The 72089-nt window shown below is 45.3% G+C and overlaps 1 protein-coding gene and 1 long non-coding RNA gene across 2 annotated transcripts; both read left to right on the top strand.

Moving 5' to 3' along the window:
* The first annotated feature begins 43896 nt into the window (after positions 1 to 43896).
* On the top strand, positions 43897 to 44417 carry LOC144806155 (uncharacterized). Its single transcript, XR_013605704.1, has 2 exons — positions 43897 to 44059; positions 44155 to 44417. It is a non-coding gene; the product is annotated as an uncharacterized LOC144806155 (long non-coding RNA).
* Positions 44418 to 45249: 832 nt separating this feature from the next.
* On the top strand, positions 45250 to 47976 carry LOC144806138 (uncharacterized). The gene has a single exon (XM_078672570.1). It carries the CDS (start codon positions 45250 to 45252, stop codon positions 47035 to 47037), a length of 1788 nt encoding a protein of 595 aa, XP_078528696.1. The 3' UTR covers positions 47038 to 47976.
* Positions 47977 to 72089: the final 24113 nt, after the last annotated feature.

Here is a 72089-nt window from a genome sequence, read left to right as displayed (position 1 = left end):
TGTGAAGCCCATGCCTTTGACGTGGACTGACCACTCATTACTCTTCACCACCTCTACTGCACTAACTTGTGAAGCCCATGCCTTTGACGTGGACTGACCACTCATTAATCTTCACCACCTCTACTGCACGGACTTGTGAAGCCCATGCCTTGACGTGGACTGACCACTCATTAATCTTCACCACCTCTACTGCACTAACTTGTGAAGCCCATGCCTTTGACGTGGACTGACCAATCATTAATCTTCACCACCTCTACTGCACTGCCTTGTGAAGCCCATGCCTTGACGTGGACTGACCACTCATTAATCTTCACCACCTCTGCAGCACTGACTTGTGAAGCCCATGCCTTTGACGTGGACTGACCACTCATTAACCTTCACCACCTCTACTGCAATGACTTGTGAAGCCCATGCCTTTGACGTGGACTGACCACTCATTACTCTTCACCACCTCTACTGCACTGCCTTGTGAAGCCCATGCCTTTGACGTGGACTGACCACTCATTACTCTTCACCACCTCTACTGCACTGACTTGTGAAGCCCATGCCTTGACGTGGACTGACCACTCATTAATCTTCACCACCTCTACTGCACGGACTTGTGAAGCCCATGCCTTGACGTGGACTGACCACTCATTAATCTTCACCACCTCTACTGCACTAACTTGTGAAGCCCATGCCTTTGACGTGGACTGACCAATCATTAATCTTCACCACCTCTACTGCACTGCCTTGTGAAGCCCATGCCTTGACGTGGACTGACCACTCATTAATCTTCACCACCTCTGCAGCACTGACTTGTGAAGCCCATGCCTTTGACGTGGACTGACCACTCATTAACCTTCACCACCTCTACTGCAATGACTTGTGAAGCCCATGCCTTTGACGTGGACTGACCACTCATTACTCTTCACCACCTCTACTGCACTGCCTTGTGAAGCCCATGCCTTTGACGTGGACTGACCACTCATTACTCTTCACCACCTCTACTGCACTGACTTGTGAAGCCCATGCCTTGACGTGGACTGACCACTCATTAATCTTCACCACCTCTACTGCACTGACTTGTGAAGCCCATGCCTTGACGTGGACTGACCACTCATTAATCTTCACCACCTCTACTGCACTGACTTGTGAAGCCCATGCCTTTGACGTGGACTGATCACTCATTAATCTTCACCACCTCTACTGCACTGACTTGTGAAGCCCATGCCTTTGACGTGGACTGACCACTTATTAATCTTCACCACCTCTACTGCACTGACTTGTGAAGCCCATGCCTTTGACGGGGACTGACCACTCATCAATCTTCACCACCTCTACTGCACTGACTTGTGAAGCCCATGCCTTTGACGTGGACTGACCACTCATTAATCTTCACCACCTCTACTGCACTGACTTGTGAAGCCCATGCCTTGGACGTGGACTGACCACTCATTAATATTCACCACCTCTACTGCACTAACTTGTGAAGCCCATGCCTTTGACGTGGACTGACCAATCATTAATCTTCACCACCTCTACTGCACTGACTTGTGAAGCCCATGCCTTGACGTGGACTGACCACTCATTAATCTTCACCACCTCTACTGCACGGACTTGTGAAGCCCATGCCTTGACGTGGACTGACCACTCATTAATCTTCACCACCTCTACTGCACTAACTTGTGAAGCCCATGCCTTTGACGTGGACTGACCAATCATTAATCTTCACCACCTCTACTGCATTGACTTGTGAAGCCCATGCCTTTGACGTGGACTGACCACTCATTAACCTTCACCTCCTCTACTGCACTGACTTGTGAAGCCCATGCCTTGACGTGGACTGACCAATCATTAATCTTCACCACCTCTACTGCACTGACTTGTGAAGCCCATGCCTTGACGTGGACTGATGACTCATTAATCTTCACCACCTCTACTGCACGGACTTGTGAAGCCCATGCCTTGACGTGGACTGACCACTCATTAATCTTCACCACCTCTACTGCACTAACTTGTGAAGCCCATGCCTTTGACGTGGACTGACCAATCATTAATCTTCACCACCTCTACTGCACTGACTTGTGAAGCCCATGCCTTTGACGTGGACTGACCACTCATTAACCTTCACCTCCTCTACTGCACTGACTTGTGAAGCCCATGCCTTGACGTGGACTGACCACTCATTACTCTTCACCACCTCTACTGCACTGACTTGTGAAGCCCATGCCTTGACGTGGACTGACCACTCATTAATCTTCACTACCTCTACTGCACTGACTTGTGAAGCCCATGCCTTTGACGTGGACTGACCACTCATTACTCTTCACCACCTCTACTGCACTGACTTGTGAAGCCCATGCCTTGACGTGGACTGACCACTCATTAATCTTCACTACCTCTACTGCACTGACTTGTGAAGCCCATGCCTTTGACGTGGACTGACCACTCATTACTCTTCACCACCTCTACTGCACTGACTTGTGAAGCCCATGCCTTTGACATGGACTGACCACTCATTAATCTTCACCTCCTCTACTGCACTGACTTGTGAAGCCCATGCCTTTGACGTGGACTGACCACTCATTACTCTTCACCACCTCTACTGCACTGACTTGTGAAGCCCATGCCTTGACGTGGACTGACCACTCATTAATCTTCAAAACCTCTACTGCACTGACTTGTGAAGCCCATGCCTTTGACGTGGACTGACCACTCATTACTCTTCACCACCTCTACTGGACTGACTTGTGAAGCCCATGCCTTTGACGTGGACTGACCACTCATTACCCTTCACCACCTCTACTGTACTGACTTGTGAAGCCCATGCCTTTGACGTGGACTGACCACTCATTAATCTTCACCACCTCTACTGCACTGACTTGTGAAGCCCATGCCTTTGACGTGGGCTGACCACTCATTACTCTTCACCACCTCTACTGCACTGACTTGTGAAGCCCATGCCTTTGACGTGAACTGACCACTCATTAATCTTCACCACCTCTACTGCACTGACTTGTGAAGCCCATGCCTTTGACGTGGACTGACCACTCATTACTCGTCACCACCTCTACTGCACTGACTTGTGAAGCCCATGCCTTTGACGTGGACTGACCACTCATTACTCTTCACCACCTCTACTGCACTGACTTGTGAAGCCCACGCCTTTGACGTGGACTGACCACTCATTAATCTTCACCACCTCTACTGCACTGACTTGTGAAGCCCATGACTTTGACGTGGACTGACCACTCATTAATCTTCACCACCTCTACTGCACTGACTTGTGAAGTCCATGCCTTTGACGTTGTCTGACCACTCATTACTCTTCACCACCTCTACTGCACTGACTTGTGAAGCCCATGCCTTTGACATGGACTGACCACTCATTAATCTTCACCACCTCTACTGCACTGACTTGTGAGGCCCATGCCTTTGACGTGGACTGACCACTCATTACTCTTCACCACCTCTACTGCACTGACTTGTGAAGCCCATGCCTTTGACGTGGACTGACCACTCATTAATCTTCACCACCTCTACTGCACTGACTTGTAAAGCCCATGCCTTTGACGTGGACTGACCACTCATTAATCTTCACCACCTCTACTGCACTGACTTGTGAAGCCCATGCCTTGACGTGGACTGACCACTCATTAATCTTCACCACCTCTACTGCACTGCCTTGTGAAGCCCATGCCTTGACGTGGACTGACCACTCATTACTCTTCACCACCTCTACTGCACTGACTTGTGAAGCCCATGCCTTTGACGAGGGCTGACCACTCATTAATCTTCACCACCTCTACTGCACTGACTTGTGAAGCCCATGCCTTTGACTTGGACTGATCACTCATTAATCTTCACCACCTCTACTGCACTGACTTATGAAGCCCATGCCTTTGACGAGGGCTGACCACTCATTACTCTTCACCACCTCTACTGCACTGACTTGTGAAGCCCATGCCTTGACGTGGACTGACCACTCATTAATCTTCACCACCTCTACTGCACTGACTTGTGAAGCCCATGCCTTTGACGTGGACTGACCACTCATTAATCTTCACCACCTCTACTGCACTGACTTGTGAAGCCCATGCCTTGACGTGGACTGACCACTCATTAATCTTCACCACCTCTACTGCACTGACTTGTGAAGCCCATGCCTTTGACGTGGACTGATCACTCATTAATCTTCACCACCTCTACTGCACTGACTTGTGAAGCCCATGCCTTTGACGTGGACTGATCACTCATTAATCTTCACCACCTCTACTGCACTGACTTGTGAAGCCCATGCCTTTGACGTGGACTGACCACTCATTAATCTTCACCACCTCTACTGCACTGACTTGTGAAGCCCATGCCTTTGACGTGGACTGACCACTCATTACTCTTCACCACCTCTACTGCCCTGACTTGTGAAGCCCATGCCTTTGACGGGGACTGACCACTCATTAATATTCACCACCTCTACTGCACTAACTTGTGAAGCACATGCCTTTGACGTGGACTGACCACTCATTACTCTTCACCACCTCTACTGCACTAACTTGTGAAGCCCGTGCCTTGACGTGGACTGACCACTCATTAATCTTCACCTCCTCTACTGCACTGACTTGTGAAGCCCATGCCTTTGACATGGACTGACCACTCATTAATCTTCACCACCTCTACTGCACTGACTTGTGAAGCCCATGCCTTTGACGTGGACTGACCTCTCATTACCCTTCGCCACCTCTACTGCACTGACTTGTGAAGCCCATGCCTTTGACATGGACTGACCACTCATTAATCTTCACCACCTCTACTGCACTGACTTGTGAGGCCCATGCCTTTGACGTGGACTGACCACTCATTACTCTTCACCACCTCTACTGCACTAACTTGTGAAGCCCATGCCTTTGACGTGGACTGACCACTCATTACTCTTCACCACCTCTACTGCACTAACTTGTGAAGCCCATGCCTTGACGTGGACTGACCACTCATTAATCTTCACCTCCTCTACTGCACTGACTTGTGAAGCCCATGCCTTTGACGTGGACTGACCACTCATTAATCTTCACCACCTCTACTGCACTGACTTGTGAAGCCCATGCCTTTGACGTGGACTGACCTCTCATTACCCTTCGCCACCTCTACTGTACTGACTTGTGAAGCCCATGCCTTTGACATGGACTGACCACTCATTAATCTTCACCACCTCTACTGCACTGACTTGTGAGGGCCATGCCTTTGACGTGGACTGACCACTCATTACTCTTCACCACCTCTACTGCACTGACTTGTGAAGCCCATGCCTTTGACGTGGACTGACCACTCATTAATCTTCACCACCTCTACTGCACTGACTTGTAAAGCCCATGCCTTTGACGTGGACTGACCACTCATTAATCTTCACCACCTCTACTGCACTGACTTGTGAAGCCCATGCCTTGACGTGGACTGACTACTCATTACTCTTCACCACCTCTACTGCACTGACTTGTGAAGCCCATGCCTTTGACGTGGACTGATCACTCATTAATCTTCACCACCTCTACTGCACTGACTTGTGAGGCCCATGCCTTTGACGTGGACTGACCACTCATCAATCTTCACCACCTCTACTGCACTGCCTTGTGAAGCCCATGCCTTTGACGTGGACTGACCACTCATTAATCTTCACCACCTCTACTGCACTGACTTGTGAAGCCCATGCCTTGACGTGGACTGACCACTCATTACTCTTCACCACCTCTACTGCACTGCCTTGTGAAGCCCATGCCTTGACGTGGACTGACCACTCATTAATCTTCACCACCTCTACTGCACTGACTTGTGAAGCCCATGCCTTGATGTGGACTGACCACTCATTAATCTTCACCACCTCTACTGCACTGACTTGTGAAGCCCATGCCTTTGACGTGGACTGACCACTCATTACTCTTCACCACCTCTACTGCACTGACGTGTGAAGCCCATGCCTTTGACATGGACTGACCACTCATTAATCTTCACCACCTCTACTGCACTGACTTGTGAGGCCCATGCCTTTGACGTGGACTGACCACTCATTAATCTTCACCACCTCTACTGCACTGACTTGTGAAGCCCATGCCTTTGACGTGGACTGACCACTCATTAATCTTCACCACCTCTACTGCACTGACTTGTGAAGCCCATGCCTTTGACGTGGACTGACCACTCATTACTCTTCACCACCTCTACTGCACTGACTTGTGAAGCCCATGCCTTTGACGTGGACTGATCACTCATTAATCTTCACCACCTCTACTGCACTGACTTGTGAGGCCCATGCCTTTGACGTGGACTGACCACTCATCAATCTTCACCACCTCTACTGCACTGCCTTGTGAAGCCCATGCCTTTGACGTGGACTGACCACTCATTAATCTTCACCACCTCTACTGCACTGACTTGTGAAGCCCATGCCTTGACGTGGACTGACCACTCATTACTCTTCACCACCTCTACTGCACTGACTTGTGAAGCCCATGCCTTGACGTGGACTGACCACTCATTAATCTTCACCACCTCTACTGCACTGACTTGTGAAGCCCATGCCTTTGACGTGGACTGACCACTCATTACTCTTCACCACCTCTACTGCACTGACTTGTGAAGCCCATGCCTTGGACGTGGACTGACCACTCATTACTCTTCACCACCTCTACTGCACTGACTTGTGAAGCCCATGCCTTTGACGTGGACTTACCACTCATTAATCTTCACCACCTCTACTGCACTGACTTGTGAAGCCCATGCCTTTGACGTGGACTGACCACTCATCAATCTTCACCACCTCTACTGCACTGACTTTTGAAGCCCATGCCTTGACGTGGACTGACCACTCAGTACTCTTCTTTCAATAATAAACAAAGGACTCGCGCCCTTTGGTATCCTACAGAGCTGAGCCCGGAAAAGTCACTATGTAAAAATCTAGAGTGGCATTTAACGACCAACCCTTGCGACAGAGACCAGACACCTTTATTGCGCTCTTTTTTTAGGTGCTAGATTGTTGGCTACTGTGAGGCATTTCTGTTCCTTAGCGCTGAGTCCTCTAACTAATGTCAATCGACTGGGAGATGCGTCTGGTTAACTGAATAAAGTCCAGAAGGTCTTGGGTCCTTTTTGTTAAAAGGTAAGGATGTTTTATGGGATACAGCCATGGATTGTTGTATGCAGGCTGTATTTTACGTACTGCCTTGGTATGCAGAGTATAAAAGCTGACAATGCTAAAACTAGTGCCCATCCTGGAATAAAAGAAGACACCTAAAAATAGCTTATCCTAAAAACCCACCATCCAAAAACAAGATACCAACAAAAGGAGAATCTTAGGAGCTTCAGGTGATGTCCCTAGTGTCTGATTTACTGGTGTTTGTTTAGGTTTACAGGAGTCCAGAGGTTACATAGCAAACCTTGTCTATGCATGCCGTGTGTTTTTCATTCATTATTCTAGTATTTATGTAATCCACTCATCGCGTGCCAGAAGGTAGATGTATTTGGCTACAGTTGTTTATATAGCCCAGACTAGATCAGGTCTGTGTCTCCTGCTCCACAGCTTATACCCGCAAAAGTGCATCAATGTCTCCTTCCCTTGGAAGCAAATCCACCTGTATTCCAGTTTAAGCATATTTATTCTCAGAGAATCAGTTTCAAAATTTACTGTTCCTCAAGTAAATTCAAATTCAGTCTGCCCAATTCATTTTGGGGGTTCTCCCTTCATCAGGGGGCGCTCGTGAGGAATCTATGTTGTATGTTGTGTGCGGAAAATAGTGACATAAGAATTAACCTGCAATGCAATCTAATCCTACATAAACATAAATGAATAGTTTGCTACATGTCCTGGTAGAGCCGAACCGCAAGTCTGCGTTTGTGTTATACCAGGGTCTCCACCTTTTCGATAGTGAGAGCTACTTCTGATCGAGGAGAATCATCCTGATCATCTGCCTATGTCACGTGGCTTTGCTAAGGGTAGATGAATGCCAAGCAACTTAATTGCTGCCCTAGAGCGCCCAGTCCTGCGGCAGTGAGCACATGGCATTTGTAGCACTGGGCTAGGAAAGGTTTACCTGTAGGGCCCCTAAGCCTTTGTAGCACTGTTGGGTTTACCTGCGGGACCCCAAGCATGTACTGGTAGGAACGGTGTATCTGTGGGGTTCCCAGAAACCCGTTTTGTTCATTTTATTCTTATTAACAAATCACATCTGAGAGGTGAGTGTTTCACTGAGGGTTGTGGTCTCTTTGTCATGCAATACATGGGATGGCATTGTTCTCTCTAGGTGAGTGTGAAGACAGAAGACTTCTATTATCTGGTGAGTTGCCCTCCTGTTCATTGGCTGATGTCCAGATCCTGTCCCTGCTTTAACAATTCAAGATTAATGTTCAGTAGTGGCAGTCATAGTATAAGGGCTGTGAGCAAGACCTGCTGTAGAGTTTTCGCTGTCCTAGGAAAAATGTCTGATGTATTTTTCTCTTATTCAGGACCACCAGGGAATGTTGAGAATTTGTTTTTAAATGAATCCCACTTCCTGGGAGTAAATTAATTCCCAAACTCCAGCTTTGGAAGCTTGTTTTTGAAAAACACAAAAGTTGGTGAATGGTCGCCTGAAACATCCCCAAGGGATCCAGAGAATTGTAGATCAACTTCCTATAGAGATTGCTTTTTCGGTCAGTGGATTAGTTAGCAGCTGGTCCTCCAGTAGGGATGCATTAGGCAACTTCCCCCCTTCCCAGATGTGACCTTGCAGAGCGTGGCCACTTGCAAATGTCAGAACTGTTTTCTGTCACCTAATTTATACTTTTGTTGTAGGATCGTGAAGGACACAAGCGCCTGTCCCCCCCACACATCGCCCGGCCGCTCTAAGCTAATCAATCCCCATTTTGTGAAGCCCTGCAATACTCCCGCTGCACTTAAGAGATCCCCATCGTACAGTGGAGTAATTTCAGTCAGCTTACCTTCTCAGCCTAAACACTTGGTAGCCTCTTTCCACACCTTTACCAATGTTTGGGTATGAGTAGATATGGTGCACTCATACTTTGTTTGATACAGCACCGGGGTGGGGTAACCTCTCTTGCTCATGGCCAATCTATCTACCCGGTAAGCAGGATCCTCACAGTCCGCAAAAACCCATCTGCCACCAGCTGCGTGGCCCAGTAATACTTGTGAATGCTCCGGACCGCCAGTCCACCTTAATAAACTCCCCTCTGCAACTTACTCAGCGTGAAGTACCACCATCCCACAACAGGAGCCGAAGTTCTCAGTCTACCTTTTGAAAAAAAATGTCTGGTGGGATCTTAAAGGACGTTTTTTGCACAATGTACAGGAGACCCTGGAGGGTCATCACTTTAAATAGGGCCACCCAGCCCAGTAAGGAGAGCGGGAGCGCCCGCAAGTGTGGGGGATCCCAGCGAAGACGGTCTAATTTCGGGAGTATGTTCCTGCCTGTGCTCTCTTGTAATGAACACAACCAAATATTTAAAGCCATGTAGTGCCACCCTAACTGTGCACCTAGAGTGCAGCCGCAGGGTCCCTGCCACCAGCAGGAATGTTAAGGACTTCTTCCAGTTGATATTATCTCCTGAATAATCTCCAAGTATGTGAAAAATGTGTAGGATTCGTTCACTCGCGAAGGCTGGCTATGTATCATATAACAAAACGTCTGAGTAGACGGAGATTCTCACATCCCACTCCTAATCAACTGGAATACCCCATATGAGAGGTCCTGGCGAACCCAAACATGTGTGAAGAGCATAGAAGACAAGGAACAACCCTGTCGGACGGCAAAGACTCGGTAGACTGTATTATTGAGGCACATGCTCGCTAGAGGGGCCACATACAAGAGCTTAACAGCAGCGCCACTGGTTCAGCAAAGAAATCCCCTATTGCATATGGTACTCCTTTAAGGTGTTGGAGATTTAAGCGCGTTCCCTGGTGTGGCATAAAGCCCGATTGATCAGGATGAACCACTGTTGCAATTACTGTCCGCAGGCAGATCGCCAGAGCGTTCGCAAGGACCTTAGTCTCAATATTAAGCGGGGAGATAGGTCTATAAGACCCACACTCAGTTGCTGGTTCGTCCTTTTTGGGATGACCACCACCTCAGACGTTCTTTGGTCCTCTGGGAGACACCCTTATTTTCAGGCAGTCTGAAACCTACTCTGGAGGTACTCCCTGATTTTATCCATCATGCTTTTATATAATTCTAACGGGAGCTCATCAGGCCCCATCGCTTGCCCTGTTTGCAAGGTTCCAACCCCCAGATTCATCAAGAACACATTTTGCTGTTCCTTAATAGCGAAAAATACCGATTCGCTATTAAGGAATAGCAAAATGCTATTCATCAAGAAATCACTTAAAAAATAGCGATTTCTAATAATTCCTTAATAGCGACTCGCAAATTGCGAGTCGCAATTAAGGAATATCTCCCCATTCATTCCTATGGGCCTAGAGGGCCATAGGAATGAATAGGAATGAATGGGAAGACAATCTCAATTTGCTTATCGCAATTAGCGATTTGCAAATTGAGATTGCGATTTCAAGGGTGCAGGGGTGTCTAAAGAACACCCTGTTGCACCCCTGAAATTGATGTGTGCACATATGTTGCGCACACACATGCCCTTAGGGCATGTGTGTGCGCAACATGAAACTTTGAAAAATGCACTTTAGTGCATTTTTCAAAGGTTATGCTATTTACCACGTAGTTAAACTTCGCGGTAAATAGCGGCCCCAGATTGCGAATTCGCAATTTTAAAATGGTTCATGAATTGCATTTAAGGAATCTCAAATTGAGATTCCTTAAATGCAATTAATCGTAATTTTGCGATTTCTAGAATTGCGATTTTTGCTAACCCTGGGTGTAGTATGTGTAGTCGCGCTACGCGAAGCTACGCGAAGACGTTCTCGCACTACGCGAGCTTCGCGAGCGTGCGTAGTCGATTGCTGGACCCGTTCGCGAGCCGTTTTTCTTGCTCGGGAGAGCGTTGTGCGTGTTCGGGGCGCTGTCAGCGTGCTCGGGGGATTGTAGCGTGCGACCGTACCCATGTGGTGGGCTATGGGCGCGGCCATCTTGTTTTTTTCAATTGTCCCGCCCGCTCGCGTCCCCTATTTCCTCTTCCGGGTCACACATAACGTGTTCGCGATGTGCACGTCATGTTCGGTAACACAACTACTTGTTCATGCTGAAAAAGTGCGTGTTCGCGTGAAATCGCGCGCGAACTTACCCACGTGGTCGCGAGGGGCACAGCCATCTTGTTTTTCACACTATCTGCTATGGTTCTGGGCCTAGTTTTCTATCCACCTTTTATCTTTGCAATCCTTACTTATTTTCACAGTTTTTCCTACTTTTTTTACTTATCATCTATCTCTCTCTGTCCCTAAGTTCATATTTTGCATTTTATTTCTACTTTTCCACCTTTTTTTTTACTGTTTTACTGTTTTATTTTACTTCTTTATTTAAGCTCCTACTTCTTCCCCCTACTTTTTTTCCTTTTGTTCTAACTCCTTTTCCAACTCCACCTCCACCCCAGAACCATGGCAAAGGGGAGCAGCAGAACCGGCTCGAAGGGCAAAGCGCCAGCGCCCAAGAGCCGGTTGCCTTGCGGCAGAATGCGACCTGCAGGGGTGCAGGCCTGGAAACTTTTCGGGGAGGCGGAGGTGGCCGCCCTGATTTTTTTCATCCAGCGCCACCTCCCCTTGACCTTGGCAGCAGGCGGCAGGCCAGGCTCCGGTTACCTGCCAGAGGAGAGTCACCGCCGGTGGGCGAAGGTGCGCCGAGCAGTCTTCCGCCACACGGATATCCGGCGCACCCACCAGCAGCTGGCCCACCGGTGGGCAGACATTCTGGACAGGGAGCAGGACCTGTTGGACCTGCTAGGTGTCGAGGCCGTGGGGCTTGGTGAGTAGCTAGTAATATTATATATGTATATATAGTAGTATAACTATTGTGTATAATTCTTGGACGAATAAGTAACATGATTACTTGTGCGCTTAGTTACATTGCAGATCAATTCCGTCTCAAAATCTTCTGTTACCGTATGACACAGGTGCTGCTCGCTCGCCACTTCTCTTACTGGTTTGTAACTGTGCGCTAGCTTGGGCTGGTGATTATTGATGTTAGAGTTTACTTTAGAGAACTGAAGTTAGTTAATGCTATTGCTAGAGTCTAGTCCTTACATTGTCCTTTAGTGAAATAGTGGTGGATGGATAGTATTAGTTCATATTTTCTTAACGGTCTGCATGACACGGCGCCTCCTCTGTCACTGAATGCTTAGTTAGTTCTCATTTATCCCACCCCTCCATAGAACCGGTTTGCAGTTTGTTTACTGAGTGGTAGGCTTAGCAGCAATAGCATTGTCACGTCAGTCAGTAGCAGCTCATATGACGCAAGCAACCAACAATTTCGTATATGCACACATTTATGCATGTGTCCTACTCCTCCATCTCATCTATGCATGTTTGCGCCGCGGGAAAAAATAAAATGGAAATGCCGACTTACTGAACAATTGGCCCGGCTGGATTCTGGAATAGGTGGTGTAGGTCAGGTGGTACTGGCTTCGTTAGTATATTCTGCAATCAGAATGTTTATGGAACATTTGATTAGTGTTCTATAAGTAGACGGTCTGTGAATCCTGCAAGCCAGTAGTCATTTAGACTTCAAAGTAAATTTTATTGCAATTGTTGTTTCCTAAAATGTTTGAGAGGATTTTTGAATGATGTATTTGTTTCACAGCACTCAATGTTTCTCTTTCTTTATTATTTCTTACATGATCAGCACCACCCAGGGGCACGAAGACGGGGTCCGAGTCGGCGGGACAACCACCAGAGGAGCGCTCCTCTACCGAGGATCCTGCTGCTGGCCCCAGTAAGTCCTCCAGTGCTTACATGTTTATGAATTATATTTCCCTAACTTTTTATCGCACCTTATTGTTTCAAACCTATTAAGCCTCCTTCCTAATTAAATGTTAGCTAAACCTTCTTTGGTCTTCAATTTGATTTCCAAATTTTGGGTATCTAATGCCATCCCTGACTTTAAATTCCTTCAAACTGCCTCTGCCCGATGACTTTCTGTGCTAGACTGTCTTTAGCTAAGCTTGCCCTGTTGGCCATTGTTTAGTTAAGGTATTCTTTGGAATAAAGCTGTGATAGAATAGCTGTAGCCACTGGGTCCACTCCTGTCTTTTGCGTTGTCCTCTGTAATCTCTAGTCTTTGTCAATTCCCACCCCAAAAATGCGCAACCAGATGTTTACCTACTATTTTTTGTTAGGTTATTATACTACTACTACTGTTGCGGTTATTCTCTGCACAGGCACATACAGAACTATGCACAAGAAAATAGGGTATTGGTGATAGGGAGGTTGTACCTTACTTACACCCTAGTCACAGAACTCAGTCAGAAGAACCCACAATTCAACGACAGTCTACCTACCTAAGTGTCTCAGTCATAGTCATTTGTCCCACTCCCGACCCCCACAAGAAGATAGTTAGATATACCCAATGATTTTCTTACACAACCCAGAACAGAAGAACACCCTTTCGCTCACTCACTCATTTAAGTCCACAACAGCCCAGGCACTCAAAATATACCATAGAGTCTATGTGCAAGTTCAAAATTTTTATTTTTTTAATAACCGGCTTTGTATTGTTGTAACTTGTAAGTTGTTCCATGAAAAACATCCAGCTCCACCATGCAAAATAAAGAAGATTAAATACTCTACACTTTTGTACAACTAGTGATGATAGAGAACTGTGGGAATTGTGGGAGACCCCTCACCGTTGAACGTATACTGGTTACACATGCATCTTTCGAAAGCTCTGCTAATCTCTGGTTCGTAGAAGGCAATCTTCTCATCTGCCTAGGAGAAAAATGTTGCACGTTAGACAGTGAATACAACTATGCCAGTTTATAGCAGTCATGCCAAAAAGTGTAACATTATGGATAAGCAAAAGGGATTAACAATACTGTAAGTAAGTAAGTAAGTCAACCTCTTTAGTTGTATGCAACACTCATGTGGCCTCAAAGGTGTCTTTCTTACTTTGCAACAAGCTGCAAGGTAACAACATGGGCAAAACAGTAGACCCGGATCATTCTAAAATGGTTACATGGCTCAGGCTAACGTTCCAAAGACTAGAGTAGGAGTAGAGATTAGATGACCCTAGGGACCATCTAATAAAGTAAAACTAAACTCTGTCTAATGACTGCTGTACAGTAGTACGCAATTTGGACTAGTTACACTTACAATGCTTTATGTTGTACGTAACTGTATTTTCAATCTTCCTTCCTGGTGAAGTACAACTAGTAAAATAGGGGAAGTTGTGCAGGCATCTCAAAAGGTGTACTTGCTTTTATAGGTGCACAATCACTACCAACGACCAGTGCCACTGCCGACGGGGCCAGCGGCGATACTAATGCCATCCAGGAGGGGACAGTGGCTGCGGCACCTGCAGTAGCAACAGTGGGCGAGGAAACTTCAGCGGTGGGCGGTGGTAAGTTATATTCATTACTTATTTGCACTACTACGTGGAAGGGGAACATTTCCCTCACTGTGCTATGAGACTTATTAAGAAAGTATGAATTTGAAATTGTACTGGACAATATACAATGGTTGAAGAAGACACCCTTTGCAGCATTACCAGTGTGAGTTGAGTAAACAAGGCCTCTTCTATCAGACTCCAACTCAGCTGTGAAAGTTATGGAAAAGACTAAAAGTCAGATCAGATGACCTTGAGGGATGTGTTCAACAAAAAGGGAAAGAAGTGAACTAGGGAGGAAGGAGGAAGGACGAAAGATGTAATAAGACTACCATAGAAGGATACTTTGGAAGGTTCATGCACGTTGCTGATATGAATCCGATGCATGGGTTGTTAAAGGATGGGTAGAACTGGAAGGTGAAAGAGAAGATGCATGCCTGGTTGGGCAAAACAGTATGGGTGCATGGATATAGTGGATAGCAAGAATCATGAGCGGAGTTTGTGACAATGAAACCCAAGGCAAGGAAGGAGTGAACGCATGGGTGGTTGTTGGTGAAAGTGAAACCAGCTAAGGCGATAATAAAGAATGATAGACATTTATTTTTATTGGTTGTTTTCTTCCTAAATGTATTGTATTCATCATAGGTAGAGACTGTCACTGGAAGCAGAGTCTTACTTTGAAAATATAAAAGGAGATACAAAAAATACTGGTGTTCTTCTGGGTACTCAAGTCCACCCATAGTACTAGGGCCAGTATACTGCCAGAAAAAACTTCAACAAAAGTTACAGGCAGGGGAAGCAGGAGGATAGATTAGATAGATACTAAACGTTGCCACCATTTGTATGTACTGCGCTTGGTAGTGCTACTATGCCACTATGTGTTGAATTAATTTGGAAGAGTTTCAGTTACAATTCTTTTTCTTTTTTTATAGATACTCATTCTCCTTCCCAAAAACCATCAAGGAAGGAGTTGGCAGCCAGGGCCCGGCAAAGGAAACTGCAGGCCATTGTGGAGGAGTACCGCCGGCTGGTGGCTGAGGCCGAGGAGGAAGAGGAAGAGGCAACCAATGCCCCAGGCCCCAGCCAGGCCCCACCTGCAGGAGTACGGCGCCGTGGTCAGGCATCCGCTCACCGCCAGCATTTAACAACATCTGCCGCCCCCCCCACATCATGGATGCAAATGTAGGTGCCGTGCATTTCAGCAAAAGATTCTCCTCCGGGTGTTAAAGTTGGAGGATCAATTAGAGGAGCGTGTGAAGATATTGGTAGACAAACACCTTAAAGCCCGCCGATTGTGATGGACCCTGTTCAAATGCCCCTTTTTCAATACTTTTGTTGGTGGGTGGGAATTGGGTGTTGGGGTTATTTTTGTGGGACATTCTTTGGACTTGGACGTTGGTTGGGGTTAGGGTGGGGATAGGGGTGGGATAGGAGAGGACTAGGAAGATATTTTGTTATGTACATCAATAAATGTTATTTATTTTCAACGTACACATATGATGTTGTTTTGTGGTGGAGTTATGTTATGTTATGTTATGTTATTTTATTTTGTATAGCGCACGGATGCCGCAGCCAAGAGGCGTCCCGGCGCTTGGAGAATTGGATAACACAACACATATGAGAAGGCGAAGGCAAGAAGACAAGACTAAACTGTGGAAAAGAGGAAGGTCTTCAAAGCCTTCCTAAAAAGAAACAAATCAGGGATTGAACGGAGTGGAGCTGGCAAAGAGTTCCAGAGGGCAGCCGCCAGCACTGAGAATGAGCGTCCACCCATTCTAGCTCGTTTAAAACGCGGCACCATGGCGAGGTTCAATCCAGCAGAGCGAAGAGCTCTAGCAGGGACATAGTGCAGGATAGTCTGTGAGAGAATAGGAGGAGAAGCTAGTTTAAGAATTTTAAAAGTTAAGCAGAGGGCTTTGAACTTAACTCTTTGCTCAATCGGTAGCCAGTGGAGATTCTGAATAGTTCGGCGAGCTGAGACAAATTTCGGGAGGCCGACGAGCATCCTAGCCGCCGCATTTTGGACCCTCTGAAGGCGGGATAGTTCGGCCTGATTTAAACCCAAAAACAGAGAGTTGGCGTAGTGCAATCTGGTAAGAACCAGAGCTTGGACTATAATCTGTCTTGTCTCAGCATCAAAAAATTTAAAAATAGGTCTCAGACATTGCAGAGTACCTAGACATACGCCAGCCACGCGTTTAGTATGGGAGATAAAAGAAAGCTTATCATCAAACCACACCCCGAGGTTTCTGACTTCACTCACGGGGGTGGGAGCAGGGCCAAGATCAGTAGGCCACCATTGATCTCCCCATAGTCCACTTTCCTTACCAAAAATAATGACCTCGGTCTTAGAGGCATTAAGTTGAAGTCGGTTGTTCGCCATCCAGCCAGAAACAGCTTTTAACGCTGACTGGAAGGTGGGGGCGTCCATGTTGGAGTCACCATTAAGTGCCACCGCCAGCTGCGTGTCATCGGCGTACGACACTAAGGAAAGACCAAAACTATGGGCTACCTCCGCCAAAGGCTGAACATATAAATTAAATAAAGTGGGGCTAAGAGCCGAACCTTGGGGAACGCCCTGAAGAATAGGGCGTGAAGCAGAGACAAAAGGAGGTGTGGACACTTTGAAACCTCTTACCTGTTACTGTTGTACGTCACAAGGTTTACTCTACATGCAGGGCAGCGGCCAGTGTTTGATTGAAATAATTTATTAATTGACCACATGTAACAACATCATGCCAACAGATAGATGTGGTACCCCTCACTGAGTTATATTTGTCCTATTTGTACTACCAGTCTCTCCTCCATTATACCTCCTAGCAAACTTCTCTTCTTACCTGTGATTGATGATGATTAAGTTTGGCACTGCAAGCAAAGCCTAGTTGTCAGGGAAGATGAGCTCGTCCTCAAACCCTGGTGGTTCTTCCAACAGAAGCAGGTCCTGTAACCCACTAATTATTTCTACCGGCTCGCTCTCCTCTTCCAGCTCTGATTCAGGTACTTTGTAGTCTGGTGGTATCAAGTGCTGATTCATTTTGATCATGGTTAACCTTTCCACGCTTTTGGGTGAGAGACTGGTCCTTTTCACAGTCACAATGGCACCAGCAGCACTGAAAACACGCTCAGAAGAGACACTTGCAACAGGGCAAGCTAGATACTTTATCGCCAGCCTGCTTAGCAGTGGCCATTGGCTTCTTGTCCTATACCAATACACCAATGGGCTGTGCTCCATGAACACCTCTGTTGTGTCATCCAGATAGGCCTGGACCAACCGTTCAATGTTCATTGGTGCTCGGGTTTGCTCGTCCTCTTTTTGCTTCGCGACAGCAACGGACTTACCCATCCCTTTCTGTAGAAACCAAGCAGCTATTTTTTTGCTTGTGTCTGATGAATCAGATCCTGTTGGTGCAGTTGTTGTTATTGTTTGTGTTGGTGACTGCTGGGAAGCAAACGCACTGCTCGCATGCTGTGAAGAAGAACTTGACTCTGTAGGATGCTCAGTAGTACTTGCACTGTCCTGGGCTGGCACTGGCAGGCCTCTAATTGAGAGCCGTTCGTTTTCTAAATCAGTGGCTTCCTCGGCTATTACAGTTTTGTACTTGGAAACATCCAAAGGAATTACTGCATTACTGTTCACAAATAATTTGTACCGTGGATCCAAAATTGTGGCAGTAATGTAATGTTGATGCGACACAATCTTATTTTGAATCCTTGTATTCTGAGATAAGCGGCCGGCTAAGGACTTCGCCAAATTACATGCTTCAAGTTTTCCTTCAACACCTTCGTATGTTTCAGACACCTCCTTCAGCTCTTGCTCCAGCGTGTACAACAATGGGATAGCTTGGCTCATAGTACAGTCCTCCCTGCTGACTGCACGTGTGAAGACCTCAAAAGGAAGTAGCATCTCTGTTAGGCATTTAATGAGGTCCCATTGCGACAACTCAACTGTCATGGCTTTAATAACACCAGTTGGATCCCCTGATCTTCTTGTCATGACATAAGCATTAAGTGGTATGTACTGCTCAAACAGCCGATCAAGCATGTAAAAAGTAGAGTTCCAACGTGTTGGTACCTCCTGGATGAGTGCTTTGACTGGCATTTTATATTCACGTTGAATGACCCTCAGCTGCTTCCGGGCTTTAAAAGAATGATTGAAATGCGTGCAGATTCTTCTGCAAATGGTCAGTAAGCTGCTGACTTTGCTTTCATTTTTCAGAAAGTCTTGAACCACAATGTTAATGCAGTGTGCCAAACATGGGACCCTAAAATAGCCACCATCTTCCATGGCCTTAATTACATTACTGCCATTGTCGGTGGCAACAAAACCAATATTGAGGCCTTTTGGTCGCAGCCATTCAAAGACCTTGCTGTTGAACTCATCCAAAATATTTGCAGCAGTATGCGATGTCTCCATAGCAAACATGGCTAAAGTAGCATGTTTGCGAGTATCATTAAAAATCTCAGTAGTGTCAATGCCTGTAGATAGAAGATAGAAGATAGAAGAAGGTAAAAGAATATACATGTCTAAAATCAAGATCTATCATAAAGCGGTCAAAGCTGCCCGTGCAGCCTATTACGCTAAAGAAATACAGCTGAGCTCTAATCCGACCAAATGTATATTCAAAATTTTTAAGGAGCTCAGGAGTAGCGAAGATACTTCATCTAGTGTTGTATCCTCACAATACTGTGAAGAGCTCGCTACCTATTTTGTGGCAAAGGTCCACAAAACCTACCAATCCTTTCCTCATGTGGTCCCCAATATCATCCCCTTAGCGGTGAGAGATGAGGTGTGCCCTATACTATCTGATATCCCGGCTATTTCGGAGAAGGACCTGATTCGGCTGAGTGGCAAAATAAAATCTGGGTCTCCGGCTGACCCTATGAGGCCACCTCAATTTATGGACTCTTTGTCACTGCTCCAGCGGTCGATCTGTCAAATTTTGAACCTTTCCTTCACAAGGGCTATTGTGCCAGCTGCTTGGAAGGAGGCCTGGGTGTCTCCTATTATTAAAAAGTCTACGCTAGACCCCTCAAAACCTGAGAATTTAAGACCAATTTCCCTCCTCCCTTGGGTGGCAGAGATAGCCGGAGCCCATGTTAATAACATCCTATCTCAATTCCTGAACTCTAACAACATTCTGGACCCATCCCAGAATGGTTTTCGACCAGGCCATAGTACGGAAACCGCCCTGCTTGCCACCACTGAACATCTGCGGGCGGCTTTGGATGCCGGTCAAAGTGCAGCGCTGATCCTGTTGGACCTCAGCGCTGCCTTTGATACGGTATCACACGCCATCCTTCTCTATCGTCTGGAGGCAGCAGGAGTGACTGAGAGAGCGCTGGAGTGGTTTAGGTCTTTCTTAACTGATAGATCTTTTCGGGTGTCGGCCCCTCCGTTTCTGTCACAATCCCACTCCATCGGACAGGGGGTTCCACAGGGCTCAGCATTAAGCCCCTCTCTGTTCAATCTGTATGTACAGCCTTTGGCTGCTGTTGCTAAAAGATGGGATCTAACGATGGTGTCCTATGCGGACGAGACCCAGCTGGTTATCACCTTAGCTGAGAGATCATCGGGAGCAGCCACCAGATTCATAGAGGAGATGACAGCTGTGGCACAATGGATGACAGAGAATTGTCTACAGCTCAACGCGAGTAAGACCGAGGTTTTGGTGGTCGGAAAGAATGCCACTCTTTGGAACGAGGACTGGTGGCCAGCTTCCCTTGGCCCTATGCCATCGCCTAAATCGGCGGTAAAAAATCTTGGGGTCTGGATGGATTCCACTCTCAGCTTCCAGACCCATACTAAGAGAGTTGCGGCCACCTGTGTTGGCCTACTAAGGGGCCTTAAACTGCTTCTGAAATTCTTTGATCCAGCAGTGCGGCAACTTATTGTGCAGTCCACAATACTATCTCGCCTGGACTACGCTAGCTCCTTGCTTCTAGGAGTAAACAAAGCAAGAATTCAGCACCTGCAACGAGTTCAGAACTCTGCTGCCAGAGCGCTAGTGGGTCTCCCTCGCCACTGCTCAGTTGCAGCTACGATTCAAGGACTTAACTGGCTTCGGGTCGACAGGCGAATTCAGTTTAAAACCCTTTGCCTGTCGTTCAAAATCCTGAAGTCCAATAGCCCTAAGCTACTCTGTGGTCTGCTGAGTCCATATGTGCCACATCGAACACTGCGCTCCTGCGGACAGCACTTGGCGAATGTGCCACGCTTTACTCGTGTTAGGGCTGGCGGATCCTCTTTTTGGTACTTAGCTGCTAAATTGTGGAATTCCTTGGCATTACACCTCCGGGTCATGGATGACCTGCTGGCCTTTCGGAAGGCTATTAAAACGTTTCTGTTCTCATCTGTATAGGACTTGACTGTCACACCCGTGCAGCTCTCTCTGGAAAATGTTTGGGATTTAGGTCTGACAGCGCCGGGACGCCCCTTTGCTGGGGAAGCTGTGCGCTTTAGAAATCATTTAACATAACATAACATAACATATCTTGTCTCTAACACCTGTAAAAGAGATCCAGTGTGCAGTGATGCACATGTAATCAGTGGCTTGGCTACTGGTCCACATGTCTGTTGTCAGGTGGATACTATGCACAGCACTCTGCTGCAAGGCTTTTGCAAGCAATTCCAGCACGTCGTGGTGTAGTGCTGGAACAGCAACTCTGGCAAAATAGTAGCGGCTGGGAACATTCCATTTTGGGCAGAGGGTTGTCACAAATACCAGGAAACACACACCTTCAACAAAAGAAAAAGAGAGAAGGTCCAGAGCTAACATTTTAGCAAGCTTAGCATTGTACAAACGTGCTATTGGGTGGTTGCGCTCATACTTTCCCTCCTGCCTAAACATGCTAACAATGGTACGCTGCTTGGTATTTCTTTCTGTTGTGCCCGATGCTGTCATTCGCGTCGCAGACTTCGCACCCGTACTCCTTGGTGTCTCCGGGTTACTCTTACTCTGGTGCCACAGAGATGTTGCTGATGCGGAAGATGTGGGATCTACCACTGCAGTGCTGGGGAGGCGGACAGGGGTACTTAGTGTACCACTACCAGATAGAATATCTCCCTCTTCTTCCTGTTTGACCTGTGGACCTTCTACTGCTTCCCCACCAACATTAATGGTTCCTGCTTTTATGATACATAGGTGGTCCTCCCACTTGATTGGGTGGTGTTTTTTCATATGGGTCATTTGGCCTCCGGTATCATAGTTTGTACCAAGCTTACCACGACTAACAGAGGAATGACAAATGGAGCATATAGCAATGTTCTCCTCATTTGCGCTAACTGTAAAGAAGTCCCACACTGGGGAGCTTAACTTTTGTCTCCTGCTAGAGGTGCCACTTCCAATGCCGGATGAACTGGAGGTTGTGTGGTGAATTTCACTATGTGGCTGCGCAGTAGTACCACTACCTACTTCTGCTGAGGTGGAACTTGTGCTGGATGTAGGACGCTGCCGGCTGTGTGCAAATGTAAACATGGAAGCTGGAGGTAGTTTTGGTGTGGCCTGTGTTGGTGGTATGCGTGCTACATCCCTAGTCGCAGCCATTCTTGATAGGGTTAAAATGTTGGTCTCCATGTCCTCAGGGCCAGGAGTAATGCTTGTGATGACTGGGTCTGACTCATCATCACCATCATTATCCGGCTGCTCAACATCGCACTCCATAAGTGGTAGGCTTCCTGGAACCTTCCTTTTCCCTAGCCTGGTCTTCTTGTGATGTCTCTCCCTCTCATGCTGAGATTGTTATGGCTTCCAATTGGTATCAAGATCATCAGAAGGGATGCTTGGCAAAGAACTCAATGGACTAACCCTCCTTTTCCTTGGTGGGGATTTGGAAAACAATAGATCTCCTGCATGAGGTGCTGCCTCTTCTTGCTCTGCATCAGGCTCAATTTCCTGAACTGCCCCGACTTCGGGAGGAACAACAACTACTATTGCCGGTGGTGGTTCTTGAACAACAACTATTGCAGGCGGTGGTTGTGGTGGTTGTTTTCGTTGAACATCTACTATTGCGGGCGGTGGTTGTGGAACACCTACTATTGCAGGCGGTGGTTGTGGTTGCTCTTTTCGTTGAGCATCTACTATTGCGGGTGGTGGTTGTTGAACAACTACTATTGCGGGCGGTGGCTCAGGTTGAACATCTACTATTGCGGGCGCTGGTTGTTGTTCACCACTTTTCTGCTGTGTTCCCTCTTGCGTGGAATGTGTACTACTTTGAGATAGCGATAAGTTCAGTTCAGGCTCAGTATCACTGCTTTCCACCATTAGGCTGGCTACCTCTTCCCCACTCATCTGCTTGGGCCTGGGTTGGTGGCTTGCGCCCACTGATGCGGAGGTGCTGGCCCCAGCTTGGACCCCCGTCACTGCTGCTGCAGGCGTACTTTTATTTTGCCCAAAAAAGTTTTTCGGGTCAACACCAGACTTAAGTGTCACTTCCTTCTTCTGTTCTTCCTTCTTCTCAGCAACTTTCTTGGTCTTGGAGGACCTGGTACCTGCTTTCTTTGGGCCCATCTTCTTCAGATGTCAGCAGCAGCACTCAGTTGCACAAGTTGCTGAGAATGATGTCTGGTCAGGTTAGTCACACCACACGTGACGTAGTACAGAAGGACGTCCGTCTGGCAGTAGAACAGGCGATGAATGATGACAGACACCTCCTCTTCAGTCTTTTGTGCACCTGCAAGCAAAGAAGGCAGAACAACATCAGTCGAATGTGGATTTTTTTTAGCTTTAATTTTAATTACTACTAGAAGTATTAGTACAACCAGTAAGAGTAAGAATAGCAAAGAACTAAAATGCAAATGTAGTGGAAATGCAACTTGTTTATCCTCAATTTGTGAACCATTTCGGATGGATGCAGCATCAGTGACCTGCAGCAGATAGCAATGGGGATGTGAACAGTAGTAAGCCAACAGGAACAATGGCAAGACACAGGCCAATTTGTCAAAAACAAAACAGCGCACTACTACTACCACCACAGCTCCACATGGGCACTCTCATCACACGTTCATGGGTAAAGGCCAGAAAACAATAAACTCAAGCAGGCCTATATCCCTCCCTATATGGCCAGAAAAAGGAGGATACTGCATCACAGGTTAATGAAAAAAAGAAAATCCCCATGGCTACAAGGTTTGAAAGTAACACAACAACACAAACAACAAAGGCATTTAGAGTTTTCACCCAAACAGTTAACTACACCCCAAACACCACATTTGAAAATTCAATGCATTGCCACCCATGCCCTAAATCAAATGATGTTAAATTCAACAGACAAAATGGACAACGCTACATCAAGCATCCCGCTGACTATCTCTGGGACTCTAGGCCTACTGGCAGAAAAAAATCACACAAGTTTGTAGGCCTGCGGCAAAAAAACTAAACCACGATGGAAGGTCACACAAAATGGCCGCCCCCACATGGCCTGGTGGCCACCCCCAAAAACATGAAAAGAAAGAGAAGACAGACAATACATTCCTATGGCAAAAGGACAATGCTTGGCTTGACAAAATGGCCGCCAAGCCGCCCACATGGTCAGGCCACCCTCAAACAACAAAGTACAAAGAGGACAGCAACACTAAGTGTTCCATGCTCTAAAAACTACAAGCAAATGACAACCTGAGGAGTTTCTTTTAGCAAAATGAACAGCATCTACATTTTCGGGAACGTTTTAGGCAACTCGAGAGATATTGCTCGCGAGAATGCAAATTCGGCGTGTTCGGCAGCGCGAACAGTATAAAACGTCGTTATCGCGTGCCCGAACACGCACATTGAGCGCGCGAAGAAGACAAAAACTGTAAGGTCGCGTTGTAGCACTGTGCAAAGTTACCAAAACTACGCGAGCTGAATTCTAGGGTTACCTAGTGCGCAGAAAAAGCCATATTATTCAACACACACCCAAAACCTGCAATTCAACACCAAACACACATTTTGCTAATCAATCCAAAGCCATCCATGACCTACATGATGTTACACTTACAACGTAAACACCCCTATAACAGTTGAACAACTTTCATGCACCCACTGGCAGAGTAGGCCACAAGCTTGGAGGCCTATGGCAAAAACACAGAGGCTACTACTAGTACCAGGAAATGACCGCCACGACATGGACAGGCGGTCACAATAAAAAAAAGAAAAGGAATGCAAAAATAAGAAAGGAATAAAAATAGAAAACAGACAAAGCAGGCCTATGGGAAAAGCAAAATGCATGGCTTCACCAAATGGGAATAGGCACAAGCCCCATGGCCAGCCCACCAACAAGAAAGTACATACAATTTAAATAAACTCAAGCAGGTCTATCAATAACCCTATATAGCCAGAAAAAGGAGGATGCCTGTTACACATCACAGGTTAATGCAAAAAAGAAAATCGGTTTGAAAGTAACAAAACAACACAAACAACAAAGGCATTTAGAGTTTTCACCCAAACAGTTAACTACACCCCAAACACCACATTTGAAAATTCAATGCATTGCCACCCATGCCCTAAATCAAATGATGTTAAATTCAACAGACAAGATGGACAACGCTACATCAAGCATCCCGCTGACTATCTCTGGGACTCTAGGCCTACTGGCAGAAAAAAATCACACAAGTTTGTAGGCCTGCGGCAAAAAAACTAAACCACGATGGAAGGTCACACAAAAAGGCCGCCCCCACATGGCCTGGTGGCCACCCCCAAAAACATGAAAAGAAAGAGAAGACAGACAATACATTCCTATGGCAAAAGGACAATGCTTGGCTTGACAAAATGGCCGCCAAGCCGCCCACATGGTCAGGCCACCCTCATGGTCAGGCCACCCTCAAACAACAAAGTACAAAGAGGACAGCAACAGTAAGTGGTCCATGCTCTAAAAACTACAAGCAAATGACAACCTGAGGAGTTTCTTTTAGCAAAATGAACAGCATCTACATTTTGGGGAACGTTTTAGGCAACTCGAGAGATATTGCTCGCGAGAATGCAAATTCGGCGTGTTCGGCAGCGCGAACAGTATAAAACGTCGTTATCGCGTGCCCGAACACGCACATTGAGCGCGCGAAGAAGACAAAAACTGTAAGGTCGCGTTGTAGCACTGTGCAAAGTTACCAAAACTACGCGAGCTGAATTCTAGGGTTACCTAGTGCGCAGAAAAAGCCATATTATTCAACACACACCCAAAACCTGCAATTCAACACCAAACACACATTTTGCTAATCAATCCAAAGCCATCCATGACCTACATGATGTTACACTTACAACGTAAACACCCCTATAACAGTTGAACAACTTTCATGCACCCACTGGCAGAGTAGGCCACAAGCTTGGAGGCCTATGGCAAAAACACAGAGGCTACTACTAGTACCAGGAAATGACCGCCACGACATGGACAGGCGGTCACAATAAAAAAAAGAAAAGGAATGCAAAAATAAGAAAGGAATAAAAATAGAAAACAGACAAAGCAGGCCTATGGGAAAAGCAAAATGCATGGCTTCACCAAATGGGAATAGGCACAAGCCCCATGGCCAGCCCACCAACAAGAAAGTACATACAATTTAAATAAACTCAAGCAGGTCTATCAATAACCCTATATAGCCAGAAAAAGGAGGATGCCTGTTACACATCACAGGTTAGTGCAAAAAAGAAAATCGGTTTGAAAGTAACAAAACAACACAAACAACAAAGGCATTTAGAGTTTTCACCCAAACAGTTAACTACACCCCAAACACCACATTTGAAAATTCAATGCATTGCCACCCATGCCCTAAATCAAATGATGTTAAATTCAACAGACAAGATGGACAACGCTACATCAAGCATCCCGCTGACTATCTCTGGGACTCTAGGCCTACTGGCAGAAAAAAATCACACAAGTTTGTAGGCCTGCGGCAAAAAAACTAAACCACGATGGAAGGTCACACAAAAAGGCCGCCCCCACATGGCCTGGTGGCCACCCCCAAAAACATGAAAAGAAAGAGAAGACAGACAATACATTCCTATGGCAAAAGGACAATGCTTGGCTTGACAAAATGGCCGCCAAGCCGCCCACATGGTCAGGCCACCTTCAAACAAAAAAGTACATAGAGGACAGAAACAGTAAGTGGTCCATGCTCCAAAAACTACAAGCAAATGACAACCTGAGGAGTTTCTTTTAGCAAATGAACAGCATCTACATTTTCAGGAACGTTTTAGGCAACTCGAGAGATGTTGCTCGCGAGAATGCAAATTCGGCGTGTTCGGCAGCGCGAACAGTACAAAACGTCGTATTCGCGTGCCCGAACACGCACAGTGAGCGTGTGAAGAAGACAAAAACTGTAAGGTCGCGTTGTAGCACTGTGCAAAGTTACCAAAACTACGTGTGCTGAATGCTAGGGTTACCTAGTGTGCAGAAAAAGCCATATTATTCAACACACACCCAAAACCTGCAATTCAACACCAAACACACATTTTGCTAATCAATCCAAAGCCATCCATGCCCTATGATGTTACACTTACAACAACTTAAACACCCCAAAATCAGTTGAACAACTTTCATGCACCCACATGATGAGGACTCTAGTAGTACCCTTGGGCCTACTGGCAGAGTAGGCCACAAGCTTGGAGCCTATGGCAAAAACACAGTGGCTACAAACACAAAATGGCCACCACCACCTGGCCAAGCCACCCACAGAAAGTAAATGAACTCAAGCAGGCCTACACAAACTACATGAAGTACTAGGGTTACCTAATTTTACTAAAAAAAAATTACATTCCACTACAACAGAGTATGCAATTATATCCAATGCCATCCATGATGTTTTACAGACACAACTGAAACATGGGTGGACCCTTGGGTACCTCTAGGCCTACTGGATGAAATTTCAAACACATACAACTTGGCCCCTCATGAAAGTACAGGCCTCCCTCAATAATAATTTTTAGAAAGATTGAGAAGCACAGAAAACTGTAGTTAAACAAAAAACCAAACCAAACAAACATTTACAGTACACCAATTCACAATTCTCAAACTTACTTGTAAAAGAAAAGTTCAAATCCAAAATTCCTCAATAAATCCAATTAAATGCTATGATGCAGCAGAGTGATCCTTCCAGCTCCAATTCCAAATGAAAGTGAACACCACATGGACAAAACACTGGGAGGAGCCTGGTGGACAGGAACAGGAAGTTGGAAACTCAGGGGCACTTCCTTTCTCTTGAAAAAAAGAGTAGAAACAAAAAGAGGACTCCTAGCCCAAAAAAATACAGCCAAATCACAATCTGAGGGGTTAAACGAACATTTTTGAGAAGATTTTAACATGCTCGGGAGATATTCTGTGCCAGATTGCAGTTTCTGCGTGTTCAGAAATGCGATCTTACCAATATGGCGCTGCAAGGAGGATCGCACGTCCCAATGACATGTTCGCGCGTCCGAATGACGTAATCGCATTCTCAAAGTCGCATGGGATTGTGCGGCCGGATTCCAAACATCGTAGCGAACGCGACCGGGAGAGAAAAGCGAGAAAGCGAACGCATAACCACGGTAAGTCATTACCGCACACGTGAGAATGCTATTGAGCGCGCGAGGAAGAAAAACTACTACGCTATGCTGTAAATTGCGAAGTAGTCGACAGCTTCGTGCTCGCCACGAAGTGCGAAGTTGCCGAAAATTCGCAAACTCCGCGAATGGAGCGTAGTTCTCCGCCCAGGGTTAATTTTTGCATTTGGGATGATGAATCCCAAATGCAAAAATAGCGCTCGCAAAGGGCCAGATTCTCAGAATTGGTCTAGTGCGTCTCGGTCCTCATTCGTTAGCATTGACAGGGTCAGGTCTTTCAGGAAGTCTCTCCCGGTATTTCCGTCCCCTTTTTGTCAGTGTCCTCAAGGATCCAGTTCCGTCGTTTGTCTTGTCTCTCTAACCATGTAAGCAACTCATTGGCTTTATCACCAACATCATAGAGACAATGCTGGGTAGCTATTTTCCATTAGTGCTCTTAATGTGTGCTGCTTCAGTTGATGGTGTAATGGGAGAGAAACTGATTCCCCACTTGCCAACCGAACCTCCAGGAAAGCACATTCCTTGTCCTGAGCCTCGCACTTCAATTTACGTTCCTTCGACATTCTCCCAATCAAGGCTTGTGTCTGGCCTCAAATCACTGCCTTGAATTCACCCTATAGCATACAAGCTGATTCAACAGGCCGCCTGTTCTCCTTAAAATAGAATTCTGCTCTATCTCTCATACGAGCTTTGAACGTCTTGTCTTTTAAATATCACGGATCAACCCTTGGAGGTAGGATGAAGTCCACAACCGGACCATCGAGTTTTACCTCCACCCGCGAATGGTCTGAGATTCCCCCTGCTATGTGCGTAGCATCTCTAAAATCAACTTTATGGACAGTCTGGGTAAAAGGACGGTGCAGGCATGCCAGACTACCATGTGCTGTAGACAGGTGCGTCCGGTTCTGATACCCTCTTCCCCTCTAGGGGCATTTAGGAGTATCATGAATATAGTATAGGTGCAGTTCTGTCACTCCAGTCACCCCAATATGTATATGCTCTGTCGTAAGCGTCTAATCCTTCCACCGGATGAGTCAGTCTTGTCTGGGTCTCTTTCCTGTTTCCCGGCACTTGAATGGCACGCCCGAACACTCGAGAGAGCAGTGACCCACCAGCAGGCTTTTGTTGAGCGCTTTTGTCCTGGATGTAGGGCTGCATTCAGTAGGGCACCCATCCTGTCTTTTCTTTGCTTTTGCCTGAAGATCAGCAGTCCCAAGGTAGCAGTCACACCTGGCCTGTCGGTAAGTGCAGCCCCTCTGGAGGCCCGACCGTCAGCAATTAAGCCCACACTGTGGCCGGCTGGACCACAGGCGTAAGCTCCGACAGGGCGTTCGACACTGGAGTAGTTGTAGTCCCTCATGGGCCTCTGACACAGAGTAGTCAGAAATTCAGCAGCTAAAAGCCCAACACAGGCTCTCCAGGAAGCCAGTAGATTCAGACCCTGTTGTGTTAGGAATTTGGCAAATGCAACCTTGAACACGCCGTTGGCAGCACACAATCGTCCAACTGGGCTTCAACAATCACTTTGTCGTAGAGTTTTATTTTCTGCCTTGAACTGTTGGGAGAGTCTTGGTGGGGCAGGAAGTCCCTCATACTAGCTGGTCCTGCTGGATGGCTTTCCGGCCCGCCCTACAGATAACGAGGATGTGTCGGACCTTGCTTCTTCCAGGACAGACTTGTCTTCCCTTCCCTTTCTTACCAGACAGGCAGGCTTCTAGGTAGACTTCTAGGCTCTTCAGGACAGCTACACAGCTTTTCCATTAACGAATTCAGCCTGCAGGTGATGTCCCCTCGACTTAGATAGGCTGACACCATCCCTGGTGTCACAGCAGGCACCTGAGTACTTTGTAGAGCACTTTATTCCTTGGTATCAGAGGACTTTGAACTAGGGTATAAAAAAGGGATAGATGGTCCCACTTGCATACACAACTGGCAGGCAGGAGATGCTGTTTACTCTGTCGCACTCTCACATTGCATTTATTCTACGCGCACCAACACCCTAAACACACACTTGATGTTAGCGCAAAGTCTGGGCACAGGCATAGAAATGGAGCATTACATGGGTGTGTCAGTAGAAAGCCACTCCACTGACCATGATGCAAAGATATCATAAGGTTTTTGATCCTTACAACAGGGTGCATTGCCACCACCGCTCTAGCTGTTAAACCCATGACAGTCCTCTGCCATAAATAGGGGCACACTTGATGTGACCCTCCAGGTCACAGGACCGGTCCAAGACTTCTCATAGTCCCTTGTTAGTAAGTGCACAATACTGGGGTGGCAGCAAAATCTCATGTAATTGTTTTGTGGTAGATTTATCCCAGTAATGTGCAATTACCAGTTTGACGCCATTGACTGTGGAGTTGCCACAAGGAACAGATTCTTCTGCCTGTTAAACCGCATGCCATTCACTATTTCATAATGTTTTTGGGTCTTTTATTTACCACTTGATTTAAGCAGGTGGAAGATATATGCATGTGGTCGGTTGGGGGGCGATGGGTGAAGCAGGGGAGGGAAGGGTAAAGAAATGTCTAACAAAGGGAAGAATTGTGAGTTTCCCCCAGTTAGTAAAAAAACAGCATAAGTCTTGGCTGCTTCTGCTGCACCCAGAGTCTTGTGCGTCTAAGAGGAATCGCTGCTTTTCGCTACGAGGAACTCCCTATTTGAACTTGCCTGTTATTGCTGCTACTACTCGCCGGACCCGCTGCGCGGGTCCCGCTTCGTTGTTTGGAGGAGAGTCTCTTGTGCACCGGGCTTGAGGCAGTGACTAGGAGGCTGTGTAAGCTGCAGGGCTGCGAGCGGTGAGTCAGGGACTCGGAATCCCAGGAGTCCCTGCAGGTCAAAACCATCAACACCTGGCCCGCTCTCCCTGCTGCCACGCCCCCCCCGCCCGAGGTGTACTTAGTTCCCTCTATCTCAGCACTTCATGGGACGCTAAGAGGAATCGCTGCTTTTCGCTACGAGGAACTCCCTATTTGAACTTGCCTGTTATTGCTGCTACTACTCGCCGGACCCGCTGCGCGGGTCCCGCTTCGTTGTTTGGAGGAGAGTCTCTTGTGCACCGGGCTTGAGGCAGTGACTAGGAGGCTGTGTAAGCTGCAGGGCTGCGAGCGGTGAGTCAGGGACTCGGAATCCCAGGAGTCCCTGCAGGTCAAAACCATCAACACCTGGCCCGCTCTACCTGCTGCCACGGCCCCTGCCCTCCCTCCTCTCTTTATAACGGTCATTGTAGCCCGCTGCGCGGGAGCGTCCCGGGAGAAGCCCGGGACATGGGCGTGCCATCTGAGGCCGTCAGAAGCTGAAGTAGGCTGGTTTGGGCCCCGTCCCTTTGGTTTGTCCTATTAATTTGTCTTACTAACTGACTTGCTTGCTCCTTTTCTCCGCCTAGCACTGGTTAAGAGTGTTATACTATTATTTTCTTTTCTGTTGTGCTCCCTTGTTATTCAATATGACGGCAAAAAAAAAAACTCCGCTCTGGCCGAATTTTAGTTGGGAGGTCATGTTCTAAAACGAAATCGAACCCCCTGCGGAATAAAATTAATTCTACTCTGCAAATGAAAGGTCAATGCCAACTATACAGTTTATGAGAAAGGGGAAAGGATAAAGTGGTGTCCGATACCCAAAATTCTGATGAATTAAAGGGCAATGAGCCAGAGACAGTTTCCTTCCCTGTTAATGATATTATCACTCTGGCTGAGGCCTTCTCAACGTCTCCCCCTGGGATACCTTCCTCTGAATTAGTGGGTGGTCCTGGCTCTCCTCATGCCCCTGTAGTTACGGAGGGTGATTTTACATTACCTGATATTGATCTAGAGTCCCATAAGCGGTATTCAGAACTTGCCCTTGCTAAAGCTAAAGCTCTGGTTAGCACTAATGCTCATGAAGCCCCTATAACCTCTAGACTTCATCTCTATAGTAGCACTCCTTCTAAATTAGATTTTTCATTATCACAGTTAAATCTCATTTCTAGCCCCAGTATTAATATGAATAATATTCTCCCTAGTTCCCCTAATGGTAACGATAACTTAATTTCCAAATCCCTGTCTTCTTTAGAACACTTGTTATCCTCCATTCTACTTTTACTGGAAAAATTTGTTGGAGGCTCAGATTGCGTCCTTGATACGGTAACCCAAATCCTTGTGGTGTTATTACACAGTAAAGGTGGGTCCGATCCTGGGTCGCATCGTGATCCCCCCAACTTATCTGTGAACACGGGTAAAAATAAGAGGTTAACAAAGGAGATGGGAACTCTAGACCCGGTTCAATAGGATTTGAATCATGTTCCCAAAGGTCTGATTGGAAATAAGATAGCGGCTATTCCGGCGAGTCTCTCAGTCGATAATGCAGTTTCAGCTGGCGGTAACTGTATTGCTATTATTGATGAAAAGATAGAATCTTTGTTTGACTCGGTTGACAAGCAAAACACGGAAATGCCTCCTCTATTTCCCATATTTACCCCTCTTACAAAAAAAGAAATAGAGGTATGCACCGATCTCCCAATTAAGGATGATAAGGCAATACCCCCATTGCAAAAAAAGAATAGAGGTAAAAAAAGGAAACCTATTCGAAGATTCTATAAAAAAAGACAGAGAAAAATTAATTTTGAAAGTAATTTAGAGGCCTCGCCTGAAAAATACTGCCGTGAAGAGTTGTCACCCAACTTATCTGATACAACTAGTGCATCTAAAGGGAATCATGTGAATATTATTTCTGAATCTGCAGGACCCCCAAGCTATTCAAGAACTATTGATTCGATTCCCAATAAAAATGTTCTATTCCCAACTCTCAATCCTCTGGCTGAGCCATTTCAAGATTTACCTATAAGTGAGCATGACCCCACTCTCCCTATTCAGGAGAGACTCATTGTAGATACCATCTTTTTGGATTTTACTCCTCTCTTTGATACCGATCTTATCTTAAATAGATCGGTACTCCTTAAATGTTTCCGAGAGATCGAAAGTTTAAAATTAATACAAACTTCGGATCTAGATCTGGTATTGCTTCTGAATTCCTCGACAGGGAAAATAGCCAGGGTCAAATTTCACTCTAAATTGGTACTAAACCATATCCTTCACTGGGCAGAGGAATTACAAATAAAAGGGATAGATGTTGGTCCTTTCTTTGAGGAACAGGGTAACAAATTATCCACCAACTTGTCTACAATTCATGGAGTAAAACCGGTCTCTACAAATTGGTCCTCAGCTAAAGCTGAGGATCTTAAAATTTGTTTATTAAAAAACGAACGACAAGTAATTTATAAAAACCCTATTCCTACAAACCCAGTTTTAATGGATGATATTTCTAAATGGAGTTGGTTGCCTGGCGTCCTCTCAAGCAAATCTACATCTTCCCTTAAATCTCATTTACAATTTTAACATTGATTTAAAAATCATCTCTTGGAATATTGCGGGTTTTAAGAGTAATCCGGAAAAATTGTCAAGTGAAATATGCTTTATTCGAGAATTCACTCATAAAGGCAGAGACAATTTAAAAATACAAATTTAGTTAACAATCAATTACAGTAAAAAACAGTTAAAAAAAAGCATATTATTTACAATTCATGACTCAATTTTAATTCAAGACATATCATATTAAAATTTGAACTGTTAGAATTTTTTTTAAAAGAATTAGGTTTTACAATTTCCTAAAAAGAAAATATCATGGATGGGTGTAAACAGGTGGTCAACTAGACAGAGAATAGTCAAATGACTAGCAGTCTCTATCCAGTTTAACCACAGAGTATATCAGACAGAGAATAGTCAAGAGACTAGCAGTCTCTGTCTAATCGACCATGCCCACCCAAGGTATTTGGCAATTGCTATCAATACCCACATCTCACTAGTAGTGCATAGGATACGCAAAGCAGTTAAACTACTGGTAGTCCCTAGATTCTTACACATCGGTTTTAACCATACGCGTCTGGGATCCTGATAAGCAGCGCAAACAAACAGAAAGTGACCCTTAGTTTCATTAGCGGAGCCACAGGCAGGACAACTAGCATTTACACCACCTTCCCATTTAGCAGTCAAACATCGAAGAGGCAATGAACCTGCTCTCAATTGAAATAGGAGTTTACGGGCACAAGGCCTTGTTATACAGTCCCAATAAGGTTCCAAGGAAGGATACAATTTAGCCTCTAAAAATCCTTCAGTCATAGAACCTAAACTAGTGCTTGACCAGCCCCAAGAAGCTACCTTTTCCCAGTAGATTTCTTTTAAGAGACTTTTAGTGGGAAAGACTGATCCAGCTGGATCTGACCAAAGCAGACCCATTCCGAGGTCATTCAGAGTTACTTTCAGGGAGTTAAGCCACCTATTTTTATGGAATATATCTGCTCTAATGATGTCTAAGAGCCCCTCAGCATAATGTAAAAGCTCGGGCGTGGTCCAGAGCCTCATCCAATACAAGATTGGTTGAAGTCTGACCAAGTCAGTTACCGATTTTCTACCCAAGTCATACCTGAGGGGCAATAAAGGAGTACTTTTCGGTACACCAGTTATCGAACGGAAGAACTTGTTTTCCGAAATTTGTAAGGCAGCCACCTTCTCAAAGCCCCATAACTCGGCACCATATAGTGCAGAGCCAAGAGCTTTAGCCCCGTATACCTGCAAAGCAGGCTTGACAGGTTTCGTCAAAGACTTCCTGTGCTCGGAACTAATGGCACCTGATAATTGCTTGTGTCTCAGAGAAGCTATATCTATATGATTACTCCAAGAATTCTTATTTGAAATGTGAATTCCTAAATAAGTGAAAGTATTCACCACTTCTAAGCGGCGTCCATTCATAATAATTTTGGATTTAAAACTCGGATGGGAGTTAAAAATCATTAGTTTCGTTTTTGACACATTAACCTCCAGACCATGTTCGCTGCAAAATGAATCAAAAATAACTAATGCTCGCTGGAGACTGCTTGGAGTTTTCGATAGGATAAGCGTATCGTCAGCGAACATTAGTATTGGGATTTTAATGTTAGCTAATGAAGGGGCATCCAATTCTGCCGATACCATGGGTGATACAACACCGTTTATAAACAGTGTAAAAAGAGTAGGGGCCATTGAGCAACCTTGCCGGACTCCCCGCTCTACCGGAAAGTCCGCTGTCTCCATGCCCTGACCCCCCCATTGTATTCTAGCAAATGTAGATTCATGAAGCCTCATTATTAGAGTCAGTAAATCATCAGGGACACCCAGGTTCCTGAGGACAGACCACAGCTTCAACCGCGGGACTAGGTCGAAGGCAGCCCGCAGGTCGACAAAAGCCGCGTACAGGCTGCCTCCGCCCAGCACCACAGTCTTCCATTGCAGTAGATTGAAGCGGAAAACCTGGTCCACAGTACTTGTCGACCTGCGGAAACCCGCTTGAAATGGTGACAAAGCATCATTGTCCTCAGCCCAGTCCAAGAGCCTGTTTACAATCACACGCCCTATTGTTTTTTGTATAATGTCAATAAGGCTGATCGGCCTATAATTGCCAGGCTTGGAGCGATCGCCTTTCTTGAACACTGGTATGATTACAGCACCCCGTCAAGATGCCGGTACCGCAGCACCCCTTGCAATACTGTTAATAAGGAGACTGATGTACCTGCACCACCTCTCCTTGTCATTAATAAAAACATCGGCAGGAACACCGTCCATACCTGGTGCACGACCACTATTTACAGTACTCAAAGCCCCCACGATTTCTTGTGGACTGAAGAAATTATCTTTAAAGTGGGTATAATTTATATCCGCGCTAGATGCAAACCAATTTGAGTCTGCATACTGCCTACTAAAAAATGTTATCCATTCTTCTTCCGGAACATTATTATTTGGCATTTTGGGTTGTCCCTCACCACCCCATTTAACAATGTTCCAGAACAATCTAGTGTCTTTCCTGTCACTGGCTCTTTTTAATTCAGACCAGTGTCGCTCATCCCAGGCTTTCTTTGCACTCGCTATACTGGCTTTGTACTTCTTTCTAGCAGATTGAATAGCCATAGTATCCCTGCTCTTTAGGGCAGCACCCAAAACATTTCGGGCGACCCTACAAGGGGCATTATACCAGGTTGCATTCTTGGGTACTCTCTCACCGTTACCCTTGACCCGCTTTAAGAAATGGTGTTTAATAACTTTGAAAAGAGTATCATGAATTTCGGTCACACCCCTCTGCACATGCCTGGAGTGATTGAGCTGCTCCATAGCTGTTATAGCTTTTTCAACCTCATTTATGATATCATCAGTTGCCTGTTGGTTAGTTACTACGTTTGCCCATTTCAACCTACGCATATTATTACTAGGAACGATTTGAGGTGGGACAAGGGCACTAAAACAGGTTTGCCTATGTGGCAACGACCACCATTTATGCTTTATACACAGAGGATTGTGATCACTCTCACTCCTCCCAACAATCTCCATGTCACTTAGCAAAGGCCATAAATTCAAACTACAAAGTACATAGTCGATTCTGCTCTTGTGCCTCCCGTTGTCAAATGTCATGGAACCACTTTTATCACTTTGCGTCCTACCATTTAATGCTCTTAAGCCTTTCTCTAGACAAAGAGTATTCATACTAATCACATCTTTAGTCCAGCGCACAACTGGTTTCAACTCTAATTTCGGGACCCCCCAGTGGCAGTCCTCGTCATCCCCAAGGTAATCTTCATCTGTCACTAGAGGCTCAAAAGTTTGGTTAAAATCACCTGCAATTACAAACGGGTGGTCCCGGGAGTAAACATCAAGTAAGGAACCCAAGGCACCAGGACCTCCGATCTCCCACCCCCTGAACTCCTCGCATATACATTGCAGATGTATATCAAACCCAAAACATCAGAATTCATTGTAATTAGTTGGATGTCTCTATGTCCTGTTTCTATTACTTTGACATCCAATTTTAATGTCTGACGAACACAAATGGTTAGACCACCCATTGGTCTTCCCCTTGGGCCTTTAACGGCAGGTACAGAGTAGTTCAAGTATCCTTGAGCAAAAAGTGGTTCACATGACCAAGTCTCTTGAAATATACATATATCAAAAGAATTGACAAATCGAAGCCAGTCTCCAGAATCTAATTTGGAGCCCAAACCAGCAATATTCCATGAAAAGAGTTTCCCCACAATGGCCATAGTGTCATCCAGGCCCATCGATACAGGATTTGTTACACATAATTCTCCATCCAAGACGTCTGCTTGCAAAAAGGTATTCTCGACATCAGAACCCAATAGAGGAACAGCAGCACACTTATCAGGCTCAAGATTAACAGGAAATTTGGAGAGTAACTTAGAGGGTTCGGTCTTTTTACTATTAACCAAAGAGTTTGTATCGTTTCTTAGGCTTCCTTGGAGAATAGAAGTAGCTTTAGAAAAACCAAAGTCCTCCACAATAGGGGTGTAGATTGAATTTTTCTCAACAAGGACATTAAGTCTAACACTACCTGTCCTCTCAAGTCAGTCACAATCGTTCAGGTCTAACAATGCTGCAGATCTATTTTCAACACTAATACCCCACTCACTTGACTGTGGAACCCTACCCCAGTTATTTGTCACCAAGTTCCATTTTGTTTTTAAAATATTAGGATTAACTGTATTACTTTTCCTATAGAAAAAATCCAAAGTCAGCGGGACAATCTCAGCACTCCTACGTTGAGGGGGAAATATATGCCTTAGAAGCTCAGGGAGTACTTCTGGACTTAAAAAATGCAGGACTACACAATCCCCCTTTAGTTTTTTTGCGGTAGTCCCTATCCAGTCCACTCTTCTAGCCATAGTGATCTCCCCTGCTAGCTGTTGTTTCCCTCTCGGAGATATCAGCATGTTATTACATAACCAATGGTAAGCTTTACTAATCAGAGAAGAAGTGGATTCTGTTTGACCTGATTTTAACGGAGGCACATTTGCCAAAACCAAAACAAGAGGAGAGGCCTCCACAATCAGTTGAATAGGGCCTTGATCTACACTATTCACTATGGAGTTTGGTGGTATGTCTTTCTTGGCTGGTGCCGTAATACCTTTATCTGCTACCTGATGGGTAGGAAGCGGAATTGATCTCACATCATCACTATTACTCCCTATCCCATCACTAAGAGTGTTTATCGATGGTACAGCCTTGATTGTAGCTAAAGTTGGTATAATATCTCCCTCCACCATTGTCTTATTTAGCAATCCCCCTAGTCTGTTTACCTCTGCTGTTAGGCGAGTAATTTTGGATACCAAAGGTTTAATTATTGAATTGATCTTTAAGTCAATCATACTAGCTAACTTGTTAATGAAATCATCACTTAATATCTCCTTCTCTACTTGTTCCCCGTTCACTTCAGATATAACAACGTCTTTCAGTGGAGATACAATTCTTTTCCTACTGGAACGTAGCCCACCCCGTTTACTCTGGCTCTTCCTACATGCTCTTATGGCTCTAGTTACAGGCACAGATACGGGGGGAGGTGAAACGACTTCTATCAAATTTAACTGGTCATTTAACTGGTCACCTCGGACATCATCTAAATCAGCAGCCAAAGGTAGAATTAAATCAGAATCAGGATCCACATTGAGACATGACTCAGAAGGTGAAGCATCGACATTATGTATTTGTGCCGGTACTTCAAAAACTACAGGATCTTGAGATAAATTTTGCGTAGAAGTAGCCGGTGGTGAGCTCAAACCCAATGATATACGCCTTGTGCTGTTAATTTTGCTCATGACCTGTACTAAATAATTGTCTATAGTATTAGGCACAGATGAAGACCTTAATTTAGACATTTTGGCAGGCGATGTTTAAATGTTTAAATCAAAATATCACCCTCGATCCAAAACAACACTGACAAAGTAGAAAAATCTACAGTGTATAACAGAATATTTTGTCAATGGTAATTTTTACTTAATAAGTGACACATAAAGCCTCAATAAAACGAGCAGGGGTCCTGGCCAAGGCCAATTACGGCCAGTCACGGACTGTCTCAGACTGTCCGCCCTTTGTCCGGGCTTCGTCCGGCACGTCCCGCGCGCGTCCTCGCGGGACGAGGGACCTGGCATTGTTTTATGCGCCTCCTGGCGCGCTGGGTAGTGGCGTCGTCGATTTCCCCCGTGGAATCCTGGGGATTGTAGTCACCACAGTCAAACCGGCGGAGCCAAGCCCGGCCGGTCAATTCAGGCAATGGTGGGGCGGAGCCAAGCCCGGCCGCTGGTCAGGGAGCTAAGAGCACCGCAGCGAGTCTAGCAACAAGGGACAAAGAGAATCGGGGAACTCGGCCCCTGGCGTTGTTTTTTGCGCCTCCTGGCGCGCTGGGTAGTGGCATCGTCGATTTCCCCCGTGGAATCCTGGGGATTGTTGTCACCACAGTCGGACTGGCGGAGCCAAGCCCGGCTGGTCAATTCAGGCAATGGTGGGGCGGAGCCAAGCCCGGCCGCTGGTCAGGGAGCTAAGAGCACCGCAGCGAGTCTAGCAACAAGGGACAAAGAGAATCGGGGAACTCGGCCCCTGGCGTTGTTTTATGCGCCTCCTGGCGCGCTGGGTAGTGGCGTCGTCGATTTCCCCCGTGGAATCCTGGGGATTGTAGTCACCACAGTCGGACCGGCGGAGCCAAGCCCGGCCGGTCAATTCAGGCAATGGTGGGGCGGAGCCAAGCCCGGCCGCTGGTCAGGGAGCTAAGAGCACCGCAGCGAGTCTAGCAACAAGGGACCAAGAGAATCGGGGAGCTCGGCCCCTGGCGTTGTTTTATGCGCCTCCTGGCGTGCTGGGTAGTGGCGTCTTCGATTTCCCCCGTGGAATCCTGGGGATTGTAGTCACCACAGTCGGAGCGGCGGAGCCAAGCCCGGCCGGTCAATTCAGGCAATGGTGGGGCGGAGCCAAGCCCGGCCGCTGGTCAGGGAGCTAAGAGCACCGCAGCGAGTCTAGCAACAAGTGACAAAGTTGTCATTTCTGTATTCCTTAGAAGCTGATGTTATTTGCCTTCAGGAGACTTGGGTGGAGGGTAAATTAATGATGGAAAAAGAGTATTATGATCTAGATAGTAGAGCACTCCCCTCTAGGAGAGGCCATGCGAAGGGGGGATTAGCCTGTCTATTTTCCAGTAAGATTAATTGGAATGCTTCCCATTATTTGGAGCCAAATAAATTATTCCAGGCAGTGACTTTGAAAAATTTGATTAAGGATGACCCTACTAAATCGCTTGTCCTGATAAACTCTTACATTCCCCCTGATAATTGTTTTAATGTTGGCCTAAAGTCACTTTTCTCCTTCATACTTAATCTAATGGATGCCGTTTCACCTCCATATATATTGTTATTAGGGGACTTCAATTGTAAAATTTCTAACTGTGTCCTTGATCTTTTTAGGAATAAGCTTAAGGAAGAATCCCTCCATATTCCGCAAGCTCAGTTCCCTGCAAATATTAAGTCCAACAAAAGAGGGAAATTATTTTTGGAAGGTCTATCTAAGGTGGACTGCCTAGTATTAAATGGCAGATTCCCCTCTGATACCCCCGCAGCTTTTACACATAAATCACAAAATGGAGAATCAATCATTGATTATGTAGTAGCAGACAGTTCCTTCTTCCCTCTCTTGAAAGACATTTTGGTTGTTAATTCGGATCTAAGTGACCACAAGGTACTGATTGTCACTGTTGATCTTGAGCCGCTTCCGTCGGATTCCTGGCACATTGATACTGATTTGGTGAATTTTGGAGCTAAGTCAGGGAAATGTTACGGGAATCTACCAGCAATTAAGAGCCTGCTGAGTATTTTGGTTCCTACTGTGGAAAATGTATCCCTCTGGGATGGGAGGGAATTTCTGGGTTTTTCCGATTTTTTGAAATTAGTAACCCTACCAGCAAAGAAAGCCCTCCCTGTTAAAAAACCTACAGTATTCCCTATACCACTTCGGCAATTAAATATTGAAATAAATAAACTAATAAGGGATCAATATTTATCATTTAACCAAGAAAGGTACCATAAAATTGTCCTGCTAAAAAGAAGGAGAATAAGGTTGAAGGCAAGACTGAAAAGAGATAAGGATGACTCTCTATGGATTAAACTCCGGGAATCCTCTCATAAGGGTCAAGCCAGGACATTCTGGTCATTAATTGGTGAGGGTTGTGGTTCTAGATCTAGACCCACACCAATATGTATTGAGGAGCAGACTTGGGAGCAATACATTAAGCGTTTATATAGCAGTAATGGCACGTCACGGGATCATGATTCTCTTTACGAGGACATTCTTCCCCATGATTCCCCGTCCGAAAAGGACATAGAATTAGCTATTAAGGGCATGCGCTCCTCTGGCGCTATGGGGCCGGATGAGGTTCCTATTTCTGTTCTAAAAGATCAAAGTGAACTATGGAGCAAAATCCTTTTCCCTGTGTTTAAATTTTGTTTTATTAGTGGCACCGTTCCCCCTTCTTGGAAAGGTAGCATTCTAGTTCCCCTTTTTAAAAAAGGGGCTAGAGACCTTCCTCAAAACTACCGCCAAATTGCACTATTAGATGCTATCGGCAAGGTCTTTGCTAAATGTCTTCTTAATTTAATTAATGATTGGGTGTCTACGGCAGAAATTTTACCCTATCAACAAACCGGCTTTAGACAAAAGCACGGTACCCTTGATAATCTGACGGCACTTCAGGTTATAATGGAGAAATATGTCAAGGTTCGTGGAGGGCGAGTTTATGGGGCCTTTATCGACTTCTCCACAGCCTTCGACAAAGTAGATAGAACAACGCTTTGGGGAAAGTTATCTGCTTCAGGGATGCCTTCCACTCTTCTTAGACTAGTTCGCGCCTTGCACTCAGATACCTGGTGCAGAGTGTTGTTGGGAGGGGAAAGAGGATTGTCTGGAACTATTTACACAGCAAATGGGTTAAAGCAAGGTTGCCTATTGGCACCTCTGCTGTTCTCTCTATATATAGCCGATCTACCCCAGGTTCTTTCTGCAAGTACCGTTATTTCTCCGAGCCTGGGGGGCTCCCCAATCGCATGTCTTATGTATGCTGATGATATTTTGATTCTTGACTTAACGCCTTATGGGTTGAATAATCACCTGCATGCATTGTACAATTTTGCTGGAAAGCATCATTTGCTGATAAATATCGCAAAAAGTAAAGTGATGTGCTTTTCGGGTAGGAAGAAGTCTAAATATGTGAACTTTCATTGGACTGTGGGGGGCCAAAAGTTGGAAGTAGTGCAATCTTACACTTTCCTTGGCAAAATTGTTATGAGCAATTTAAGTGAAAAAGCTCACACAGCTAATAACACCCGGAAAGCTATTGTCCAGGGAAGGAGTTTGATTTCACTATATAAGGCAACAGGCAGAAGGCATTTCTCGATACTGCTGGAGGTTTATCGAGCAAAAATTCCTGCCTCCTTACTCTATGGTATGGAGTTAATCGATATGAAATGCTGGAATTTTTTAAACTCCTCTGAAGGTAAAATCCTTCGTAGCCTCGTATCTGTCAACACGGCTAGCTCTACAGCCGCTCTTAGACAGGAATTTGGATTACGAAGTAGCTGGGTCCAAGGTTTAGCGGGGAGTGTGCGTTGGGTTTTTAGCCTGGCAAAAGGTGAGCCTGGCACATTAAGACATCTTATAAAAACGGAGCTGCTGGGAAATTTTAATGATTACTCTTTAATTCTAATTTTTTTTTAGATTTGCCGTGAGTCAATTACATCTAGACGAAGCTGTTTTGTTTTCATTATGTGCATACCAGCTGAAAACCCTCCTGAAGTCTGCATCTTGGGAATTAGGGTTTAACTGGATAGAGAGAATTGTACTCTAAAAAAAGGTACTACTCCAGTTACTGATTCCTGTCTGGTGGGGAAGGCGCAACCCTATGTTTCTTGGAATATTCCCCATGGAGTCAGGCGTCTACTGTTTCTAGTAAGGCAGGACTTACTTCCCCTGAATTCTCTTCTATCCAGATGGTATGGTTCATCAGCCTTATGTGATCTTTGTAATATGAATAACCAGAATTTGCTCCATGTCATCTTTATTTGTCCAGCACTAATGTCGTACAGGCGAAAATGGCTAAGACCCATTTGTCTAAAATTAAATATCCTCTCTGCCACAGATTTTATTGCGGCTATGAACAACCCCCCTAATGAAATGTTTTGTTTTAAATTATATAACTTCTTCAAATGTGTTTTGCCTTTGTATTAGTTGGGAGTTCCTGCGTCCAGTGTACTTTGTATTTTTTTGTCCTAATTTTATGCTTCTGTAATTTTATCTTTTCATGATTTTAATGGATTGTAATACTATGTCTTTTTATGTGGATCTCGTGTGAGTTCCGTAAGCATAAATAAATAAAAAACTTGTGTAAAAACTTGTGCGTCTTTTCAGTCTAATTTTCCTGTCTGGACAAAAATGGTGTCCTGTTTTTCTGCACCCGGTACATCCAGGTGCAGAAAAACCTAACAAAGGTTAATCAAGTGGAATAAAATGAACACATGAAAGTACGCCTTAATTTCATTGCCCTCGATTCATACTCTGGACCATAGTTTAGGGATATGTCTAGGCATAGTACTCGCAATACACAATAGATTTGTGTGCGGCAGAGGCCAAAACTCAAAAGTCAGGATACCAGATACAAATAGGTGGTAACTCAGGGCAGGGGAAAATGCCTGTTGTCCATAGAGGGGAAATTCCCGTCCCAGAAATCTACATTAAAAATTAATTAATAGTATCCTTTTTGAAATATCTGTTTGGTGCCAGTGCATATGACTTTAATTTCTGCCTTTGGGATTCTATGTTACATGTCCATAGGGTGCATATATCCTTTGTGAGCTTAATAAAATGTTGAAATTTCTATAAATCCTCACTCCTACATCCAAGTACTCCCAGGCTACCATTCTACACTCGGCACTGTCTGAAATACAGCTCAACATTTTCAAAATTCTGCAACTCTGCATTGATTCGGCTTGTAAATTACATTTTTGGAAATTTTCATGTATTAACTATTTAATTTTAATACTATAGGTGATTGAAATTACTGACGAAGAAAGCAAGATTTAGCACCAGGCAACTGAAGTCAATGCCATGAGAAGGATTATTTTGAAAAACTGAAGGACTTCCAGCATTCTACGTTTAAACAATTTCCAAAATCTAGGTGTGGCGAGGAAGTGGGAGCTGAGGAAAGTACTATACTGTAAGTGAAGTCTCTAATTTAGTATTTCATTAACCCAGAGCAAAGCCATATCTGTGCACAGAATAACGTTCATCTAAAACATCATGTCATTCCAGAGAGGAAGCACACACTGCATAAAAGAAAGTTATAACAAAAGGTTTCTTCTGCAGACCATCAAAGAAAAGACGCAGAGAGAAGACTCCGAAGCTGACACATTAACAACCGAAAGATTGGAAAATCACCTTTGTTCAACAACCGTTTTTAACCAGTTACACAAGTTTGAGACTATCTGCCTCTGGGTATAAAACCACTACCCACTCTGCTTACTCTTGCGAAAACCTTAAAAATTCACCACTTTATTGTGTTCATAACCATTTCAGATTGTTTCCTTTTTATTGTGTACTGTTCTGTAATTCTATGTAAATCGCCTCAACATTATCTGCTGTGCGTGAGTGATATGTAAAACTGTTAAAGGTAAAAATGGATTAAATGAGCACAGTTGCGCTATAGGTAATGTAAATACATCCTCGTCTTAAGAACTACAAATCTTAACCTTACACCAAACAAAGAAAGGGTAAAAGGAACTGATGTTCTGCGACTGGTGATCCACAATAGTACTGTGCACGTTCTAACACCCTCAGTTACTGCCATTACGTCAGTGCAAAAAGGTACTTGTCAGTTTAATCATTAAATATCAGACTAACACCTTATCACTGCATTGCTAAGAATCTATACAAATAGAATTGAGAAAAACTTCTGCCACAAAATAACCCAAAGACTGTTATCTGCTTGAAACATTTCGACAGGTGTTACAGGGCTGCTTCCAGACATATTTTGCTCAATTCAAGTGTTAAGAAGATTACACACAATTTCTTTTAGAGATAAATGCTGAACATTATCTAAACAAGCCTGACTCTAAAATCGGGTTCACTCTTACCGTGGCATATAAGCAAGAGAAAACTAAACGTAGAGATATTAACTCTAGGTATACACCTTATAAAAACACGGACTGTGAGAACAAATTCAGTGTTCAAAACCGCCTCAATCAAGGCAAAATACCCTAAGTTGGGGAAAAAAGTTACATGTGCCAAAAAAGATACAGCCATAAATCTCATCTCACAGAATTTGACAGAATGCACACTGGGGGAATCCACTCTCAGTGCAAAGTATGCCAAAAAAGTTTCAGGCGTAAATCTTATCTCACTGAGCATATGAGAATCCACACTGGGGAAAACCACTCTCCGTGCAAAGTATGCCAAAAAAGTTTCAGCCGTAAATCTTATCTCACTGAGCATATGAGAATCCACACTGGGGAAAAACCTAATCAGTGCTCTGAATGCCAGAAAAGCTTCAGAGTCAAGCCGAGTCTATATCAACATGCATTAACCCACTCTGTGGAAAAACCTTACCAGTGCTCTTCATGCCAAAAAAGTTTCTGCCGGAAATCTTATCTCACTGAGCATATGAGAATCCACTCTGGGGAAAAACCTTATCAGTGCGCTGAATGCCAGAAATGTTTCAGTGACAAAAGAGGACTCACTCTACATACAAGGACCCACACTGGGGAAAAACCTTACCAGTGCTCTGAATGCCAGGAATGTTTCAGTGACCAAAGCAGTCTCACTCGGCATATCAGAACCCACACTGGGGAAAAAGCTTTTCAGTGCTCTGAATGCCAGGAATGTTTCAGTGGCAAAGGCAGTCTCCCCCGGCATATCAGAACCCACACTGGTGAAAAATCTGTTCAGTGCTCTGAATGCCAGAAATGTTTCAGTGACCAAAGCAGTCTAACTCGGCATATAAGAACCCACACTGGGTATAAACCTTTTCAGTGCTCTGAATGCCAGAAATGTTTCAGTTACAAAATCAGACTCACTGAACATACAAGAATCCACACTGGGGAAAACCCTTATCAGTGCTCTGAATGCCCAAAACATTTCAAACTTAAATCACTTCTAACTGCACATTTGAGATTCCACACTGGGGAAAAACCTTATCAGTGCTCTGATTGCCAGGAAAGGTTTTGTAACCAACAAAGTCTTTCTCGACATGCAATAACCCATTCTGCGGAACAACCTTATCAGTGCTCTGAATGCCAGAAATGTTTCAGTATAAAAAGTAGTCTCACACGGCATAGAAAGATCCACGCTGGGGAAAAACGTTATCAGTGCACTGAATGCCACAAATGTTTCAGTGAAAAAAACTGTCTCAATCGGCACACAAGAACCCACACTGGGGAAAAACCTTATCAGTGCTCTGAATGCCAGAAATGTTTCAGTGAAAAACGCTTTCTCATGGTGCATATAAAAACCCACACTGGGGAAAAACCTTTTCAGTGCTCTGAATGCCAGAAAAAATTCCGAGACAGAAGACGTCTTTCTCAACATACAATAAGCCACACAGGGAAAAAACCTTATCCATGCTCTGAATGTCAGAAATGTTTCAGTTACAAAGACAGTCTTGCTGAGCATATAAGAACCCACACTGGGGAAAAGCCTTATCAGTGCTCTGAATGCCCAAAAGATTTCAAACGTAAATCACTTCTAACTGCACATGTGAGATTCCACACTGGGGAAAAACCTTATCAGTGCTCTGAATGCCAGAAATGTTTCAGTGACAAAATAAGACTCACTCAACATATACCAACCCACACTGGGGAAAAACCTTATCAGTGCTCAGAATGCCACAAATGTTTCAGTTTAAAAAGCAATCTCACTAAGCATATAAGAACCCACACTGGGGAAAAACCTTATCAGTGCTCTGAATGCCACAGATGTTTCAGTGAAAAAGTCAGTCTCACTCAGCATATAAGAACCCACACTGGGGAAAAGCCTTATCAGTGCTCTGAATGCCACAGATGTTTCAGTGAAAAAAGCAGTCTCACTTACCATATAAGAATCCACACTGGGGAAAAGCCTTATCAGTGCTCTGAATGCCAAAAATGTTTCAGCCAAAAATCTAGTCTCAGTAAACATGTGAGAATCCACACTGGTGAATAAAATTATCAGTGCTCTAAATGTCAGAAAAGATTCAGAGGTAGAGATGGTTACAAGCACCATAAGAAAACACACCATTAAAATAATTCAGTGCTCCGACTGCCAGAAAAGCATCAATTTTAAACTCAATCTCACTCTACATGAGCAGACGCACAGAGGGGAAAACATTACCAATACTGTGAATGCTATAAATTCCTATTTGATAGGCACAGCCTCACTAACCATAAGCGACTCCATACTGATGAAAAACCTTATGAGTGCTCTGAATGCCAGAAAAGCTGCAGAAAAAAACGCTATTTCACCATGAGAAACTCCACAAATCCTTATGCCATAAAAGGTTGAATCTGAAAGACAGTGTTATGCTTTATGAGCGATCTCACTCTGGGGAAAAACCTTATGAGTGCTCGAAATGCAAGCAATGTTTTGGGTACAAATTACTTCTCACTTGACATGAGCGAACTCACACGGGGGGAAAAAGCCTAATGTGTGTTCTGAATGTCAGATAAGGTTTAATCACGAATACAATGTCACTTCACATGAGAGAATTCACACTGGACTAAAGCCATATCCAGGAGGGGAAAGCCAGAAACGTTATACTCAAAAAGGAGATATCACTAAACATGAGAAATGCATCCAAACCAGGTGAAAAGTAAGGCGTATCTTGAGTTGCAGAAAACTTCTAACAACCTGACTTTACATGAGAGAGCACATATTGTAGTTGCAATAGAATTCATCAAGAAACTCTTGCAGGATAACTTAGGCTGCCCGCATGCAACCTCCAAAGAAATTTCAGGCCTGGAAATATTTTTCATTGCAACAGAATCCACAATTTGAGTATCTGAAAGTTACAAAACTCTCAAGGTCTTTACTTTACACAGAGAAGTGTTAGTGCTTGCAAAAATCAACTAATTGCCCAAAAAATCACAATTATAATGTCTTAAATTTTACTCCACCCAAAAGGTTTCTACTTACCCTTGTTTCTTAACATATGACTGATATCTATTTTTTCATGATAAGATTAAGCCTATGCGGAGTTCCTCAGTGAGGAACGCCGCAAAGTGACAAAAAAACTCTGGCAGTCTACGTGGAGTTCCGCAAGCAGCGGAGTGCGTAAGGGTCATGCAGTTTGTGGTGATTTCATCCCATGTCGGAGGATCATTTGGCCCTTCTCTTCCAGGAAGTTATGGATCTCTTTGTCAAACGCGTCCCTGTGCCAGAAGTAGGTCGGGGTTGCTACTCCCACTACTTCTTGGTACCCAAGTAGGACAAAGGCCTGCATCCTAGCTTAGTCCTCAGGGACATCAACCGCTTTCTCCGAAAGGAGAAGTTCAAGTTGTTAACCTTGGCTCAGGTCTTATCTGCCTTCGCCCCTGGAGATTTGATAGTAGCGTTGGACTTGCAGGACACTTACTTTCACATCCCCATCTTGCCTGCCCACCGGCATTACCTACGGTTCACGGTAGGCCACACGCATTTTCAGTTTACCACACTCCCCTTTGACCTTACCAGCCTCTCCCCCGGGTGTTCACGAAAGTGATGGCGGTGGTCGCAGCTTATCTGCGCAGATCAGGGGGTTCCAGTCTTCCCCTATCTTGACGACTGGCTGTTGAAGGCTCCCACCTCCAGACTACGACGGACTTCCTGCATTTGCTGGGGTTCTCAGTTAACGTGCTGAAGTCGCACCTGATTCCAACCGATAAGCTCCTTTTCATCGGAGCGGTTCTGGACACAGCACAGTTTTGGCTCTATCCTCCCCCGATCTGAGTTCACAGTAGTGATGGATGCGTCACTCCTGGGTTGGGGCGGCCATATGGGAATGGTGGAGATCAAAGACCTCTGGTCTCCGGCGAAGTCCAGGCACCACATCAACCTTCTGGAGCTCCGGGCGATTCATCTTGCACTGAAGGCATTCCTTCTTTCTGTCAAAGAAAGAGTGGTGCAGGTGTTCACGGACAACACCACCGCCATGTGGTACTGCAACAAACAGGGCAGGGTGGGGTCGTGGACCATATGTCAAGAGGCTCTTCGCCTTTGGACATGGCTGGAACATCAGGGCAGATCTCTGGTGGTTCAACACTTAACAGGTTCACTGAACGCCAGGACGGACAAACTCAGCCGCCAGTGCATGATGGATCACAAATGGCATCTTCACTCGAAGGTTGTGCTAGGTCTCTTTCAGTAGTGGGGAGAGCCTTGGTTAGATCTATTCGCCACCAAAGAGAACGCTCAATGTCAGCAGTTCTGCGTGTTAGAGTTTCCAAAGCGGCTGTCGCTCGGCGACCCTTTTCATTGCGAGTGGAGTTGCGGCCTCCTGTACCACTTCTGCCAAGATTGCTGAAGAAGATCAAACGCGATCAGTCCCAAGTCTGGTACCCCGAGCTCTTGAGCTTGGCCATCGATCCTATTGTTAACAGATTTCTGAAGTGCATTACTCATCTCTTTCCTCCTTCTCCTTTCGTAATGCCCTAGTGGGAGTTGACCTCACTTATCTTATGTGTGCTCCCTTTTAGCGCCTACATAATTGTCCTCTTCGCCTCCTTTGAAGACTGCTTTTTTGCTTGCCATCACCTCTGCTGGCAGGATGAGTGAGCTTCAGGCTTATCTTCCAGACCTCCCTTTCTTGCTGTCCATCCAAACAAAGTAGTCCTCTGTGTAAGCCCTCTTTTCTGCCCAAAGTGATTGCCTCTTTCCACATAGGTCTGACCATCAGATTACCTACCTTCTTCCCACCTCTGCTGTGTTTTTCTCTGCCAGGTGCACAACATATAGACTGTTCACACACTTTCTGTAGTATGCTTTGTTCTGGGCAGATAAACTCTAATCCCCACTCTCCTTCTATCCTCGTGTTAGTGCAGCCCGATGTAAACAGTAATTGTAATGTATTTAGATTACATAACACTTACTACCCCATACGAACTTTGAAGCGCTTTTTTGGCAAGTAGCACACTACTCTAGGATCCAAAAATGATTCGTGGTGAATTAGTATAGGGAAATATAAAATGTATATGAGAGCTGGACATGTTGGTCTGTTAGTTGGGTTAAAAAAGATTGTGGGGAGATAGAAGAGGGAAGGTTTTGCATTTATATAACGCTTGCTACCCCTGATGAAGTGTTGAAGTGCTTTTCGGCGAGTAGCATGCTACTCCAGATCCCAAAAAGATGAATAGGATCCAAAAATTATTCGTGGTGAATTAGTATAGGGAAATATAAAATGTATATGAGAGCTGGACATGTTGGTCTGTTAGTTGGGTTAAAAAAGATTGTGGGGAGATAGAAGAGGGAAGGTTTTGCATTTATATAACGCTTGCTACCCCTGATGAAGTGTTGAAGTGCTTTTCGGCGAGTAGCATGCTACTCCAGATCCCAAAAAGATGAATAGACAGATCAATTATGGTGGGGAGGTTGTTTTATTGTATACACACAACTGTACAAAAATTAATAAAATTCTGTTATAAAGTTGTATCCAAGAGGCAAGTATAGTCTCTGATAATAATGTATACAATACTGATAAGTTTTAAGTTGGCTTGCCATCAAGACTGATGCCCCGTAATGTTGATGCAAAGTCATCTGTGCTGGCGTATCCTAAACTCTTGTTGAATTGTAACATCCACCTTGTAGGTACTGCTATTTGTATCAGGTCCACGTTGTAGGCAGACACAAACGCCTAAATTGTGCACTATTTATATTAAGCATAATAAGCATAATGTAAGTGAGCAGATGACAGTAAGCACTGTACAAGCTGTATTAGGTGCTTAGAAGTAGAGTGACATAGAGGGCAATAAACACTCACTAAATCTTTCTTTTATATTATTAATAGTGCTCAAAAGACCATACAATTCAATACGATGTACAAATAGCCCATTGGGGAACAGTTCAGGCATCATCTGGGGATTACACATCCGAGAAACACAAGTGTCTTTCATGAATACAAATTGACTACTCCTCCAAGGACTGCACTGTATTATTGACACGGGCGAAAAGGCAAACAAGCAGTCAGGAGGTACACTGATTGTATACCCCCCACCTGACAGGATGGTGACAGACCCCAACCACCTGCAGGGGAAACGTGCCACCTAACTTAATAGCGGCTAGACGCTTTACTATGTAAGCAGACTGGTGGTTTACAACTGCGCCTACGTTGGGGCACCACATGTTTTTTCCAGCATAATCTGGTGTGCTCCCCCCTGTGTGGAATGATAGCACCCACTGAAAACTGCACCGTTGTGTAGTCTGGGACAGTGCACCTTCCATGTAATTCTGAACTGGGCCTTTAAATACGGTACTATTTTGTGTGCCTATTTAGTTCAGGTATACAAAGAATGTGGTACTACTTGTATACTAGGGTAGGACAAGGAAGATTGAATTTCTATGGTGGCAGAAATGTTTTTGTCAAAGTGCTTTATGCCCTAAATACTCCCCCGTACCCTGAACATAATGAGATTATGTAGATTACACCTCTGCGTGCCTAATGCTGCCATTTGTATTTCAAGACCAGTGATTAATGTGGCTTTATCAAGTTCAACGCCATTAGGCGTTCCCGACCTGTCTGATACTTGCATATGGAAAAGATGGGTCATTTGAACCTAAAGATAGATAAACATATTCATAGGTCACGATTTATGTCTGCATCTAATATAAAACTGTAAATTAGGAGAAGTGATAAGTGAGAAGTTAAAGGCAGCCGCTAATCGAGCTGCATTTGTACACAGGCCTTCCTATATTATGAGATCTATTCCTGCTTAAGTCTTTAATTGCAATGAATACTTTAATACCCAGGCATGAAGTCATCGTCGAGCTGTTTAGATAATCCACCTGTCTCGCCACCTCTTCCTCAATGCATCCTTAACCAGTGGCCTAGCCAGTGTGCCCTGGGCCCCAAGGCAAGAAAGGAAATGTGACCTCTGCCCTTTATTTGGGCTGTGGAAAACAGCAATAATCATTGTTCTGTGGGCCCGTCAGGCCTCTGTTTGAACTGTGACAAACAGCAATTATCAGGGTTCAGTGGGCCTCTAGGACATCTGGGACCTGGTGCCACTGCACCTGCTGCACCAATGGGAAGCTAAGCCCCTGCCCTTAACAGCTTCTATTCTAGCCCCACTGGAGAACCGAAACAACCAAGTACTGATCTGGCCATATATGCAGGCATGCAGCCGCCTCTTCCACTGAAGGGATTTAAGTCGCATGAAAACAGCATGCGGGAAACAACCATTTTCTGAGGTAAAGTCAACCAACACCTCATCTGTTCCAACCTGAATCCATTTAAAACCAGGGACGAAAAAACAGTTCATCGTCATCCCTTGCTTATCAGAAGGGTAAAACAGATTAATCTAACATTACAGTGTACCACATAACAAATTGTGATTCTGTTTACAAATTAAAACTCGCAAGCATATAGAAAGGGCAGCATTTGGCCAAAATAGCCATTTTCCCTTCCCATACTTTTAACACATCTTATACAAAAAAAGCTAATTACATTGTCATCCGAAAATAGTCATTAGCGCCTACTCATAACCAAATGCCATTTAGAATTGTCTTTCACTTCAAGCTTTCAAATGTAAATTGATATAAAAGCAGTATTGAATTGTTTGACGTTGTGCACTCTTACCAAAATTTATAGCATCAATTTTATATGACACACCATAGAAAAAAGGAGTTGTTTATATATACACTAAACCTCCAGAAACGTTTGATTAACCAGTTATAAAGTCACATCTAGCTTAGTTAGTTTATAGTCTTCTTTTATTTTTTAATAGTAATTATTTCACGTTTTTACTGAATATGCATGGCTAAACACTTATAAGGTCCCAAAGGCGAGACCTATTGGCTATGACAATGCTTGTTATTGATTGAGTTCATTGAGCGGCAGAACTTTTGATTAAGTCCTGAAGAATGCCGCAAACACCTCTTTGGAGGGTTAAATGGCTGAAACATGTTGACCTCTTATTGACTCTAACAGTGCATATATATTTCTCCCACAGTGTCCTATTTTTAATCCTGGCCCAGGGGTGTACAAATAATGGAACCCACATACCCTTTAGCAAGTTTTAACTTTCACTCTGCTGCCCCCACTACCCTGAGCTCATTATTGTGGTATTTAGTATACCTTTCTATATAACAAAATATGCCTGAACTCCTCCTTCTCAGTGAGGGGGTTGTATCACGGTGCAAGGAGATTCCCAATAAGGAAGCATGCCAACTATGGTGGGTGAGGGAAATCGTCCTTTTAAAGGGATATTTCATCTTAGCTAGGTCTTCATTTGCAACAGTAATCCTCAGAGACCCAAGGGTTTCTTGAATGTGGTAGAAATGCATTTTTACCCCTTGATTGTACGTTCAAGCACAGACCATTCATTGCATGAAATGTGATCTATGTAGGGAAAATACTCTGTGCACTGACAAAATGTGTTAAAATAACAGAAAGTTGATAATCGCATTTAATAACTTCTCATACCTGGATTTATCAAGAAGAGAAGTCTGTTAATTCTATCATATTTTTGATACCACAAGGTATAAGAAATTAGGGGATCTTTATCTAATATCTTTATCAGTAAATTATATGAAATTATTGAACATAAACTTTCCCAAGTATTATTTCTAAAGATTAAGGAATTGGTCTTTTCTAAACTAACCCCAGTGCGTATGACTACAATAACCACCTCTCTCAAATCAATATTGTGCTTGTTTTAGTGAGAAAGCTAAATGATCTAGGAGAAACCAGGACCTAGGTCAGTATTTTTCTTAGGAAGCTTCAAGTTAGAGAGTGAAAACACTTTTTAGAATGCCCCGAAAATTGTGATAAAGATATTTCAATATGTTTGACAAAAAGAATAGGTACATTTCATGACAATATTGAAATGGGAACTAACAGGAATAAATATTTACACAACATTACAAAAATATTAGAGACTAAATTTCAGCAATATAGGAAATACTGAGGTTCATGTACTAATAATCCATTTGGTAAAAAGTGGTTGCTTGTAGAGTCAGCACACTACTTTGTCTGTGATAGCTTTTAAATAAAGGCATTTTGAATGCACCCCATTTTACTTTCAGATTCACAAATGTCCCCTTGGGTTACTACCTCCTGTTACTGTTTTTCAGTCCACATATGGTTTCAAAGCTCAATACATACCTTAATACATACCTTAACAATGTATTCAATATTCAGAAGGGAAACTATTAACATTCCCCTTCCAAATTCTGAATTGTTAAATGGGCTTAGTACATTTCAAAAAGGGGTTTAGCATTTGCAAACTCTGTGAATTACTGAACCAGTGGATTTTGTTAACAATAAAACATGAGGCCATTTTTCTCAATTCCCTCCAAATTAAGTTTGCTAATAATGTTAGTTGAATAATAACCGGTGCATGTACCTATTTAGTGTTAGTGTTGCTTCAGATCAAATAAAAACCATCACACATAACTCTTGCACAATACTTAAAGACAGAATTTCTGACATCCAGCGTTAATGTTTTGTTAGATATATTTGCAAATGTTGTCACTTGTTTCAGGAACAATGTGTGTCTTCTGGGTTTACTCTAAACCACTATAATAAACATATTCAATGCTTTGAGATTTGATCTGTTTGTACTGGTTTCTATTGCAGACAACAATCTAGATTTAGACCAAGAATCAATTCCACCCATGGCTTTTAAAATCTATTTATCAATGATCTCTATTAGTGTTATCGCAACTAAAACTGTAATAGAACTGATCTGAGAGATGGACCTTCAAGTATTATGCTCAGTCAATTTATTGAACAAACTATGGAGTTAAAATCTGAATAGATTAGATCCACAAGCATTGCCTGACCACTGTATTTTACATCAATAGATTACTTATCAGCACATGTTCTCTAAGTTCAATTCAGTCATCTTCTATTTTTTGCGGAGCTCGTGCTGGCTCTGTTAGAACTCTTTCAAATATATGACATTTAAATGTCCCAAAAAATCAGGAATTCTAGTTTCAAGCCTGGTCAAACCTTAATGAATGCTACACCAAATGATGCCCTTCTGTTCCTACATTTTATTGTGCACCTTGATTCAGAAATGGCATGTTTTTGCTTTTGGAGGTAAAATTCTAAACATATTTATTGTTGTTGCCATCTGAAACATTATCACAAATTGAGAAGATAACAACAAATAGTCTTGTGATGCTTGCTGGAATGGGAAGTGTTTAATCAAAAAGTGGCTGGAATTCAAGTTTAGGTGACAATTTTACAAAAGTGTATGGACTTTGTATATATTTCAAATTGTTGATCTCCAAAATGGCCTAAATCAATAAATTGAATTTCAATTCAATCATTTGAATCCTATTGTTGGAAAAGATGTGATTTTGAACCCCATGAGGCGGTTCCTTTCCAGAAAGCATTCAGGTTGTAATCATGAGTCAAATAATGCTGAGGAGGTTAAAATATTCAAATTGAATTCTAATTACATATGAAATGTTCATTGTTCAATATATTTCTCTTAGTATTTTAATGTGAGGACTTTATTGCTTAAGCAAAATAATTCGTATTTGTTTTTCTATATGTAGGAACCATTACATTAATGAAATCACTGTATCCTACCTTCTTTGTTTGTAAAAACAGTTTCAATCGGGTCGGGGACAATCGATATTTGCCCGGCGGTATTGCCTCTGTGACCCTCTAGTCAGTTAAATCAATGAAGAGGCAGGCGCTGGAGACTGGAAGGCAGGAAACAAGGGTTTTTATTCTCTCCGGAGGAGAACACAACGAAACGGACAGAAGGTATCGTTCTGAGGTGCTCTAACTGCATCCCGGAGGCCTGGCCTCTTATACATGAGTTTATCTCTTTATTACATGTAACACATTCTCGTTGATACTTTGATGTACGGAAAGACATACCCGGAATCCCCCTTTGGGGCCCGTTCCCACACACATTTACAGTTGAAATCCCCACCCTAATCACAACAGGTGATGAGCATCGCGCAGCTGGATAATCCGCCGAGTCACGGGATGTGGGGAGTGTGATTGGGTCTCATGGGGTGGGGGCTTTGATCAACCCGGGGATTTCTTTGATGGGGGAAGCTTTCTATTGTACGGGGAGGGGCAAGGGTGGTATCGGCAGAGCTGGGTGTCGGCTTGGGAACGGGGAGGACAAAACGGGCACACGGGGAAAAAGGGGGTTTGCATCTAAGGGCCGGAGATCATGAAAGGAAAGCAGGGAGGTGTCGCGCTGGGAACAGGATGAGGGCCGGGGGCAGAGCAGCGCCGAAGAGGGGTTTATGACTCAAGGCAGGTGCAAGCAGGGGGTGGTCAGCGTGCAGGCTTAGCGAAGGCAAAGGGCTATGTCAGGGGCTAGCGGCATGCAAAAGGGTTTGTTCTGATCGGGGCATCTTAAAATGGCGGGCGCGCACGACAAAAGTGTGGCATCAGGGGAAGAGGCAAGATGGCGCAGATAATGTTCACCAAAACGCACTAATTTTCCACAGTCCCTCCTTTAACATATTCAAGACATCTTGTTGGTTCATTTTCTACTCGGGTCTATTGTGGTGAGCATGAAAGAGAGAGCGGTAGGAAACCCAAGATAAAGAGTTGTAAACAATACACTTTGAGGTTACTAGTTTTTAGGAGGTGCACCTATTTGATGAACTTTGATAAATTTGTTCAGCAGGAAAGTCATAGGAATGAAATACAAAAACGGCGAGCAGCAAGTACATATCATAACGTAAACTGGCAGGTTAATACATATTTCGGATTCGGATTGGAGCAGGATCAATACAATGGTGGCTGGGAGAGAAATGAGGCGTAGAAAAAACGGTGGTTGAGGTGGTCAAACGTTCGAAGTTTACGAGTTCTCATTGTTCTTTGTGGTCTTTCGTTGGCGCTGTTGAGCACCGGCGGTGGAGCTACGAGTCCAGCTCTGGTCTAAGTTCTGTGTTGCAGGGCACGACCCTTTCCTCGCGTTTCTGGTCGGAAAAGGTCCTTTTCGCCCCGTGTCCTTTGAGGTGATTGTCAGAAAGTTCCGATGGAAGAAGAGCGTTCAAAACAGTCTATAGGGTAGGTCAGAGGAAAAAGAGGGGGATGGAGCAAGGCCAAATTAGGAACAAACTAGGGGAACGAGAGACTTCAAATAGGCGGGCGTGTGACGGAATTCAGAGAGCGGGGACTTGTCGACAGGCACTGGACGTCGAGCAGGGGCATCAGGTCGACCCTTTCTTTTCATGCTGTCGAAAACAGTGCCTCGTCCTGCAGCTCTTTTCAGTCGTGGTCTCGCCTTGGCCAATGTCGTAGGTGTCCCTTAGTCTGCAGTCGGGCCTCGTGCTCCCACATCCGGTCCTTCTCTCCTCCAACAGCAGTACCCTTAAACAAGTTTGAAAAGACAGTCTTTTAGAAAATTTTCGGATGACGATAATCAAAAAGTCTATTTCTCTCCCAGCTCCAGGCAAAGAATGAAAATGTCCGTCATTTTTAACGTTCACAACTGGCATATGAATGACCGGTGGCGGACCTGCTGGATTTACTATGACTTTCCTTCATAATCATTTATTACAGGCATGACAGTTCATCTGATGGTAACCCACCTTCGGGAGATAAATCTGGCAAAGATATGCCGTTCTCTAGAGTTTCACATTTACAAAGGGTACAGTGAGTCGTCAACATGGTACTACACAGGTATTTCGCTGAGAGACGAACATGGCTAAACATTTCCTTTCTATCGGTGCATCCTGTTTTTCAGCTACTGCGAGGTAGTCTGTTAACCTTGTAAAACATCATTCTGGGTCCTACGTAACCCTTTACAGCCCGGTTACTTAACTAGGAAGGACAGGGGATTTATGGGAAACAACCAGGGACATAGACAGGGGAGGCAACGTGGGTGATCGTTTTTCTGGTTTGGGTATTGCGACGATTCGGGGAGGGGAGGGTCGCGTATTCTGAGGTCCTTGTTTTATACTATAGGAGCCGTTGACATGTAGTTCCCCTTATTTCGGGCCAGATTAGGGAACCTCTGTCGTCTTACCTGTCCTTTCCCTTACGGCCCAACCTGGGTTCATTGACTTCTAGCGGAAAAGGAGAGGTAATGACGCGGCCTCAGGGTGATTGCATTAAAGACAAATGTTTGTGCAAATACTGACGGTATTTGAAGCCAATTAGGTGGTGTGCTAGGGGTGGCAATCTTGCCAATTTCGGGGCTAACCACTCGGAAGAGTGGTAGTGAAAAAATAGAGAGAGAGTGAGAGAGAGAGAGAGAGAGAGAGAGAGAGAGAGAGAGAGAGAGAGAGAGAGAAAGAGAGAGAGAGAGAGAGTGAGAGAGAGAAAGAGAGAAAGAGAGAGAGAGAGAGAGAGTGCAACGGCAGGCTAAATAGTACACGTGCAACGGAGAGGGCGGCAGTGCGTTCGAGAAAGGCTATTTAGTGCATTACACAGTAAAGGGTATTCACGAGTCCACGTTAGCTTGTACAAATACATGGATTCATAAGTCCTTTACTTACCTCTAACTCGTCTTTCCTCCTTGGGGCAGGGTCCCCGGGGATATGGTTTTCGGAGTCGAGGGGGGGGTAGTGTGTTCATGTAGGGCGTGTGCGGGGAAACATAAAAAGGAAACCAGAGGTGCCTAGTGCGAGGTATCTAGTCAAAGGATATATCTCACTATCGGGATCCTTAAACCTCTTTCAACGCCGTGGCGTCCTAAAGTTCTTCGGTTCTTGGGTCCCTGCTACTTTGGAACGTTGTACTTTACAGTATTTACATTATTTCATTTCACCCTCCTTTTACATTCCCTCATTTACACCATTCGTTTTACCCATCCTTGGAAGTCACGGTCTTCCTCTACGCGAGAGTTCATGAGTCAGTCGCGTACTTTTAAGACGGAGTGTCGTGTTGTCGATCCGATCCGTCCTCCAGGGCTGGGCAACCATCTTCCTTTAACCTTAAAGAGAGAGCAGAGTAGGGTGCACAGAAAAAGAACTTTCCCACCCATCCCATATTGTTTTAAAATAAAGCATGCAATACCCGTCCATAGTTTCAAAGACTTTATTTTGCAAATTCATTTCAGCATATGGATTAGGAGGGTGTGGTCGTATTTGGTCGGTCGTGGTAATGGCTAAAGTGCGTACAGCGGGGGTGTCGTTTGCAACAGTAAAAACATCGGAAAGTTTCATTCATTCATTTGTGAGAGACTAAAACGTCTATTAATTGGCTGGGGGTTCGGGGGCATATATTTTCATAATTTAGAAACATAAGCATAACAGGTGTAATCAGATTTCCTATATACATACCGTACGCATGTATCGTAAATGAGGTTTACATCAGTTATAAAAATATAATACATTGTATATTCGTAATCAACGTTTGTAACGGGGATCTTTTCATACTGTTCGTCGAGTGAGCTCTCCTTGTCTTTTCTAGCCAAGTGTACAAAGGATCACAAAAATCTCAGAACATCAAGTTTATATTAGTGCGAAGGAACACCACGAGGTGTTCGTAAGTTCCGATTGATACCAGCGCCATTTTGGGCGGGGCCGGCACAGTCCGGAAGCAGCATCAGGGGGAAATGTTTCCATTACTGGTAGTTTGGACCAGAGTCCTTTTCGGCAGTTCTAGAATTCACGCTAACAGAAGGTGTGGCAATGTCATGTTTGTTTCGTTGGCGATCGAAGCAGCCGTCCCTTACCGGAAACCTGCAAAGGCCGAAGGCTCCGTCGGGGACCTTTGTATGATCTTCAAGGCTGCGGAGATGCTGCCGGAGATGGGGGCTCGTGCTCCATGGGACAAATGTTTGAGTTGTATGGCTGGCCGAAGTTACTCTAGTGGCCGGGGCCCGCCTTCCAGCGGATCCAGACGCCATTTTGAGGCCCTACAGGGGCCACCCTCGTCGAGTTTGCAAGAATGGAAGAGACCCTTCGGAGTGAAAGGAAGAGGTCCCTGTTTTGTGAGAGCGGGACGTTCAGCTGGGGTGCAGCTGTGATGCCCCCACCTGGGGGGGGGGGGCGAGGGAGACTCGTTCACATCGTCTCCTTCTCCCGGTGCACTCCATGCCGCTCCTTTTCATCGCCCTGCATGAAGGCCTCTCCACATCCGGTGTTCCCTAAGTGTCACCATTGTACGTTCGGTGCTGCGCAAATACTGGGGTGCCACCATTGTGTGTTCGGTGCTGCGCAAGTACTGGGGTGCCACCATGGTGTGTCCGGTGCTGTGGAAGTATGGGCACCATCGCCTGACTGGGGGTGTTCGGCGTCGGACTGGGGGCTGGGAAACCTCCTACCGGTGGGGGTGGGAGAGGCTCGTCCGCGTCGCCTCTCCCTCCCAGCCCAACTTGGACAAATTGTTGTGGAGGTACGTGCAGGACATCCCGCCGTCCAGGACTGCTGCGGCTGTGACAGAAGAGAAAAGGAAGAGATGCCTCGCTCTCCTCTTGACATGTGGCGGGACTACCTTAGTCTTTCCAGGCCCGTTGCGGCCGGCCAAGGAGACACGTGGCGGGACTACCTGCAAATGCCCAGGCTGCGGGCTCCTGTCTCTCCTCCGGCTCCCCCATACGTTAAGATTTCCTGACCAAGAGTTGGCGGCGGGGCTCGCCTTATATGGGTTGCCGTTGGTTGGGCGTAGCCGTAACCCTACCCTATTTTGGAAGGTTCCAGAATGGGGGGGGGCGAATGTTCTGTTTGACTTTCATTTTCTACAGTTTATCGTTATTATTCCTTGTTTGTTGTGTTAAATTAAAAGTTCAAGTTTATTAATGTTCTACGGATTTTGTTTTATCATTTCTTTCTTTCCAGGTTGCTTTTATGCTAAGTTTCTGCTAACAGGGGTCGAGTAACACGGAAACACGTGTAGAGGGGTGACGCAGATTTGTACATTTACATACGCACGAACTCAGACGGGGGGCAGTACAAGTACGACATACAAAGACCCAAGACAAATATAAAAACAGTTATCGGTCATAATTATCTCTTTCCGTCTGTAAGTTTTTAAACGAGGCTGGGTTCCCGTCTTGACATTGCCCGACCTAGGAGAACTTGATCATGCCGCTGAGATTTTCCTGGCGAAATCTGTGCCATCGGGCATAATCAAACGTGGTGGTTCTGTCTGGCCTGTCTATGTAAGTCGGGTTCTTCTCTGTCTCGCGCCTTTTCTCGTACTGTCGGTCTGTCGTTCCTGTCGGTCCTCTGCTCCTACTCACGCTCAGTAGAGTCGGGCATTGGGCTTTCCAGTGTCCGACATACCTACAAAAAGCGCATTGGTCTGACCCTAAGTCTGGTCGTCCTTGGTATAGTGTCGGGGGGTAAGTTGTGGGTAGCGGTGTCCTGGGGTTGTCCTGTCGGTATATTTCCCTACTTGGTTTATCCTCGTCTTTTCTCTGTCGTTTCGTAGCCTCTCTGCGCCACATACCGAGACTGTCGAGCATAATTGGCGTCGTCTTATTATTTCGAAGGGCTATTTCTAACGTTTCTATTTTATCAAGGTCAAAGGATCCTGCCAGTGGCCACTGTTTATCTTGGCTATCTTCGGTATACCTATGCCATAATTTATTATAAGCTATGGTGACTAACCCATAGTTTATGAACATGTCCTTATTAGGGGTGCCTTCTAGTGGAGCCATATGGTCCACCTCTAACACCCGGTCCGGGCTAAACAGGCTATTTATCAATGGGGAGAAGACAGACATGACGGCTCGTAACGAGGGACTAAAAAGTCAGCACTGCCTATCTTATCACTAGGTGCAAAGACTAGACAGAATATTTCTATTCTACGTTGTTTGCAGGCAGTGAATACCTCATGGATCCCAAAAAAAACCAATAGACCAACAAAATAACAATGGGGAGAATGAGTAGGATCGCAAAGATCTGCGTTACCTACCCTTTTCACTATCTGCAAAAAGGATGGTCTCTTCCCTGCTTGCAGACAGAGAATCTCCAGGAAACAATAGTTTGTGAACAACAGTTCAGTTTCAAGCAATTATTGAGTGGGGGAGAAAAAGAATAAGCACGGCTGCTACCCTACTTATCCTTCACTGCTTGCAAAGGGAGAGAGAGCCTGTTGCTTCTCCGTTTGCAGACAGTGAATCTCTAAATAAAAATAAACAAGGCAATACTAGTATTTTGAACAATCAAACGATCAAAACAAATTTCGCAATTAGTCGTGGCAACACGACCTTACCCGGACCATGTGGACAGTTTCTTGTCTTCCGAATCCAGCGCCCGATCGTCCTCTTTTTCTCGTATTTCTCACGGCACTCCTGATGGTTCCCAGTCAGGACCGTAGATCACTCGAGAGAGGTCTGTTCGGAACTAGTGAAGTTCGGATGATCGGCTGCCAGACGAGGGTCTATTGGGCAAGAGCTCTCCCGATCGTTGCAGTCGTTCACTCTGTCGTCGGGACCTCTCCCACTGGATCCACGAGTCGCTGATGGGCCCCACGTTGGGCGCCAATTGTAAAAACAGTTTCAATCGGGTCGGGGACAATCGATATTTGCCCGGCGGTATTGCCTCTGTGACCCTCTAGTCAGTTAAATCAATGAAGAGGCAGGCGCTGGAGACTGGAAGGCAGGAAACAAGGGTTTTTATTCTCTCCGGAGGAGAACACAACGAAACGGACAGAAGGTATCGTTCTGAGGTGCTCTAACTGCATCCCGGAGGCCTGGCCTCTTATACATGAGTTTATCTCTTTATTACATGTAACACATTCTCGTTGATACTTTGATGTACGGAAAGACATACCCGGAATCCCCCTTTGGGGCCCGTTCCCACACACATTTACAGTTGAAATCCCCACCCTAATCACAACAGGTGATGAGCATCGCGCAGCTGGATAATCCGCCGAGTCACGGGATGTGGGGAGTGTGATTGGGTCTCATGGGGTGGGGGCTTTGATCAACCCGGGGATTTCTTTGATGGGGGAAGCTTTCTATTGTACGGGGAGGGGCAAGGGTGGTATCGGCAGAGCTGGGTGTCGGCTTGGGAACGGGGAGGACAAAACGGGCACACGGGGAAAAAGGGGGTTTGCATCTAAGGGCCGGAGATCATGAAAGGAAAGCAGGGAGGTGTCGCGCTGGGAACAGGATGAGGGCCGGGGGCAGAGCAGCGCCGAAGAGGGGTTTATGACTCAAGGCAGGTGCAAGCAGGGGGTGGTCAGCGTGCAGGCTTAGCGAAGGCAAAGGGCTATGTCAGGGGCTAGCGGCATGCAAAAGGGTTTGTTCTGATCGGGGCATCTTAAAATGGCGGGCGCGCACGACAAAAGTGTGGCATCAGGGGAAGAGGCAAGATGGCGCAGATAATGTTCACCAAAACGCACTAATTTTCCACATGTTTCCTTTCCTGTTCTTTATGGACGTTTCTATTGTTGAACTTTAAAGTTTTCCCGAAATTAGGAATTGTGCTCTACATAACTTTGCTGTGTTACAGTGTGTTGATTTTTATGTACTACTTGTGTCTCTTATGTGTATGGCAACTGATGTTTTTTTTTGTTTTAATAATCAGCTTATGTTTGTTTTTATTATTCAATAAAATGTTTCAAACACAACAAATGGTAGTTGATATGTATTTACAACTGCAGCATTTTTATTGTATGGGCAGTTTCAAAGGGGCCAAAAATATGGTCTGTGGGATGACGGAGGACCACATTGGCATCAGCAGGGAGAGGTTTGGGCAGGTGATTAGGGGTACATATAAGGTTGGAAGTAGGGGGAACAAAGCATGTACATAGTGTGGACTGTGACTCCTAGAGTTATTGTGAGGGATACCATGCTATCCTGAAAATGAATCCCCTAGTGATTATTATCAACAAACTTTATTCGGTTTTATAAAAGAAAAACATCTTCCAAGTTACATATTGACAAATATAATATGTCCAAGTTAATCAGAACACAAGGTAAAAATTCATGAATTACAGCAGTAGCACTTGCGTCTTTGAGATCTCAATGAATGGCGTCATCAGAATCGGTAGCCGCTGGGGACAACACAGTGCATGGGCCGTTACTGGTTCAAGCAAAGTATCAACATCTGTTGGCATGACTGATGGGAGTGTGGACTGTGACTCCTGGAGTTATTGTGAGGGATACCATGCTACCCTGTAAATGAATCCCCTAGTGATTATTATCAACAAACTTTATTCGGTTTTATAAAAGAAAAACATTTTCCAAGTTACATATTGACAAATATAATATGTCCAAGTTAATCAGAACACAAGATAAAAATTCATGAATTACAGCAGTAGCATTTTGCGTCTGTGAGATCTCAATGAATGCCGTCATCAGAATCGGTAGCCGCTAGGGACAACACAGTGCATGGGCCGTTACTGGTTCAAGCAAAGTATCAACATCCGTTGGCATGACTGATGGGAGTGTGAGACATGTGTCTAACACGCATTCTTCTCCGCATAGCAGGCAGCGTAGAACAGGTAGGATGCAATCTTGCCAAATTGGTCTGAATGACAGAAACCATGGGGTATTTAATTCTCTTAGACGAGGTAGTCTTAAAATTTGGACGATGCGGTCACGACACTTCATCGCCAGTAGAGTTGTCTCCATGGAGAACTAGGTGTCGTTTGTGAAATGACTTGCCATATAGCAGCAATAGGAGCAAAAATAGTATTCCTGCAGCGAGTCCCAAAATGAGAGGCAATCCGCCAAACACTGAGTGCACAAAGTTTGGAAATTTTACTAGGTCTGCTTCAAAAGGTTCTAACAGTCCAGAAAATACGGTCTTAAATACATGTACAATACCACTCGTATCAGACATGTTTAAGATACGACTTAACATTTCTGAGAAATGTATAGGGCAATTTGTAGTTGAGAGGGCATGTAACTCTGCAGAAGTCCTTGCGACTTGCAGATCATAGGTTTCTTTGGCCGAGGTCAGTGGCACAGTTTTTTGCAAAAGAATGGATTTCATTCTGCTTAAAGTAGCAATTCGTATAGAAGAGATGTTCAGTGAAGGCCAAAGTGGCGACTCCCGGCTGTCTTGGTTTTAGGAAACAATACTTGCATACAGCAAGGGACCCTGGCTGATACAGTTACTAGATATGGTATTCCTATCAAAAATATGAAACGAAAATAGTGGACTGTTGTGGAAAATTAGTGCGTTTTGGTGAACATTATCTGCGCCATCTTGCCTCTTCCCCTGATGCCACACTTTTGTCGTGCGCGCCCGCCATTTTAAGATGCCCCGATCAGAACCAACCCTTTTGCATGCCGCTGGCCCCTGACATAGCCCTTTGCCTTCGCTAAGCCTGCCCGCTGACCACCCCCTGCTTGCACCTGCCTTGAGTCATAAACCCCTCTTCGGCGCTGCTCTGCCCCCGGCCCTCATCCTGTTCCCAGCGCGACACCTCCCTGCTTTCCTTTCATGATCTCCGGCCCTTAGATGCAAACCCCCCTTTTTCCCCGTGTGCCCGTTTTGTCCTCCCCGTTCCCAAGCCGACACCCAGCTCTGCCGATACCACCCTCGCCCCTCCCCGTACAATAGAAAGCTTCCCCCATCAAAGAAATCCCCGGGTTGATCAAAGCCCCCACCCCGTGAGATCCAATCAAACTCCCCACATTCCGTGACTCGGCGGATTATCCAGCTGCGCGATGCTCATCACCTGTTGTGATTAGGGTGGGGATTTCAACTGTAAATGTGTGTGGGAACGGGCCCCAAAGGGGGATTCCGGGTATGTCTTTCCGTATATCAAAGCTTTGTCACATATATGTAAACTGCAATAAAAACCATAAAACACTGTATATAAGGGGCCAGGCCTCAAACGTAAGTTAGAGCACCTCAGAACGATACCTTCTGTCCGTTTCGTTGTGTTCTCCTCCGGAGAGAATAAAAAACCTTGTTTCCTGCTTTCCAGTCTCCAGCGCCTGCCTCTTCATTGATTTAAATGACTAGAGGGTCACAGAGGCAATACCGCCGGGCAAATATCGATTGTCCCCGACCCGATTGAAACTGTTTTTACAATTGGCGTCCCAAGCGTGGGGCCCATCAGCGACTCGTGGATCCAGTGGGAGAGGTCCCGACGACAGAGTGAACGACTGCAACGATCGGGAGAGCTCTTGCCCAATAGACCCTCGTCTGGCAGCCGATCATCCGAACTTCACTAGTTCCGAACAGACCTCTCTCGAGTGATCTACGGTCCTGACTGGGAACCATCAGGAGTGCCGTGAGAAATACGAGAAAAAGAGGACGATTGGGCGCTGGATTCGGAAGACAAGAAACTGTCCACATGGTCCGGGTAAGGTCGTGTTGCCACGACTAATTGCGAAATTTGTTTTGATCGCTTGATTGTTCAAAATACTAGTATTGCCTTGTTTATTTTTATTTAGAGATTCACTGTCTGCAAACGGAGAAGCAACAGGCTCTCTCTCCCTTTGCAAGCAGTGGAGGATAAGTAGGGTAGCAGCCGTGCTTATTCTTTTTCTCCCCCACTCAATAATTGCTTGAAACTGAACTGTTGTTCACAAACTATTGTTTCCTGGAGATTCTCTGTCTGCAAGCAGGGAAGAGACCATCCTTTTTGCAGATAGTGAAAAGGGTAGGTAACGCAGATCTTTGCGGTCCTACTCATTCTCCCCATTGTTATTTTGTTGGTCTATTGGTTTTTTTGGATCCATGAGGTATTCACTGCCTGCAAACAACGTAGAATAGAAATATTCTGTCTAGTCTTTGCACCTAGTGATAAGATAGGCAGTGCTGACTTTTTAGTCCCTCGTTACGAGCCGTCATGTCTGTCTTCTCCCCATTGATAAATAGCCTGTTTAGCCCGGACCGGGTGTTAGAGGTGGACCATATGGCTCCACTAGAAGGCACCCCTAATAAGGACATGTTCATAAACTATGGGTTAGTCACCATAGCTTATAATAAATTATGGCACAGGTATACCGAAGATAGCCAAGACAAACAGTGGCCACTGGCAGGATCCTTTGACCTTGATAAAATAGAAACGTTAGAAATAGCCCTTCGAAATAATAAGACGACGCCAATTATGCTCGACAGTCTCGGTATGTGGCGCAGAGAGGCTACGAAACGACAGAGAAAAGACGAGGATAAACCAAGTAGGGAAATATACCGACAGGACAACCCCAGGACACCGCTACCCACAACTTACCCCCCGACACTATACCAAGGACGACCAGACTTAGGGTCAGACCAATGCGCTTTTTGTAGGTATGTCGGACACTGGAAAGCCCAATGCCCGACTCTACTGAGCGTGAGTAGGAGCAGAGGACCGACAGGAACGACAGACCGACAGTACGAGAAAAGGCGCGAGACAGAGAAGAACCCGACTTACATAGACAGGCCAGACAGAACCACCACGTTTGATTATGCCCGATGGCACAGATTTCGCCAGGAAAATCTCAGCGGCATGATCAAGTTCTCCTAGGTCGGGCAATGTCAAGACGGGAACCCAGCCTCGTTTAAAAACTTACAGACGGAAAGAGATAATTATGACCGATAACTGTTTTTATATTTGTCTTGGGTCTTTGTATGTCGTACTTGTACTGTCCCCCGTCTGAGTTCGTGTGTATGTAAATGTACAAATCTGCGTCCCCCCTCTACACGTGTTTCCGTGTTACTCGACCCCTGTTAGCAGAAACTTAGCATAAAAGCAACCTGGAAAGAAAGAAATGATAAAACAAAATCCGTAGAACATTAATAAACTTGAACTTTTAATTTAACACAACAAACAAGGAATAATAACGATAAACTGTAAAAAAAAAAAATGAAAGTCAAACAGAACATTCGCCCCCCCCCCATTCTGGAACCTTCCAAAGTAGGGCAGGGTTACGGCTACGCCCAACCAACGGCAACCCATATAAGGCGAGCCCCGCCGCCAACTCTTGGTCAGGAAATCTTAACGTATGGGGGAGCCGGAGGAGAGGCAGGAGCCCGCAGCCTGGGCATTTGCAGGTAGTCCCGCCACATGTCTCCTTGGCCGGCCGCAACGGGCCTGGAAAGACTAAGGTAGTCCCGCCACATGTCAAGAGGAGAGCGAGGCACCTCTTCCTTTTCTCTTCTGTCACAGCCGCAGCAGTCCTGGACGGCGGGATGTCCTGCACGTACCTCCACAACAATTTGTCCAAGTTGGGCTGGGAGGGAGAGGCGACGCGGACGAGCCTCTCCCACCTCCACCGGTAGGAGGTTTCCCAGCCCCCAGTCCGACGCCGAACACCCCCAGTCAGGCGATGGTGCCCATACTTCCACAGCACCGGACACACCATGGTGGCACCCCAGTACTTGCGCAGCACCGAACACACAATGGTGGCACCCCAGTATTTGCGCAGCACCGAACGTACAATGGTGACACTTAGGGAACACCGGATGTGGAGAGGCCTTCATGCAGGGCGATGAAAAGGAGCGGCATGGAGTGCACCGGGAGAAGGAGACGATGTGAATGAGTCTCCCTCGCCCCCCCCAGGTGGGGGCATCACAGCTGCACCCCAGCTGAACGTCCCGCTCTCACAAAACAGGGACCTCTTCCTTTCACTCCGAAGGGTCTCTTCCATTCTTGCAAACTCGACAAGGGTGGCCCCTGTAGGGCCTCAAAATGGCGTCTGGATCCGCTGGAAGGCGGGCCCCGGCCACTAGAGTAACTTTGGCCAGCCATACAACTCGAACATTTGTCCCATGGAGCACGAGCCCCCATCTCCGGCAGCATCTCCACAGCCTTGAAGATCATACAAAGGTCCCCGGCGGAGCCTTCGGCCTTTGCAGGTTTCCGGCAAGGGACGGCTGCTTCGATCGCCAACGAAACAAACATGACATTGCCACACCTTCTGTTAGCGTGAATTCTAGAACTGCCGAAAAGGACTCTGGTCCAAACTGCCAGTAATGGAAACATTTCCCCCTGATGCTGCTTCCGGACTGTGCCGGCCCCGCCCAAAATGGCGCTGGTATCAATCGGAACTTACGAACACCTCGTGGTGTTCCTTCGCACTAATATAAACTTGATGTTCTGAGATTTTTGTGATCCTTTGTACACTTGGCTAGAAAAGACAAGGAGAGCTCACTCGACGAACAGTATGAAAAGATCCCCGTTACAAACGTTGATTACGAATATACAATGTATTATATTTTTTATAACTGATGTAAACCTCATTTACGATACATGCGTACGGTATGTATATAGGAAATCTGATTACAACTGTTATGATTATGTTTCTAAATTATGAAAATATATGCCCCCGAACCCCCAGCCAATTAATAGACGTTTTAGTCTCTCACAAATGAATGAATAAAACTTTCCGATGTTTTTACTGTTGCAAACGACACCCCCCACTGTACGCACTTTAGCCATTGCCACGACCGACCAAATACGACCACACCCTCCTAATCCATATGCTGAAATGAATTTGCAAAATAAAGTCTTTGAAACTATGGACGGGTATTGCATGCTTTATTTTAAAACAATATGGGATGGGTAGGAAAGTTCTTTTTCTGTGCACCCTACTCTGCTCTCTCTTTAAGGTTAAAGGAAGATGGTTGCCCAGCCCTGGAGGACGGATCGGATCGACAACACGACACTCCGTCTTAAAAGTACGCGACTGACTCATGAACTCTCGCGTAGAGGAAGACCGTGACTTCCAAGGATGGGTAAAACGAATGGTGTAAATGAGGGAATGTAAAAGGAGGGTGAAATGAAATAATGTAAATATTGTAAAGTACAACGTTCCAAAGTAGCAGGGACCCAAGAACCGAAGAACTTTAGAACGCCACGGCGTTGAAAGAGGTTTAAGGATCCCGATAGTGAGATATATCCTTTGACTAGATACCTCGCACTAGGCACCTCTGGTTCCTTTTTATGTTTCCCCGCACACGCCCTACATGAACACACTACCCCCCCTCGACTCCGAAAACCATATCCCCGGGGACCCTGCCCCAAGGAGGAAAGACGAGTTAGAGGTAAGTAAAGGACTTATGAATCCATGTATTTGTATGCGCGCGAATGCTGTCTCCCCCACCCCCTCCCCTTTTTTCCTCCCTCTGCAGGTTACATCAGAGATTACAGCCAAGGTGTGGCGAAGATCTGAGACCTTGCCATGTCTAAGTGCACGAAACGGACTAGCGCCGCAGGGTGGTGTCTAAGCACGCCTGCAAACTACTCACGTATCGAACAAACCCGAAAAATTAGCACAACCTGATAAAAAGTGATCACCCTTAAACCAGACCGGACGAATGAACCCACGTTACGTATGATGCGAAACTGTGAGGGAATGTGTGTGTGTGTGTGGCTGAGGCGTTGACCCAACTGGTCAAAGGACCGAGAATGCGAGAAAGTGCGACAAAATGGTACCTCCTTTTTCTTCTTTCCTTTTCCCAAAGCACGTCCCCTCTACCCTGTCTAATGCTCAAACTGCATGATTACAAGATTCTAACGTGGACTCGTGAATACCCTTTACTGTGTAATGCACTAAATAGCCTTTCTCGAACGCACTGCCGCCCTCTCCGTTGCACGTGTACTATTTAGCCTGCCGTTGCACTCTCTCTCTCTCTCTCTCTCTCTCTCTCTCACTCTCTCTCTATTTTTTCACTACCACTCTTCCGAGTGGTTAGCCCCGAAATTGGCAGATTGCCACCCCTAGCACACCACCTAATTGGCTTCAAATACCGTCAGTATTTGCACAAACATTTGTCTTTAATGCAATCACCCTGAGGCCGCGTCATTACCTCTCCTTTTCCGCTAGAAGTCAATGAACCCAGGTTGGGCCGTAAGGGAAAGGACAGGTAAGACGACAGAGGTTCCCTAATCTGGCCCGAAATAAGGGAACTACATGTCAACGGCTCCTATAGTATAAAACAAGGACCTCAGAATACGCGACCCTCCCCTCCCCGAATCGTCGCAATACCCAAACCAGAAAAACGATCACCCCCGTTGCCTCCCCTGTCTATGTCCCTGGTTGTTTCCCATAAATCCCCTGTCCTTCCTAGTTAAGTAACCGGGCTGTAAAAGGTTACGTAGGACCCAGAATGATGTTTTACAAGGTTAACAGACTAGACCAAGGTAAAGAAATCATCAAAATGAACCTCGCAGTAGCTGAAAAACAGGATGCACCGATAGAAAGGAAATGTTTAGCCATGTTCGTCTCTCAGCAAAATACCTGTGTAGTACCATGTTGACGACTCACTGTACCCTTTTGTAAATGTGAAACTCTAGAGAACGGCATATCTTTGCCAGATTTATCTCCCGAAGGTGGGTTACCATCAGATGAACTGTCATGCCTGTAATAAATGATTATGAAGGAAAGTCATAGTAAATCCAGCAGGTCCGCCACCGGTCATTCATATGCCAGTTGTGAACGTTAAAAATGACGGACATTTTCATTCTTTGCCTGGAGCTGGGAGAGAAATAGACTTTTTGATTATCTTCATCCGAAAATTTTCTAAAAAACTGTCTTTTCAAACTTGTTTAAGGGTACTGCTGTTGGAGGAGAGAAGGACCGGATGTGGGAGCACGAGGCCCGACTGCAGACTAAGGGACACCTGCGACATTGGCCAAGGCGAGACCACGACTGAAAAGAGCTGCAGGACGAGGCACTGTTTTCGACAGCATGAAAAGAAAGGGTCGACCTGATGCCCCTGCTCGACGTCCAGTGCCTGTCGACAAGTCCCCGCTCTCTGAATTCCGTCACACGCCCGCCTATTTGAAGTCTCTCGTTCCCCTAGTTTGTTCCTAATTTGGCCTTGCTCCATCCCCCTCTTTTTCCTCTGACCTACCCTATAGACTGTTTTGAACGCTCTTCTTCCATCGGAACTTTCTGACAATCACCTCAAAGGACACGGGGCGAAAAGGACCTTTTCCGACCAGAAACGCGAGGAAAGGGTCGTGCCCTGCAACGCAGAACTTAGACCAGAGCTGGACTCGTAGCTCCACCGCCGGTGCTCAACAGCGCCAACGAAAGACCACAAAGAACAATGAGAACTCGTAAACTTCGAACGTTTGACCTCCTCAACCACCGTTTTTTCTACGCCTCATTTCTCTCCCAGCCACCATTGTATTGATCCTGCTCCAATCCGAATCCGAAATATGTATTAACCTGCCAGTTTACGTTATGATATGTACTTGCTGCTCGCCGTTTTTGTATTTCATTCCTATGACTTTCCTGCTGAACAAA

The sequence above is a fragment of the Lissotriton helveticus genome, assembly GCF_964261635.1.
Source record: "Lissotriton helveticus chromosome 1_1 unlocalized genomic scaffold, aLisHel1.1 SUPER_1_unloc_5, whole genome shotgun sequence".
NCBI lineage: Eukaryota > Metazoa > Chordata > Amphibia > Caudata > Salamandridae > Lissotriton > Lissotriton helveticus.
The sequence above is the reverse complement of the archived record's forward strand: the minus strand, read 5'-3'. Positions and strand labels throughout refer to the sequence as shown.

Excerpts from the sequence above, each read along its gene's own strand:
- LOC144806138 (XM_078672570.1), top strand. The coding sequence starts at position 45,250 with ATGAGAATCCACACTGGGGAAAACCACTCTCCGTGCAAAGTATGCCAA.